Consider the following 72,089-nt stretch of genomic DNA (forward strand, 5'->3'; position numbering starts at 1 on the left):
ATTGTGAAACCATCAAACAATTTTTATTTTTTTTGGTTTAATACTAAATTCCTAAATTGTTAATTTTTTTTACAAAAATAATAATTATATGATTGTAGAAAAGCACGTGATGATATCTAGACTTTAAAAAATTGGCCCAAAGTTTAATGAGGAGCACGTGGCAACGTGGGCTTTATTCTTTTTCGGCACGCTCTTCCACGTGTAGCTTAGCTGTCTATAGTCTAATTCTCGTCACAGGTGATTATTACTCAACTTTACATTTTCTGTTGGGCTTATTTATATTTGGGCCGAATTGAAAATTTCATATCTTAATAAAAATACATTTGGGGTTGGCCTAAAATAAAAAATTAAACATATAAATTATGAACTATGAAAATTCATAAAAATATACTACTATAAAAAAATAGTTAATTTATATCGAGTTAAAGATTTTAAATATTAATTAATTAAATCTAATAAATAAATAATAATACATTTTATTTCTTCTTTCTAATAATAAATCATACTTTTCCGCAATCAAGATCTAGAACATCTTCAATAGGGATGACAATGGAACGGTTCGAAGCGGAGAATACATTTACTATCTCCGTCCCGTTTTCATTTCAGAAATTTTTTAAATACCATCCCCGCTCCGTTCAAGTTTGTTTGGCTTCGGAGAATCCTCGTAGGACACCGTTAATAAAATATTAAAAAAATAATGATAAAATTTTACAATAAAATTATATAAACTGAATTTTTAATATAATTGTAATATATTAAAATTTTATATTATTATAAAAAATAACTTATTGCACTTATAAAATATAGTGAATAAATAAATATATTGGTGATTTAATATAATTAATTATATTTAAAGTGTTCGGGGTAAAATCATGGTGAAATCGAGGTTGGGGACACAAATATCATCTCCGTTCCATCCCCGTTCGGTTTCGGGGGAAAACCATTCCAAATGGGAAAATTCGTTTTAGTTTTCGCGGGACGATTTCAAATTGACATCCTTAATCTTCAAGTTCATTTATCATAGCAACATTTGTATTTCATCTTCAAAATGTTAGTTACACTACAGTTCAGTGGTTTATTAACACTAGGACAAAATTTGTAACCTTCTTTATCCAATCGTTCATAAAAATTAGGGTAAATTTTAATTTGCTTCACCTGTTCGATTCTCTAGATGTTCCCAGTTTCAATAGAAAAGGAGAGAATTTTATAAAAGAAAGTGATCAAGAGGAATATTCTATTCTTTCAATATTTTTGTTGTAATATACATGACAAAATGATCAATTTGTCATAATGATGAAACACCTAAAACAATAGTGATACTGCAAGAAACACAAGGAAGAGTAGTGACGCAAGGAGAAAGAGCAAAAAAAAACAAGAACAAGACCCGCCACAATCATTTTCTCCAATCCACTCAGAAATAGCCCTTAATAATTAGCGATAGAGAAGCAAGTTGGTGTACAAGATTAATCTCTAGAGATAGCCCTAAATAACAACATTTTTGAAGTTTAATACTTTTTCAATTCAATATATACAAAGTAACAAATTCTAAGTGAAGTTATCAACTTTGATTTTATATTTGCAATTAAAATTTCTTGTTAAATAAGGCTAACCAACAATTGAACTTTATTAGAGTAATTTTTAAATTAGTTAAATTCTTATGATTTTTATTTTTAATTTGAAGAGCCTATAATTATTCGATTTCACATAAATAAAGTTAATTTATATATAGAAATTAAAAAAGAAAAATTATTCAAATTATAACTTTGATTTTGTAATTATAATTTTTTTTTTATTTCACTTGTTCATTATTGTTTCTTATATTAATTTTACTTAATTATATATAACTAATAATATTATATATAACTAATGCCTTTTAAAATAAATTCATGTTCTCAATTTTATTAATTTATAAATTATTAGTTTTAGATAAAAATAAGTTTTATTATTTTTTAAATAATTAAATAAACAAATTAAGAGTGAATTATATTGAAAATTTTTAAGAAATTAAGAGGTGAGCTTCATTCTAAAAAACATTTTACCCTAAAAAAATAAAAATAAAATAAAATTTTGGGGTGAGCTTTATCCTATCCGAGCCCCTACAGAGATTGTGTTTGTAATTATGAAATTGGAATTGGAATTAGAATTGAGATTGAAGGGTGTAATTTCAATTCATAGGGTTGGTAAAATATTTATGATTAATAATTGAAATTGAAATTAAAAATTTAATATAATTCAAACCATAATATTTTATCATTTTCAATTTTATTTTTTTTAGTTCTGAATTGTAATTCTAATATTTTTTTTATATATTTTTCAAACAAAAATATTTTATCATTTACAACATGGTTAATATGTTAAATCGATAATTTATTTTTTAATTTAGAAAGTTAAAATGTCGAAGCAATATTTTTTAATTTAGTAAATTAACATTTTGAACGAATATTGTTTAATTTAGTAAATTAACATTTTGAACTGATGATATTTTTATTTTTATTTATGAAGTTAACCCGTCGAATTAATATTTTTTTTTTTTAGAATTTAGAAATTTAACATTGCGAACATGTATATTTTTCTTTGAATTTAGTAAGTTAACATGTGAATTGATATTTAATTTTAGTTAGAATCAAACTCTAGCAAAATAAACTCTTGAACATTTGAGATATCATAATTCTTAATAGGTGGTATCAAACTAATATATTAATAATATATATTCAAATTATTATTATTTTTTTCAAGCATAAAAACTGTGAAATCCATCCATTATTTAAAGTTTTTTTTTTGGAATCCCAAATAAACAAAGATTTTCAAATGCTAATGTTGAAATTTGATATTATTTTGTTCGGCTTATAATAATGTCTCCAAGCTTATGTCATAAACTAATCTCTATTGATTACTTAATTTCAAACAAAATGTGATTGCACCTACCCCATTAATACTGAAAGAAAGAGACTTTAGCCCAAATCATGAATAGAGAATAACATGATTTTGACACTCACAAAGTATATAACTTGTTTAAAGATGTCAATATGGACTTATAAGCTAAAGTTAGTTCATAGTCGATTCTATCATATCACATGTAACGACAAACGATTTCTCACGTTTGGTTATGTTGATGTGAGTTTCCCTTCAAATGTGATAGACAATTCAGAGTTTTAGAGGGTAAAATATATTTGACTTTGCATTCCAGCACTATATAATATACAATATAATTGATTTGAATTTAAGAAAGTTCAATAACAAATTTTATTTGACTAATAGTTACAAAATTGATCATTATTACAGTTTCAAAATAAACATACACTTATTTTCCTTTTGTTTCTTGTTTACATTTTCTATAATAATATCATGTAACAACATAGGAATAAGAAAATAAGAAGTTAATTAACCTATTGATGGATAATAAAAATATATCTTTGAATAAGGTGACAACGTACGGTTCAATTTTGGGATCATATTTTATTAGAGTTTATATTTTGTAATGAGTTTGAAACCTCGATATTAGGTTTATGAGTAGTAGTTTAGTCTTTTTGACTTTTAATGTACTCCTATAAATAGAGACATTGTAACCTAAGGTTACTTGAACCATTATTCAATAGAAAATCAATAGAATGAACGACTCCCCGAGTATGTAGGCATTATTGACCGAATCTCGTTATATCATGTGTTCTTTATTATTTTTTATCATTTTATCTTTATATCTTCTTTTATCGTGTGTTTAGATTAGATCTTTTCTCAATAAATAGTATCAGAGCATATTTTGAGAATATTTATTTTAATTTATTTGTGAAGATATGATGGAAACTCTAACCACCATTAAATAAGTTGTTGGAAATTTATGTTTTTGTTGAAAATTGTTGGATTTTTTAGAAAATGACATTGTTTGTAGAAGAATTAGCCGCTGTGAAGATTTGAGTTGAAATCTTAAGTTGCTAAAGAGATGTCAACGGTCGTTAAATATTTCTTAGTTTTGGTAACGATGTCTTGTGAAGAAGACAATGAGTCTTTTGTTCTTCTCAAAGGCGTCAATGGGTGCAGGTGACGAAAAGTTATCGTGTAGGCATACACCAGAATGAAGAAGATGAGGTATATGGTATATTCTTTTGACTTATTTTAATTTGTGATATATGGTCTATTAAAATATAAAAAAGGAAAAAAAAATCTATATCATATATATTATAGATATTATATTGTGATATAATATAATATATAGAAAGGAGGAGTCAATAATCTTTGAAGCGGTCAACAATTAATACTTTTTTAACTAAGACTTTTTCTTTAAGACTAGTTGGATTTCGTAAAATAAGGATAAGGCTATTTGATTCCAATTTTTACAAGTAATGTCTTGTTTGATTTTAATCAAGTTCTTAAAGCTTTGTTTGCTTTAATCTTGAATTTATATTGAGACTTGTTTGACTTGAAATTCTCAAAGATGGAGATTTGTGATTTATCTTCTAAGAGATTTGATATTCGTCAATAGGGAGATTGAAAATTGAAGTTGAAAAAGAAGGTGAAGTGCTTATTCGATGTTGTAGATTGTGGAAGACAATTGATGCAACATATAAAGAGTTTTCTAATTAAAGCGAGTGACTTTAATATTTGTTTGCAGAGTGTGGTTTTGATATGTGTGTATAAAGGCCAGATTTGGATTTGCATCAAACCTTGTGAGTAGGTTTTGATTGGCAATACCGGTAAGTGTTGATGCAAAGTTGTCATGTGAGTGTTAATGTCTCAAGGGTTAAACCAAGACGGCTAACTTCTAAGGTATGAGTTGAGGGTACACAAATCATAAAATGGTTTGTTAAAGTCTTTATATGCAGGATTTGGCTAGAAGAATGTGGAGAAAAAACGATACATCTTCATGCTTGTAGAAAATTAGTTGGAGGTTTTATTATAACCGATTGTTGTCTTAACAAACATGAGTGACATTATTTCACTATGTCGAGGGATTTGACTTAAAGGAATTCTTGGATAAAATGAGTTTAGAGAGATTTTTCTTTGGAAAATGGTTATTGAAGAAGTCAAAACTAAAAGAGAGGCAAAGAGAGAAAATATAGCAATAAATTTTTGCCTATAGTCGCGTAGGCTGATGCATCAGAGATTCAAACGAAGTCTGATTGCGCTGATATTTTGTCGAGAGGTTGGTAACTCATTCCTCTACAGTTTCAACGGTCGGATCAAGGTTTGGACGTCTCGAAGTTTGTTTTTTCTAGGGCTTAAAGGTTTTGCTAGTTTGAGTTAATTGTGACCAAAAAGTTTGTATCATTTTGGTTATGACATTTTATCTTATTGGAAGAGTTAATCAAGATGAAGACAGTGGTGAGATTATGTGCTTTACACTTGACAAAAACATGATCGAGTATGGAAGGTTGTTATCAAAATGGTGTTTACCAATGACAACATTGTCGACATGTTGATAAGGAAATCTGTTAGGCCAAATTGCAAGTTTGCATTAAGTCGACGGGTGATTAAGAATTGACACAATTTCAGTTAACACACAATATGAATGAAAGACCATGAAGAAAAAGACTAGTTAAAGACACTTATAAGTTGAGGTGGAGACATCTTGAGAGCAACTCTCAAATGAACTAAGAAGAAATCATTGCATTATCTTTTAATGTGAGAAGATAAATAAGATTTTGAGTGAGATTTTTAGTCATGTAAAAGAGGCTAGATGAGAAACTCAATCAATTCAGATATAAGGATTTTATTACTATTTTAATTGTATATGCATTGTGGATCATAGTTTAGATGAATGAAATTGTTGTTTTGTCATCTTATTGAGGAGATGATTGAGACCTTAAATAAGATTCCTAGTCATGAAAAATGGGCTAGATGAGAGGTTCGATCAATTCAAATGGAAGTATATTCGATTTCTTTCAGAGAAACTATAGATGATCATTTGAAGCATTGGTGAAGTCAATTGAAGACAGATAGTGAATCTTGAAATAATATTCTTGAATTGCTAGTCGTTTTTTTATTTAAAAAACTAGTAGATTGCAAGTTAATTTATTTAAGAAGAAGTATGAGGTTCAAGTTGGTTGAGTGTGCAACATTCAATGCAAGATGGGTGACAAATATTTTGTCAGATCTTGAGCTTGAGAAAAGATGTCGTGATAGCCTAATTTATTTATTATGAAGTAAACGATAAAAGTTTGTCTTGGGTCTTCTCACTTTCAATCGATGTCTTATTTGAGGAAGTAGACGAGGGAAGTTCATTTTGGGTGTCCTCAATTTTCGATAGATATATGATTTTGAAAAAGTAGACGATGAAAGTTCGTTTTGGGTCTAATCGGTATTTTGGTTTTAGTCGATTGTTGAACTTGAAAAATAAGACACTCGAATTGTGGAAAACAAAGGTAAAAATTATTTTGACATAATAAAGAATTGTTAATTCTAGTTTTCGCATATGTCAACGGGTATGAACAAAGATTGAGAAGAGGTGTTGAATGTTTATCGGCGTTGAAATAACGTGGTTACCCAAACTTATTTGGTGTTATAAACTCTATGATTTTATTTTCTAAGGCTTTTAAGCGGAAGTGTATGTATAATGATTTATCTCGTCAATGGCTCGAGTAGTGAAGATTGATGTGTGACTCATAACATTTTGATACCGCGATATACGTGATGGTGGAGATTGTTATTCTTCTAAGGACTCTTGAGTGAAAGTGAAGGTACAAAAAAGTATCTCATTAATGACTCGAGCAAATGTGAACATTAAAATGTTAAACCCACTTATTTCTTGATGGCTTGACTTTTGTCGAAGTGGAGATTGATGAGTACGGCTCGTGTATTTCCTAAGGGATGTGAAATTCGTTAAGGTGGAGATTGTTGAATTTGTAATTTATTTATCACATCTCAATGAGCGCGGTATTCACCCAAGGTGTAGATTGTTGGGTTTTGGACTCATATTTAATTAGAGTTTATATATTATAATGGGCTTGAAGCATTTATTAGGCTTAAGAGTATTAGTTTAGTCTTTTTGGCTTTTAATGTACTCCTATTTATAGAGACATTGTAACCTAGGGTTACTTGGACCATTATTCCATGGAAAATCAATAGAATGAACGATTCTCCGAGAATGTAGGCATTATTGTCCGAACCTCGTTATATCTTGTATTTTTTATTATTTTTTACCACTTTATCTTTATATATTCTTTTATCGTGTGTTTAGATTAGATATTTTTTCAACACATACATATAAAAACATGAAAAAAAAATATGAATATTAATAAAAATCTATAAAAAAATTATTGAAGCATAAGGACAGTAACAAAACAATTTAATGAAGGATACTAATTTATAAATAAGTTTTATATCATGGCTTTCATCGTGATGTGGGTTCTTATGGGTACTATTTTGATTATGAAGGTTTCTGATTTTTTATTTTTGAATGGTTAGTTCAATTGAGATTTTGTGGTAATAAATGGTCACTCTATGAATGGTTTGATATTGTTCTACTTAAAGGTTGTCAAATAATGCATGGTTCAAGAATCCCCTCTAGCTTAGTGGAGGTGGATATCCCTGACCTTTCTGAAGTCCTGGATTAGAGCCCGTTAGACGACAAATTTTGTTCGCCTAGTTAAGTGTGCTTGTGAGTTATGTGCTTAATTTTAGGTTATTTGGGTACAAGGTATTATTTGTATGTTTACAAAAGGGCAAAGTTACTTTCGTACTTGGTAGAAAAAAGGTTTATCTCGGATACAAAGGGGTTACTTGGTTTTTAAAAGGGCTTGGTCTCAAATGGTTAGCGGGTTAAACGATATTAACCTAAACTTGACATATTTAGTAATTCATGTCAAAATCTCTAACATGAAGCTGACATGTTTATTTGTAATTGACCTGAATTCGACCTAATTGATCCGATTAACCTGATTAAATCTGAACTCAACCTAATTTATTTAGCATCAAATCTCTTTATTTCAGATTAAAATGACATCAACATAAAAGAATAATAAAGTTAAATCAAAATTCGTTTACAGAAAGCTCTACAAAATAAAATGAGTTAATGAATAAGAAATGATAAATACAAAATCTTATAAAAAAAATTGTAAACGGATTAGCGGGTCTATTTTGGATCATTTTAGGTCGATCCAATTTTGACATGCTTATTAATTAGGTTAAATTGGTCGACCTGATTTCGCCCCAAACCCAAAAATACACGACTCTTGATTTTTTTCCATGTACGGTTCCAATCTTAGCGATCCTAGCTATGATTCAAAGGGGGTTAATTACTTCGTTATTAAAGAGTGACATGGTTAAAATAGTGTTATAATTAGTTGATTTTCAAAAGGACAACATGGTTTATAAAAGGGATACTTGGCTACAAAATGGGCTTGATTACATAAAGGTTAGACTTCAAATTTAGGATTAGTTGTTCACTTTTTACACAAGGTTAATTACATGGGTTTGAATATACATAAGAGTTTACATGAGCTCAAAACGGTTATTTGTTTTCAAAAAAAATAATTGGATATATACATATATGTTTATATGACGGTTAAAATGAGATTTGGATAAAAAAAAATACTTGAGATTAATTCATGATAATAAGCTTAAACTTAATCTTATCCATTATATATCACAGTTTATAATTTAAAATATAATAAGTATTAAAAAAAAATTACTTATGACACACCTAACTTTGGGGACATTACTGCCGACTAATAATTATTTTTATTTTTTTTTAAACGATAATTATCAACTTAAAAGGCAATAGAATCGAAACTCTAATTCTATAACTATTATTCCCCACTCTCTTTTTATTATTCCAAAGAGCTTGTTTGATTTCTTGAGAAAGAAAAAATTATTTAATACCAAAGTGATCTATTTATATAAAGTTAAAATAATTTAAAATTTTAGTTGATAGTTTTAAAGTCATTCCTTTCATTAATCCACACTCTACAAACAAAAATCACAACACATAACATAAATTATCATAAATTAAACAAAATGGAACAAAAAAATTGTTCAACAAAAAAAAAAAATTATTAGTAACCCAAGTCAAATTAGATTGTAATAATTGAAATCAACCTTTTTTCTTTACGAGGAAAGATAGGAGCACGACTTTGGGGGAGCGACTCTTACAGCAAAAGTGACATCGATGTTATACGAAAGTGACATCGTTGTTATACAAAAGAGACATCGTCCCTTTTGTATAACAACGAAGTCTCTTTTGTATAACAGTGATGTCATTTTCGTATAACAGCGAGGTCACTTCCGCTGTACAAGTCGCTCCCCCAAAAAGTCTTGCTCCCAGTCATTTTTCTTTCTTTATACAAATATCCATACAATTTAAAATTATTTAAACACACCAACAAAAATAAGAAAAAAAAATTACATCTAATTGACTCTAAAACACTCAAGAAAAGCGATAAAGTTCCTAATTAGATTTTTTATTTAATCTCTAACAATCGTAATGAAAATAACTTTATAAACATCCATAACGGATTACTTTAATTGTTCTTGGGTTTTTACCAATCAAATAATTATAAGAACAAATATTCATCTATCTTGAAAGTATCGCCTTCTATTAGCAAACCTGCGTCTCAAACATAACTTAATGGATTCCGATCAAAATTTTTACAAAAGACTTTAAATAATTATTCAACAAAAAATCCCGGAAACAAACAAACTTATAATTCTATATTGGTCGGTCACTCGGTCATAAAACAAAGAAAAACTCTGTTCGGTTCTGCTCAGCTCTGTTTGTTCTATTCCAATTCTAGAATAATCTCTTTTTTCTTTCTCTCTCTCTCTCAAAGGCCCGAATTTGATGCCATGGATAAGGGCAAGATTTCAGAAGCGGCGGCGGTGAATTCACCGGCAACCACAACAACCCACCACCTGAATAAACCACCGGCAGGTCTAACCGAAAACGAATTCAATAAGCTGAGGCCATTGGTGTCTGAATTCCACACCTACGAGATAACGAACGACCGACAGTGTTCTTCTCTCCTAGCTCAACGAATCAAATCTCCAGTAAACATAGTTTGGTCAGTTCTCCGTCAATTCGAGAAACCTCAAGCTTACAAACATTTCATCAAGAGTTGTTCGGTGAAAGAAGATTTCGTGTTATCAGTTGGATCAACTCGAGAAGTAGAGGTGATTTCGGGTTTACCGGCGGAGACGAGCATAGAGAGGCTTGATTTATTAGATGATGAGCGTCGCGTGACTGGGTTTAGTATTACGGGTGGGGATCATAGGCTGAGGAATTACCATTCGGTTATGACTGTTCATGAGGAAGAGGAAGGGACAGTGGTGATGGAATCTTATGTGGTGGATGTGCCGGAAGGGAATTCGGAAGAGGATACTAGGTTGTTTGCTGATACGGTTGTGAGGTTGAATCTTTTGAAGTTGACGTATGTGACTCAGACTATGGCTCGTGATTTGGGAGAGAATCGAGGATGATGGGTGGTGTGATGTGAGTTTGATGGATTCGATGGAGTTTTGTTTGTAGTTTTTGATGTTGGTTTGTTCTTTGTTTTAAGTTTTCTAAGTTGTCGGTGTTTATGTATAAGTAATGTTAGTCTGTCAAACTTGGCTCAAGTATAACACAGGTATTATGTAAAAGTAATGATAATGACTTTGTAACTTTAATTACTCAATAGTTTAAAGATGTGGGTCTTCCCTAGCCCTAGGTATCCTTAATGTGTTGACAGGTTTAGGCCGTGCTCCTTTAGCCTTTCATCCCAATGTGGTTAAGGTTGGTTTTGTGGGTAGTAGTGCAACTGTGCAACTGCTGGAAGTAAGATTATGGTTTCTGCATTTAAACTTGTTAAGCCTGTCAAACTTAAGCTTGAAAAAAAAAAGTCCCATTGTTGTCTTTGAAGAGGTTGATCTTGACAAGGCTGCTGAATTGGACTATATTTTGGGTTGCTTTTGGACTAATGGATAGATCTTTAGTGCAACATCTCGCCTTATTGTGCATGTAAGTAAGTATAGCAGAGGAGTTTATGGACAGAATTGCTGCAATGGACTTCTTTTGAAGTTTAGAAATTGATGGACTTGCGAACCAGAGAACAACTTTTTCGGATCGAAAAGGGATATTGAAATTTTTTCAAGACTTAGAGAAAGATTCCTGTGTAATCACCGAAAAACGGTTTTTCAAAATGATTTGTCAAAACAAGGAAGAATGCTAAATTGATTTTTATTTTGAAAGAAAAAACTAGAAATGTGAAGGCTGAAAACTGGGCAGATGATGAAAGAAAGACTATGTCTGAAGTGAATTTGTTGGGCTATCTATATTGGGGAGAAGGAAAAAATAGAGTTTGATGAATTGAGTTGGCTGAAGACTAAATGATAGCTGTTTCATCAAATTGTTTTTGTCAATGTAAAATTTTGATTCTACTAAGTTCTCTTCAGGGGAGGAAGTAGAAAATAATAAAAAATAGAATGTTAATTAATTAGTGTAAAACTACTCATTAATTTTAATAATTGTTAATTTTGTTAATTGGTTTATATAATATAATAAATAAATATATTACTCATATTATATATTTTATTGTGTTTTCTTCATTAAGTGTGTTTGTGGGCTATGTGATTAATTCTTTTGTGACCACATTTTTAATTGTGTTTATTAGTGTTCGAGGTGAGATCGGGGCGAGAAACACAAATGTCATTCCCGATCAACTAACAGACAAACCGGAGAAGATCTCCCATAACTAAGGACAATTCAGATCAGAAATCGCATGGTTACTTTTAATTGGCATCCCTAAGCATACCCTCTAATTGCGTTGGTGTTCATTTCTCAAGTTCGTGTTCGTCTCATTTTTTTTGTAGTAAAAGAGATGATGTTGTTAGATCTAGAGTTTTTTTTTCTTCTTATAAATAGGTTTTGAAATTTATATTTCATGTAAAGATCCTTTTACAATTATCTTTGATTTCAATGAGTTTCTAGCTATTTCGATCATATTTGTAAATAGTTAATTATCATCTGGTAATAAAAAAAATTCGGCGTTATTTATCAATACTCAGACAAAGATAAATTTCACTTTAATCATCAAATGAGTTTGAAATTTGAAGTTACTCCAAACAAAAAAAAATAACGTGATAGTTGGATCATCTCTTTTATCATTTTAATCTTTGCAAATTTGTATTAGGTAAATTTTAAAACTTTATTTAATTTTTTTGATTTTTCGAATATTATTTTTTATTATTTGTAAATTAATATTTTATATGAAACTATTTAATAAAAAATAATTTTTTATTAATTTTTTTTTCTCTTGATTCGTCTTGAGCTAATACTAATTAAACTAGCATTAATTCCGCGCATTTTATGGATAAAAATATATATAATATTATTTATCTATAAATATTTTATATAAAATTAATATTATTCAAATCTAATTAGTTTTAATTCGTAAAAAATAAGTTTAATCTTAAACTTAATATTAATATTTATATCTTATCTCTTCAATACTCACTTAACCCTTCAATTGACCCTTATCTTGTGATTCACACTTTTTTATATGCATTTTTTATCCCTTCGGCAAACCACTCACCAATCTCAGTCGACCTTAATTGATGACACATCTCTTATATCTCGTCAAAACTCAACCAGTGTCGGCCCCGATGATTGGGTTGCCCCCATCCCCATGTAGGAAAACGTAAAAAAAAATTGTTTGATGCCCTAATTTTAGTTAAATTTTTTTATTAAAAAATGTATTTTTTTTTTGGAGATATTTGAATCCATAACCACTGAGTAAAATATATTTTTTCATCTTAAACCACTAGACTACACACTATAATGTTAAAAATTTAATAAAACTAAATGGGCTACCCTAGGGAGTGAGTTGTCCTAGCCCGTGGGCTTGCCGGGCTTACCGTAGAGCCGACTCTGAACTCAACCACTAACCCTTCAATTGACCCTCATCCACTTTTTATATGCTTCTTTATCCCCTCAACAAACCATCCACTGATCCTAATCTTGTGATTTATATTTTTTTATATGTTTTTATCCCTCAAAATACCACTCATCAATCTTAGTCAATCTCTCTTTTACTCTCGCTTCAACAAATCAACATTTTTTTATATGTTTCTATCTCGTGACCTCACACTTTCAAATGATCGTCATATCAGCCACTAATTCTGACCTCACATTTGACAAATCACCCACCACCCGACCTCCATCTCGTGACCTTAGACTTTTAAATGCTCGCCAAATCAATTATTAATTCCGACCTCAAACTTTAAATTTGCATATTTTTGGATTCGAATCTTAATCTTAAAAATAAAATGTGAACACTTAAACCTCTAGATCACTTATAATTTTTAAAATAATTTTATTATTTTGTGTAGGTATATTTTGTATTTAATATTTATTATCAATTAGTTAATTTTTATAATAATATAAAAATTATTTATACTAATAAAAAAATATTATATATATATATATATATGATAAGAGAAAAAATGTATCATTAAAGATATAATGTATTTATATAAAATTAATGATAATTTATATATATATATATATAAAAGGTAATAAATAAATATAAATATTTAAGAAAGTAAGTGTATTTATAACAAAAATAAAATTGTTTATTTATATATAAAAATAAATAAATATAAAAATTATGAAGGCAGGTGTATTTAAAAAAAAATAGTTATATGTTTAATTAATATTAATATAGATAATATTTTAGATGTTATATAGTAAGAATATATATATATATTAATTAAAAATAAAATTTAATTAAGAAGAGAGAAAATATATTAATATATGAGAGAGAAAATACCTTGATTACATGAATTATTGTTGTGATGTTGATTTTAATTATTATTATTATTATATATATATATATTACTTTTATTTGTATATTGAAAATTTTGATAAAAGAAATGGATAAAAAAAAGATGGTTTTTTGATGTTGGGTTTTTAAGAATTTTTATAAGTATTTTTTAAATAAGTTATTTGAATTTTTTTTTAAATAAATATCTAAATATTTTTATATTTATATAAATTTAATAAAAGTCTAATAAACTTATTTTAATAATTTAGTTAATAAATTAAATAATTAAATATTAAAATTTATAAGAATTTAATAAAAAATTAAAATATTTCTAAAAGTAACCTAACAAAAATATTTATATTTCCAATGTAACCGATTATAGGAATTTATACCATCTTCCCTTTAAAAGAAATTAAAGATAAAATTATATAAATAATATTTTTATATAATATATTGAAAATTCAATATTATTATAATAAAATAATAAACTTATTACTTTTATATTTAATTGTATATATTAGTGTGGAGACATAAATATTATTCCAGCCTCATTCTTGGTCAACTATCTATTAAACAAAAATTAATTATAATTATTATTTTTAATTCTAACTCCCACATTTAAAAAAAAAATTAAAATTAAAATTTTCTTTTTCTATAAGAATTTCCTAATTTTTTTTTAGATAATTTCCCAAAAAAAATTATAACTTTTGTATGTATGCAAAAAGATCCTAATATCTAAATAAAATAAAATAAAAAATATACTAAAGAAATAAAAAAAAAAAAAAACACACGGTTTCTCTCTTTCTCTCTGATATCACTAAATTGATTTCTAGGGTTCTCGATTTGTTATTACCTCCTGCATATCACTGCAAAAAGCAAAGACGGATCTTCCTAAACTGTAACTCAAATTTCAATCTATCTCCTTTCCAGAGCTAAGAACGGTAACTACTCCTTCGATTTCATCTTCTGCAATTCTTTCATCATTGATTAGCGTCTTCATCCCTAGCTGTTTCGTATGCTAGTTCTATCTTGATTTCTCTGTGCGGGTTTTGATATCTGATAAAATTATGCTCCTTTTATTGTCTTCTGCTAGATGATTCTTCAAAACTGCGGCTATTCTAACATAGATTCTGTCTTCTTTCTTATTTTTCCTGCAAAATTTGATGTGCATGTGTGTTTATAGTATCCCTAAAACCTCCGAATTGTTTGATTAGACCGTTGCCTTCTATAGTCTACAGCAGATGGATACTTAATATCTATCTGTATGCAGTGCTGTTGAATTAAGTGCTGTTGAATTAGCGATGGATCTGTATTCATTATCTTTCTTGCTGCTATTAATGATATACCATTTTTGCTGAAGTTAGGTTTAGTAATAAGATTAGTTATCACTCTTAGAAATCATATTATCCTCTCAATTTTACCCATGGAAATGTGTTTCAACTAAGGGGGTTTATCATCCCCGACATGCCCATAAGACTAATTCCATATCATCTTCATCTCCCACTTAAATTTGATGATATCAATGAGAATTGAACAAATAGTAAGCCCTTAAGTCCAATCCAAGCCTTTTTCCATTGATCTAACTAGTGTGGATAGTTTGGATTCTCAATAAAAGTACCTGGATTCTGGATTGAAGTTTCTCTCTAGTCATAAACCTAGGAATAGGGCTGTGCATTTAAGAGATTATATGTAATCCAAATCCAAAATACTGGTTTGGATTAGCTCTTTTGGTTTGGATTGTAATCGGATTGGATTAAGTTATATTAAGTGATGAGATAAAGAAAAGTGTTAAATTGGATTATCCAAACCATACCGAGTCCAATTTAAATCTAATCCGTATTGATTAATATAATAGTTTGGATTGCGGATTTGATAAATATAAGTTAGATATGAATCGATTTTACCCATTTGTTCACCCTACCTAGGAATACTATTCAATTTGTTTAAAAGAGGATTGGACCTGAGTTATTGACATCTTGTTTATATAGTGTCTTGTATATTATCTAAACTTTTTATTTATATGATTGGAAATGGGCAGAGAAAAGATTATCATGAACTCATTAGCTATAACCGTTGGTGGCGAGATGGAACCAATGTACGAAAGAGAACAAACCGAAAGTTTCAGAAACAATGTGGTGGCTCGACGCTTAGCAAACCGAGAAAGACAGCGCAGGTATAGAGAACGTAAACGAATGGAGGCTGACAAGAGGAAGAAGACAACTCCTGATAATCATTCTCAACAAAGGAACACCATCATTATCAACGATTCTTCAACAAAGAAATGTACTCGGGATTGGAAGAAAGATGCCAGAAACGTCGCTGTTTTGAATACTGTTGTGAATACCCCAAGCCGAAGAAGATGGAAAGATGAAGCTAGAAACAAGACAAATTCATGAAATCCCCAAAACTCTTGTGTAAAAAAAATATGTATTTTTGGATCATACACAATACAATTTTTTTTCCTTCTAGTTTCCAAAAAAACAACAAAAAAATCACATCTTTTTGATTTGGGTTGTATTAATTAATTGTTGTCTTGAATATCTTCGAAGCTCCAATTCCTTCTGACCCCACAACTTCTAACCAATTTAGGCTCGCCGTCGAATACTTCCACCTCCGATAAGCTATGAAATCGGCGATGGTTGGATTTGGGTTTTCCGGCGGATGGTTCCATTTGGGTTGTTTTAACCAAATGAGTTGGGACCTTGGAAGCTAAGTTTCCGGACCAGCTCCTTTCGGCCTTGACCCAGTTAATATTATTGTTCTTTAATGGAGGAAGGGTTAGTCTTACGTTGTAATCATCATCTTTCATCGTTGAATTTGGTGCTCTAGGTGAATCTGGTTCTGGTTGTAATAAACCTGATTCAACCCTTGGTAGGGTACAACACAGGGAAATTAAGGTCATGATGAAGATGATGATGATGATGGTTAGTCTATCTCCTCTCTCTTGTTGGATTTGTAATTGGTTTTCAGAATTTCTGGCAATTACTTTCTTGTTAGTGCATTTTATGATTCCTAAAATAGAAGAACCTGAAGTGAAGAAATTCTGGGTTTCTCCCCCTGGGGGAGAAGAACCTGTATGTGTATATTATTATATATATAGATATAGAGAGAGAAGGGGGGCAGTGGGGATGGAATTGAAGCTTTTATAATGGTGGAAATGGGAATGAATGGTGGGTTTTGTAATACGAAAAAAGATGAAAAAAAGAAAAATCTCCGTAATTTGATCTCGGCCTCTATTTAATTTTAGGCATTTATGAATTGTTTACTAACTTTTTTTCCTTTTGTTACTTTTATTCAATATTATTTTCTTATTTATATTTAAATAAAATAATATTTTAATTATGTATATAATACATATAATAACTTTTAAATACTTCAAATATATTAATTTAGTTAATGTTGTATTTTATTTTAATAAGGTGTTTGGATTTTATTTCTTTTAACTAATGTTGTGTTTTATTCGGTTAAGTATCTTGTTTAGTATTAGATTTTTTATTTTTATTTTTATAATTTAAATAATATTTTAAGTTATAAAAATATTATAATTGTTTGAATTTTTTGTCCCCTTAAATATAGTTATCCAATCTATTTTTTCTTTTTAATACAAAGTAATTGGTCTTTCCCTTAAGACTCTCTTATAAACATACTCCCATTATTTTTATGTTTTTAATTTTTTTTCATATATATATAGTGAATTATTATTTGGCAGCGCCCCTCATCAGTTTATTCTTTAACACTTTATTTTCATCACATATCATTATATATCTTTGGGATCCTCCTAAAAAACTACAAAATTGTTAATTTCTTAATTATAATTATAATTTTTTTAAAGTTTATTATAATTAAGAAATTATAGTCCAACAAGCATGATAGAAGACAAAGACTTGTGTTTAAATAAAGTTGGAGTTTAATTTGATTTTTTTTTATTAAATATATGAACATATCTATAATTAATATATTTTGTAAAATAATATCTTATTTAAATTAATATTTAACACAAAAAAATAATATAAATATTTTTTCATTTAAACCAAATAGATTTCTAATCCAATCTTTCTTTTACTAAATCAATAAAGTAATAAATATATACACAAATTAAAAATATTTAAACATCAATTACATTAATTACACAAAGAAAGTATTTTCCTAAATATATTTGATAGAAAAATTAAGTAAAGTTAATTTTTGGAACCGGCTAGACAAACTAAACAGTTGTTAACTTTCATGTGCAGGTACAGATCAAATCGTATGAGCCGGCTGGGGCATCATAAACCGGTTGCTGAAATACTTCAAAGAAACCTGTTCCAAGTGATCAAGTCAGAGATCAGAGAAACCGGTTTTTACTCTCTCAAGCGACCGGTCAGCAAAGACAAAAGTTCACATACCAGCCGAATCATACTGCACAAGAGACAAAACCGGAAAAATTCAAACTTCAAGAAGTAATGTAACATGACGAAACAGACGTGTCTTGAAAGAATAAAAGAAGATCAGATCCGATCGGAAGCATGCGAGGAAAGCAATGATGCTTTATTGATCTGAAGTTGACAACCAAAGGTGCATGCCCAACACGTGTCCAAATCTGAAAACCGATTATGTCATCTTACACTCAGAGCTGCCTGCATGACTGCCAAGTGTTGAGGAAGGTGAAGCGTGCAAGCAACCTCTCTACACCGGCGTGATAATGATCAACCAATCTAGAGGAGAGAGAAGAAAATGATCGTTGGCTCCTCTCAGCTATAAAAAGAAGACGAAACGGCCTCATTTAATGCATCACGAAAAACGAATCATAAAAGCAATAAGTTAGAGAGATAAACTATTACATTTCAAACCGGTGTGTCTAAAACCGGAAGCTTTCTGTATCTTGTTGTGTTGAGTTATTGTATTACATCAAAGAGTGAGTTGGTGTAACCGGCGAGTAGCGAGTTGGGCTCGACCGACAGTGTTGTTGTAACTATAAAAGTTAGTGGAGATCCTTCTCATAACCTGAGAAGAAGGGGTGACGTAGGAGGGTTTGCTCCGAACATCCATAAAAAATCCGTGTCTCGTGTTCTTTCTTTCGTTTTCATTACTTAATTACTTAACCTAACCTCAAACCAAATTAATCGTACTCTGTAACCGGTCCACTCATATCCATAAAACCGACTCCTTCTAAAACATTATCTAAATCGCATACGTTGCTTCAAACTGAAACAGACATTTTCGCCCTTGAACCCGGTTCAAGAGTCTGTGACAGTTTGTGTAGTGCTGAGAACGGTTTTAGTCTCTAACCGAACTATCACCAAAGTGGTGTGTGTTGTAAGCGGCCACCCTTCCTAAAACCGGAAACACCCCGGTCCTCCAAGGGCGTCCCCGATCCTAACAATATTCACAAATTAAAACTAAATATATTCACAAATTAAAACCATTTAAACATCAATTACATTTTTTTTTTTGGCTAATCCAAGAAAGATAAAACTAAATATATACACAATTTATTAAGAGGAATATAATCCTAGACTAATCCTCCATTACAATAAATTCTAGAATCTAGAATAAAACTCGGCCGGTTGATGAAGAAATTTTTCAAGCAATGTTCTTTAATCAAACCGGTTCAAACCGGAAAATTACAGAGCTTGGATAAAAGTGCTCCCTTTAAACTATCTTGCGAGTAAATTCTGTTCACCATCTTCAACGAAACCTGTTGAATCATCGAATCATTAACAGAAGTTATACTTCCATGGTTAACCTCAAGATCAAGCTCACTCAATACTTTCATTAGCTTCGCACCCGGATGATTCTTCATAATACTCTGTATTTTAATCATAGCTTCTTCTCCTTTTATCTTCACATCCATCACCATGTTCATCAATCTGTCTCCATCTTCTTCCATGTGATGTCTAGATTCATTTCTCGCTAGCTTTAAACTTTCAAGTTGATTTCTAAGTTCTTCCTTTTCCAAATCATTGGTTCTGTCTTTCTCTTTCAATTCGTTGATGTAAGAAATGGCGTCTCCAAGAAGTGAAGCTTTATCCATTTTTGATACATTTGGGACGACAGCACGAAGAGAGTAGAATCTCTGGTTTAGTTTTTCTCTTCTTTGTCTTTCTGCTTCAACATGACTTAATGCTTCCTCTCTACCGTTCGCCGGCTTTCTCCCTCGTTTTTTGGATATTTTCTCTGGTTTGGATGTGGGTATTTTGCTGCTGTCGGTTTCTTGAACTATGGAGATTTCGACATCGGACTGTTCTGATTCGCCGCCGGTTGTAAACGAAATGAAGTCACTCCGGCATGGATTCATTTCCTGAGATGGGTTTGTCCCAGATGGGCCAGATGGTTCCTCAGTCAAGTAAAACTCGGATTGATGGTTCTCTTCATTATTCACGGCTGGTAAAGTCCAAGATCTGGGATTGAAGAGAGATTTAACTTTATTGATTAGATCTAACGATTGCGAAATCAAATCAGTAGAACCCAATTCAACAACGCCGCCGGAGCATGGTATACATGCCATAGTTTTCAATCCATATACATAACCTTGTTTAGTTCGATTGCAATCGAAACCCGCTAAGTTTTGATCTCCGGCGACCCAGATCGGAGATGAATTATAAAACGCTTGTCCTGGAAGACCAAATCCATTAGGAAACAATTCAGTCATGGAAGTGAGATAAAACCATTCAGTATCAGTAACTTCCTCATCAACAGTATCATCATCATCGGCGGAAGGAGATGTGCCGGAGATAATCGAACTTAGTTCCCGGAGAACTGTTTTCCGGTAATCCTGTTCTTCTTGTGAAGATAACGAAACTCCGGCCTTCCTTTTATCTTTATCTTCTTCTCCCTTATAGAATCCATCTCCCCATACCAGTTTAGATCCATTTCCGGCTTCCGGTGAAGCTTGCCAGAATATAGCGTAAGTCCATGTTTCCCAATTGTTTCCTTCGATTAGAATCTGGAGACGTTGCTGGAGGGTTTCTTGAATCGACGACGGCGCCGCCTCAGACGGTGGTGGTGGCCAATATGATGAAATCAGATCGGAATTTGCGAAGGAATCTGTAAAAGAAGATGAATTGTCAATATCTGCCCATAGATTCATTATCCAATTGAACGGAATCAGGCAGTAGTGGATTCAGGGAGAGAGTAAAGAAGTGAAATGGCGGTGACTATATGATAAAGATGGAACAATGGTAGTGAAATGCATGTTCATTTGAGATTAATTTCGGATTAATGTAGATTTCATTTGACTGGTTTATTATTTTGTTTTTTCAAATAACAAATTTATTTTTTTGTCTATTTGAAAAAATACAAATAAATTATGATTTAAAAATAATATATTTAATAGAATGACCTCAAGTTCAAGTCAATTTGATGAGTATTGTATCATGGAAGCATCTTCCATTCAAATAATATATAATTGATTCAATAGAAATATATTTTCTTTCTCTTTTATAAAGATATAAATTTAATCTTTTTTATATCATCGAACTTGTTTTTATTAATCATATTTAAGTTTAGGTTGTATTTTGATCGATTTGATAAATAGTTTAGTCGAATTAATTTGTCGGCCTAAACTTTTATAATTTAAATAATACTTTCAATTTTTATTTATACATATCAATTTTCTTAATATTTTTCTCTAAATCTTTCTTAGCAACAAATAATATTAAATTTTCAAATTTAAAATTATTTTTATTTTGTATAATAAAAAAACTATTATAATCAAATTTTCAATTTGGAGATTCAATTATAACTATGATCATGTTGTTGAGTTTTTCCTTATAGTTAGAGAAAAACTTATGAATTTTATTTATGCCCACATAATATAATATAAAATGACATTATATTTACATCTAGGTTTTTCAGAGTTTGTTACGAGAGCAAGAGAGATAATATAGTAAAATAGATTAATGGTTTGGGCTAGCAACTAAGGATGAAGTTTGCACCATTTAATCGACTTCAAACTTTCACAAATGGTTGATTATTTTTTTAATGGTGACAATATGTTTTTTTTAGTCTTGTAAGTTAGTCCAAAAGAAAACAATTGAAGAATTAGTATGGTTGGATGATATTTATTTTTCTTGTTCTTTGTTGATATTTGTCAAGATTATTGTGTGATCTTGAATTCTTGATACACTTGATTAGTGGTTCTAGTTTGATTATATTTAGAGTGGATCTTTACATGTAACTTTATTGATGATAGTAAATTGTTAAGTGACCTATTCAGGTTCCTTGATTTTACTCTCGATTTGAAGAAATTTTCCACATTAAAACTTGTCTTCCACCGTCGCTCTGATTTCATTCTATTTTGCTCATTTTTATACTCAATAAATTGAGAAAATATTATTTTTAAATAATACATTTCCCAATCATACATATAGATGGTGAATTATCACTTGACAAAACGTTTTTCAATATTATTTACCAACTCACGAGTAAGGACAATTTTAATTGTCGCTCAGAATATTTGGTAGAGATTATTACGATACCACTTGATTGATTTGTTCAACTTTCTCTATTTTCTTACTCATCGTTTTGGAATTCAAACGAGTTCGTATTTGAATACATTTTCAATAAATTTTTGGAGTATTAAATCATATATATTGAAATTAATATTTAAATTTTAAGTTGTTTTTATTTGTTATGTGTTATTTTGTATTATTTACAAATTTATATTATATATATAATTTTTTATTTAAATTATTGAGAATTAATATTTTATGTAAAATATTTTTTTTTCATTCTTAAACTTATTTGAACCTTTTCTTATGAGAACTTATTTTAAGAATAGTTTTTCTATGAAAAGGAAGTTACAATCAATAAATAATTATAAGTCACTTCAGGGACACAATAACCCCAAAAAAAGTATCAATAAAATTGTTTAATGTTTTTTAACCTCAATTTTTATAAAATAATATCTATTAGGTTGTCAAGTCACAATGTTCTTAATATAACTAGCATGTATCTCGTGCATTTGTACGAGTAATAATATAAAAAAACGTGAAAAAAATATTACGGTAAAATTTTTATGGGCGGGTCAACCCACAATCCGACTCAAGTATCCATTTACTCTCACATATATCCAAATTAACCACAGCTCTCGACCCGACAATCCGGACACTTTAAAAATTAAGCATCATTATATATATAGATTAGTTAGTTAAAAAGTTGAACTTATATTGTTAAAATGTCACGCGTTTATCAAATTTTGGGTTTAATTTAAAATATAAAGTGTTATTAGCCTAGTTGGTTAAAAGGTTGTACTTGTTTTTGTTAAGTTGTAAGTTCGAACCATACCTATAGCATTTTTAAATTTATTTTTAACCGTTTTAAGTTTATGGGCGGGTCAACCCACAATCCGACCCAAGTATCCATTTACTCTCACATATATCCAAATTAATCACAGCTCTCGACCTGGCAATCCGGACACTTTAAAAATTAAGCATCATTATATATATATATATATAGATTAGTTAGTTAAAAAGTTGAACTTATATTGTTAAAATGTCACGCGTTTATCAAATTTTGGGTTTAATTTAAAATATAAAGTGTTATTAGCCTAGTTGGTTAAAAAGTTGTACTTATTTTGTTAGGTTGCAAATTCTAACCATACTTATAGCATTTTTAAATTTATTTTTAACCGTTTTAAGTTTATAGGCGGGTCAACCCACAATCCGACCCAAGTATCCATTTACTCTCACATATATATCCAAATTAACCACAGCTCTCGATCCGGCAATCCGGACACTTTAAAAATTAAGCATCATTATATATATATATATATATATATATATATATATATTAGTTATTAATATATATATATATATATTAGTTAGTTAAAAAGTTGAACTTATATTGTTAAAATGTCACGCGTTTATCAAATTTTGGGTTTAATTTAAAATATAAAGTGTTATTAGTCTAGTTGGTTAAAAGGTTGTACTTGTTTTGTTAGGTTGTAAGTTCGAACCATACCTATAGCATTTTTAAATTTATTTTTAACCGTTTTAAGTTTATGGGCGAGTCAACCCATAATCCGACCCAAGTATCCATTTACTCTCACATATATCCAAATTAACCACAGCTCTCGACCCGACAATCCGGACACTTTAAAAATTAAGCATCATTATATATATATATAGATTATACAACTTTCTATGTTTCGAATATTGTCTTATATATAACACTATATTTTTTATCATCCAATCAACTAACACATAATGTTTTGAACTCATATATTGTTAAATTGACAATATATTATACTGTATTGGGTTTAACCCAACAAAAAAAATTATTTATTAAACTTTATATACCTAAAGTTTTAAAACTTATAAATAAACCAGGTATATTTTATCATGGTTCAATTTTCCTAAATTATACTTTAAAAAAAATAATTATATTAAATTTAAATCTCACTTTTTACTTGTATTAACTAATTTTTAGTACTCAAATAATTATACTACAAAAACTCAGTGTAAATCCCTGACCACTCCCACTTATACTCTGTTTAATTATAAGTGATGATATATGCGAAGGATGTGAATGCTAATAAGATTTACTAACTATATATTTGTTTTTATTTTTTTTATCTGTATTAATAATTTTTCTCCTTTTTTTAATATTTACATTTTCTCTCTTTTAAAAAAATATTTTACAATTTTTATTATTAAAAAACACATAATAATTCTTTTCTTTACTTTTTTTTATTATAAATATTATTTTTTAAAATTATAGTACATGCCACTATAAACACATTTTAATTATTTTTCTCAATAATTTATTAAAATAAAAATCTATAATAAAGACTATGTTGAGACAAAAAAAGAGAATCTCAACAAAAAAAAAAAAACATATTATATATATATTTTTTATTTTTATCTATTAATTTGTAATTATATATTTAAATTAATTAATTTTTAAAATTATAAAAGTAATAATAGAAAAAATTAATAAATCAATAAATATACATACGAGAAAATAAATAGTTAAATATAATAATTATTAAATAATAATAAGAAAAATAAATAAATCAAATTAATAAAATATATAAAAATAAATTTTAAAATATATATTAAATTATATATTTTTTTTTTATTAAACTATTATTTTTTTTAAAGTTCTTTATCTTATTTCTTTTCAAAAATCTTTTTTTTTATATATATATATTCTTATAAAATTTATTAAAAATCAATTAAACTAGCATATAATATCATCATAATTTACTATACATTTTTTTAATCTAGGTTTAATATTAGTAATTTAAGTTATATTTATTAGCAAGTTTAAATTTAAATTGAATAATTTATCTGATTAAATTTTAAATGAAGTAAATATTTATAATAATTTTATAATAAAAAAATTAAATATAGAGAAATTATTAAATATTTTTTTAAAATAATAAAAAATTAACTAGAGATAAATTATTAAATATTTTTAGATAACATGTACAATTTAAATTAAAGGGAGAAAATAATACACAGTTTTAGCTCTCTTATACCTCTTTATTTATACTGTGATGTTTTAAATTAAAAAATTATTGTAAGTATATATTTATTCATTTATGGTGATATTTAGTTTGATCATTGATGATAAATTAATAAAGCATAGTTCTGCTCAATAATAAAAACAAGTTATCATTAATGTAAAATGACAAACAAGACAAAGAACGCAAAACACCAAAATGATTAAGAGTTAAATTCGTCATGTTTTTATATTGGTTTTCTAATAAGTTATCTATATATTACATATAGAATGATGCTTAATTTTCAAAGTATTCGGATTGTTGGGTAGAGAGTTGTGGTTAATTTGGATATATATGTGAGAGTAATTGATACTTTGTCGGATTGTGAGTTGACCCGCCCATAAACTTAAAATTAGTTAAAAATAAAATTAAAAATGTTATAGGTATGTTTTTAACTTGCAATCTAACAAAAACAAATAAAACCCTTTAAACAACTAGTTTAATAACGACTTTCATATTTTAAATTCAACACCAAATTTGATGAACGCGAGAAATTTTAACCATATAAATTTAACATTTTAACTAATTAATATATATATATATATATATATAATAATGCTTAATTTTCAAAGTGTCCGGATTGCAGAGTTGTGGTTAATTTGGATGTATATGTTAGAGTAAATGGATACTTGGGTCGAATTGTGGTTGACCCGTCCATAAACATAAAACGGTTAAAAATAAAATTTAAATAACTCGTACAAATATCATTACTCGTGCAAATGCACGGTTACATGCTAGTTTTATATAAACTAGCATGAATCATGTGCAAATAATCACGTGCAAATGCACGGATAAGAATATATTTAAAATAATATATCTATAAATATTTTAGATAAAATTAATATTATTCAAATCTAATTAATTTAAAATTGGTTTTAGTTTGTAAAAATTAAGTTTAATCTTAAACTTAATGTTAACATATATTTTATCACTTCGACACCCCACTTAACCCCTCAAATTGACCATTATATTGTGACTCACATTTTTTCATATGTCTTTTTTATCCACTCGGGGAACCACCCACCTGACCTCCATTTCGTAACCTTAGACTTTCAAATGCTTATCAAACTAACCACTAATTCCGACCTCACACTCGACAAACCACCCACCACTCACCTGACTTCCTATCTCGTGACCTCACACTTTCAAATGCTCGTCAAACCAACCATTAATTCTAACCTCACACTCGACAAACCATCCATCACACGACCTCTATTTCATGACCTCACATTTTCAAATACTCTCAAAACTAACAACTAATTCCCGACATCACACTCGACAAACCACCCACTAATTCTGACCTCACACTCGACAAACCACCACCACCCGACCTCCATCTCGTGACCTCACACTTTCAAATGTACGCCAAACTAACCATTAATTATGACTTCACACTTTCAGATGTCTCGTATCCTTTGTTTACAAGTTGCGTCAATGTTTTGGGATTCGAACCCTGGTCTTAATCATGCAATGTGAACACTTTAACAGTTAAACCACTTAAGATTGTTGAAATATTTTATTATTTTATATATGTATATATATTTTGTATTGAATATTTATTATCAATTAGTTAATTTTTATATTAATCAAAAAATTATTTATGTTAATAAAAAAAGTTATATATATATAATAAGAGAAAAATGTATAATTAAAGATAAATTGTATTTATATAAAATTAATTATGAAAAATAATATAATATATATTTATATATATATATTATATAATATATATATATATTATTAATAAAAAAATATATATTTTATGTATATATATAATTAATGAGGGAGAAAAAAATTAGAAAGCAAAATATAAGATAAAATATATTTATAGTCTTTAAAATATAATTAAAAAAAGAAAAAAAGAAAAAGAAAATACATGGTAACCTGGATTATATATGATAACCTGGATTATATATGATAATATGAATTATTATCGTGCAACTTTAAGCATATATATATATATATATATATATATATATATTATTTTAACTTTAAATTACTAATTTCATTAATTAAAAAATATTTTTTTATTAAAATTTTAATATTTTTTATTTAAAAATTAAAAATTCAAATAACTATTTTTTTTATTAAACAACTATTTTACAAAATCTTTAAAAAAATCCTAAAAATATATATTTTTTTCCATTATAATTATATTTTTTTTATAATTTTTTCTCAATTACATCACACTAATTTTATTAAATAAAATACTAAATATATTTTCCTTATTTCTATTAAATTTTTAAAAAATCTAAAAAAAAATTCTAATTAAAATATTTTCTTATTTTTTTTTAATTTTAATTATTAAATTACTCATTTAATTAATTAAAAATTTAAATGACCACTACTTTTATTAAACATATTTATTTTCTAGAGTTTTGTTTTTCTAGAGGATGCTTGCATATCCGTTTTGATTTTCTATTATTTCTAGTTATCGCCAAAATTTTATTCTAACACACTCTTCATATGTGTTTTGATTGCAATTGCGAAACATCCAAATTCAGCGTCTGCATATTCTTTTCTTGTGCATCAATCAGTGGATGGAGGGAGATTGGTCATTGGTAAATATATATCAGATAAGTCTTGGACTTGAATGGTTTCTCAAAATAACCTTGTTTAACATTCATTTTCCCAAACTAACCTAATTTGTTTATTCATTCTCGGTTATTTATTTTTTTACATTTAAAATTTATTATATATAAACTAAATTATTTATATTTTGATATATATTTTAAATTATTATTTATATTTTGTTATATATTTTAAATTATTATTTTTATAAATTTGATTATTTATATTTTGATATATAATTTAAATTTAATTATTTTTTATAAATTTGATTATTTATATTTTAATATATATATATATATCAATTATTATTTATATAGTGTAATAAATAATTGATAAATACTAATAAATTTAAAATATTTTAACCATAATAATATAATAATTAAATATTCTAAAAAAGTTTTCAAATATATCAATTTTTGTTATTAAATATTATAACAAAATTACCATATTTCTATGGTTAAAATAAGGTAATCTTGTTATTATACTTAATTAAAAATGTTATTATATTTAATAAATAATTGATAATTAAAAACGTTTTTATAAATATTTAATTATTATATTGTTATGATTAAAATATTTTAAATTTATTAATATTTATTAATTATTTATTATAATATAAAGAAATATTTATTGTACTATATAAATAATAATTGAAATGTAAATATATATATATATATTTATTAAAATATAAATAATTAAATTTATAAAAAATAATTAAATTTAAATTATATATCAAAATATAAATAATTAAATTTATAAAAAAATAATTTAAAATATATCAAAAATATAAATAATTTAATTTATATAAATAATAATTTAAATTATATATCAAAATATAAAAAATCAAATTTATATAAATAATAATTTAAAATATATATCAAAATATAATTAATTTAATTTATATATAATTAATTTTATATGTAAAAAAAAAAACAGATTAGATTAGGTTGGGAAATTGAACGTTAAAATTATTTTAGAAAAAGATCTTTTGGACGATGTAATAAATAAATATATAAACAACATTGATTCTTTAATTCCAGTTTTTTCTGAGGCCCGTAAATTATTTTAATATTTTCTAAATATTAAAAGTTCTGAAATCTTCTCATCATGTTTATATATTTATTTATTTTAATATAACTATTAATAAGATTAATATAATTTTGTAATATAATTTGTTGTAATGAAACAAATTCCAACAAAATAGGAATTCTTTTACAACTCCGAGTTTATTTCAAATAACAAACAAACTTAGATAAAATAGGAGGATAGTTGCTTGAATTGTAAGCTATGCATGTATATAAGTATACACTAGAAGAATTGATTATGTATTACATCATTCATTAATTTCAAGTCCAAGTTTAAGTCTCTCTAATTTCTCTCTAATTTGTGCATTCGATTATAGTCATGGATCAATGGAATGATTTTTACACGAATAATTTCTTTAATTATTACGATCATCTCAGATTCGAACCGGACATTCATCCTCCTTATACTTGGAATGACACACCTACTTATACATCAGGTAAATTTTAAGAAGAACTCATTCACCATTAATATCATCATTTTTTTTATCTACTCCCTTTGATCTTTTTCTCATGATATAGGATATCAAGAACATTCATATTACGAAGATTACCAAAATGTTCATCATCACCATCATTTTCCATTGAGACCCACATCTTCAGCCGTATACCAAACTGGTTTAGAGACGACGAACCCTTGGCCTCCAAGCAATTACCTTCCATATTACACAGCTGATGTAATATTTGTTTTTGTTCATATTAGATTAAATTAGTTAATCGTTTATTTAAGGGTAGCTAATTGATTAAAAAATATGTTATTTGAATATAATAGGGAGTTGTGATGCTCGACTTTTCTGAAATGGACAATAGTGATACGGAGTTGGACATAGACAACATGTCTTACGAGGCAAGTCAACGGATTATTGTTGCTTACATCTATGTCGTAATTTTGGTATTTAATGATTTATAATATTTAATTTTCAGGATATGCTTTTATTGGATGAAAATATCGATAGTCATGCTGAAACAGGCATATCAGAAGAGAGCATTAAACTTAGAACACGGGCTCATCTAAATCCCGATACTCAAGCAACTTCTTTAAATATAGGAGGAACTAATGATTTTTGTGTTATATGTCAGGTAATTTGTGTTTCGACAATAACTATCGGTTTTAAATTATGATAATCATTAATATATTTTGTTTTTGAATTTACAGGAAGAATATATGAAAGAAGAGAAGATTGGAGGTCTTGAATGTGGACATGAATTTCATGTTGATTGCATAAAGAAATGGCTACAAATAAACAATATATGTCCCATTTGTAAATCTCCTGGATCATCAAAAATCGAAAAAGTATAAAAATATAAGATGAACATTATTTCCAATATTTGTAATTAGTGTATAAAAAAATATCTTTAGTTTGTTCTGAGAACATAATTTTTTCATAATTAATGCTAGATAATATTAATTTGTTTCTTTTATTTTACTTGTCATGTTGTCTGTCATCCCGTTTTTTTCTTTCTGCTAAACCAGTGCTCGAGGCGGATTCTTTGATGTTGATTAGTGCTAGGTCTATTATTTAAGCTGCCAAGTATTATTTTAAAAAATCCAACAAAATATAAAATGACTTAATAATTTATTTTCAACAAAAATACAAAAAAAAAAAAAAACTTTTCAATAAATATTTTAATCTTATTTTAATTTCTAACTTGATTTTGTATTTTTTTTATGAGTAATGATAAGTAAGCAAATAATTTATAGGTAATGATGTGTCATTTGACTCATTATACATGTTATCTAAAAAATAGGATGCATAACAATTTCTATCTCTTTAATTATAAATATTACATGTTACTATAAAAATATTTAATATTTTTCTCTCTTAAATTTTTTATTATTTAAAAAAAATATTTAATAATTTTTCTCTCTTTAAACATTAATCTTTCATTATTAAACTATTATAAGTAATATTTTAAAATTATTATATATATATATATATAATTTTAAATGTATTATCAAATCATTTTTGTTATTATTCATTTTATTTAAAATTGTACCACTAATAGACAAATTCTTAATTATTAAAATAATTCAACTTAAATCATAAATTACTAATATATAAGATAAATATAACTCAAACTATAAACTATTAATATTTAACATAAATAAATAAAAAAGTACTTACAAATAAAAATTAAGATAATATAATAAAAAATATATAACATTATGAATTAGTTAATTATAATTGATTTTTTTAAATATATTTTATAAGAAAATAAAATATAAAATAAACAAATTTTTGAAGAGAGAAAAGGGACACAAACAACTAGTACAGAATTTGTGTGATAATTTATAATTTAATATATATATTTAAAACATATATATTTTATTAATTTGATTAAATAAATTATTAATTATATATATATATATATATATATTATAAATTAATGGAGGAGAGAAATAATTAATTAAATTAAAAAATAATTAAGAATTTTTATATTTATTTTTGTATTCTCTTAAATATTTATTTATCAAATATAATATATATTTTAAAATATATGTTTATAAATTAATAAATAAAGTGAGATAAATTATTTATAAGGAGAGAAAGATAAATTATTAATAAAAATAAAAAAGAAAAATTATAAATATAGAAAGAAGAAAAAATAAACATTTAAAATTATGTTTAGTGAGTTAACCTTTCAGAATCCTACAAAGGGAGTGTTCAGGTCATTACTTTGTTTTGATATATAATTTTGAAAAAAAAGCAAGCATATATTAATAAAAGGTAGTTTAAATATACGTATTATTAAAAATTGGCTTATTTAAAATTTTTTTTTAATTATAGTTAATTTTAATTTTTAAATTTATATATTTATTAATTAAAGATTAATATATTCTCTTTCTTTTATAATTCACTATTTTTATTTTTTATAAATTTTTTATTATTTTTGTATGAGTATTTGTTTTTGATTATTTTAATTTTATTATATATATATTAATTATTTTAATTTTATATTTTTTCTTTTTTTTTAATATTTTTTTCTTATATTAACATTTATTATTAATTATTTTAAAATTATTTGATCCCAACGATCGTTATAATATAACAATGACTTATACTTTCAACAATAAAAATATTTTAACACAAAAATAAATAAATTAATATTTGATTAATAATAATAACTCTTTCATCCAACACCAAAAGAGTAATAATAAAATATTAGACAAAACAATATTTCTTATTATTACTATAAATAAGGAATAAAAATTAAATAAAAATTATTAGTTTATATTAAATTAAATAAGAAAGAAATTCTTTCAAAAAAAATATTAAGTAAAACTTAAAATTCATAAATAAGTTGCTAATGTTTTTTAAATGAGAATTTAAGAATTATGAAAAATAAAAACTGATAAAAAAATATGAAATAAGAAAAAAAATTAATATAAAAAAATAATAAATTTAATAATAAAATAAATTAACTGGTTTAATTAATGTAAAAGAAGGAGATAATATATTAATATTTAACTAATAAATATATAAATTTAAAAATAAAAATTAATTATGATTATTAAAAGAGGTTAAATGAGTAATTTTTGATAATATGTATGTTTAAAAGACATTTGATTCTAAGTGAACTAAATGTACAGATACATATGTTTAAGTGAACTTTTTTTCATATAATTTTTTTAGAAGTACTTTGAATATTTTTATTTATTTTTCATATCTTAATCTTAGTCTTAGGTGGATGATTATAATTTATTTTAAATAATAGTCTTATAGAGAAGAATGCTTAGACTTAATAGAAAAATGTAAATAATTATTGTTTTAATGATGACCAAATGTTTAAGTACAGTCCAAAGAGACGAGCATATTATCCATCGTTGTCCTTTTCTATGTGTAACTATATACCCAATCAATAAATAATTTCTAAACAAAATTGTGTTTCCTTAAACACAAACTTTTTTCCTAACTTTTAAGAAAAAAGTTGTGTGGAACTTTTTGTTGGAAAAATCGAATAATAGCACCTGTTTAGCAATTCAGAAATAAACAAGCTACAACAAGGCCTAACAATTCTTTTTCCCTTTTGTGTAATCAAATAGGCAGCCAAAACAATTGAGCATCAAACAATCAAAAACAGAGAGCAGGACACCATGATTTTACGTGGAAAACCCAAATTAGGTAAAAACCACGGGACACTTCGGCCACTTAAATCATCCACTATATCAAATGGGTATACAATGTAGTTCAATACAAGCCTAGAGGTAATCTAACAAAAGTTATCAATTGACCTCATCCTAACTTGTCATTCACATACATTATCATCATCATTAAAGATGGCTAACCAAATGGAGAAGAGATAAAGGAAATCAGAAAAAAAACCTGCTGCTGCAATGGAGGAATTGCTGCTTCAATGGAGGAAGAACTGCTGGAAGAGAGAGAGAGAAAAACCAACACTAAAACTGCTGTGTTTTTTTTCCCTTAATTAAATATGCCCTAATGGGCTTTATTAATTTGTTAGGCCCAGCTGTCAAATGAGCTGACCCAACAAATCTCCCTCGTCAGCGCAACTTCGCGGGCTCCAATAAACCCGCTCTCTCCCGACAATCTTCAAACTTGTCCTTAGGCAAGGATTTCGTAAACATATCGGCACCATTCTCACTTGTATGAATCTTCTCCAAGTTCAGCTCTTTTGCCTCAAGCACATCACGTATCCAATGATATCTCACGTCGATGTGTTTGGATCTCGAATGAAAAGCTGAATTCTTTGAGAGATGAATGGCACTTTGACTATCGCAAAACAAAGTAAACTTCTCTTGCTTTTGGTCCAACTCTTGTAGGAACTTCTTCATCCATAACACCTCTTTACATGCCTCAGTAGCTGCAATATACTCAGCTTCTGTAGTAGACAAAGCAACACACTTTTGTAACCTTGACTGCCACGAAACAGCACCGCCTGCAAAGGTAACCAAAAAACCTGATACAGATTTTCTTGAATCAACATCACCCGCCATATCAGAATCTGTAAAGCCTTCTAAAATAGGAGTATCATTTCCGAAACATAAACGTGCTTTCGAAGAGCCTCGAAGATATCTGAGAATCCACTTAACAGCCAACCAATGTTCTTCTCCCGGGTTGGAGAGATACCGACTAACAACACCAACTGCGTGTGCTATGTCCGGTCTTGTACATACCATGGCATACATAAGACTACCAACTACAGAGGCATAAGGTACATTCTTCATTTCATCTTTATCTTTCTCACTTGTAGGACATTGTTTAGAACTTAACTTGAAATGACCTGCAAGTGGAACTGAAACCGGTTTTGCATTTTTCATTGCAAACCTCTCAAGTACCTTCTCAATGTACTTCTCCTGTGATAGCCAAAGTGTTCTGTTCTTTCTGTCTCTTGTGATTTCCATGCCTAGGATCTGTTTCACTGAACCCAAATCCTTCATCGCAAAAGACTTGTTCAACTCCCTTTTGAGCTTCTCAATTTTCGCAATATCTTGCCCAACAATCAGCATATCATCAACATAGAGCAGAAGAATAACATAATCATCAACACCGTATCTCTTGATGAAAACACAATGATCAGAAGTAGTCTTACTGTACCCATTTGCTTCCATGAAGGAGTCAAATTTCCTGTACAATTGTCTAGGGGCTTGCTTGAGCCCATACAAGCTTTTCCTCAACCTGCAGACAAGATCTTCTTTACCTTTAACTTTGAAACCCTCGGGTAGTTCCATATAGATCTCTTCCTCCAAGTCACCATGGAGAAATGCAGTCTTCACATCCAGTTGTTCAATTTCCAAATCTTGACTAGCAGCCAATGCTAACACAACTCTGATGGATGACCTCTTCACAATCGGTGAGAAGATCTCTTCAAAATCAATCCCCTTTTTCTGTCCAAAGCCCTTCACAACCAGTCTTTCTTTGTATCGAGGTTGCGAGCTATTCTCTTGGTGCTTCAACTTGAATACCCACTTGTTCTTCAAAGTCTTCTTTCCTTTTGGAAGTTTCACCAAGTCATAAGTTTCGTTCTCTTGCAAGGAATTTATCTCTTCTTGCATTGCCACCGACCACTTGTTCTTATTTTCATGAGACAATACTTCTTGATAGGTTTCTGGTTCTCTCTCGTCAGTCAACATCACATACTCATTGGGAGGATACCTACTAGAAGGTTGTCGCTGCCTACTAGATCTTCTAATATGCTGATCATCAGGTGGCTCTAGAGAACTATCATCATCTTGTTCAGCTTCCTCTGTTGGCTCAGCATCAACTAAAGGAGTCTCATCAACCTCAACTTGGGCATTCTCCACATCATTGGGCTGTGATTGTGGTGTACGAATCCTACCATTGTCAGACAATTCATTCTCCGTAGACTTCGGCTTTTCCTTTTTCTCAAAGTCTTCAATGGTCTGATCTTCAAAGAATACCACATCTCTGCTTCTAATGAGTTTCTTGTTAACCGGATCCCAACATCGGTACCCAAATTCTCCGTGGCCATACCCAATAAAGATACACTGTCTCGTCTTGCTATCAAGCTTAGCTCTCTCATCTCGAGGAACATGAACAAACACTTTACAACCAAAAACTCTCAAGTGATCATAAGAGACGTCTTTACCTCTCCAAACTCTTTCTGGAACGTCGCCATCTAAAGGAGTTGAGGGTGAAAGGTTTATCAGATCAACCGCTGTCTTCATTGCTTCTCCCCAAAAGGATTTTGGCAACTTAGCATGAGACAATATACACAAAATTCTCTCATTGATAGACCTGTTCATCCTCTCTGCAACTCCATTCTGTTGAGGTGTTTTTGGCACAGTCTTCATAAGCTTGATCCCATGAGTTTTACAGTATTCCACAAATGGTCCTCTGTATTCGCCACCATTGTCCGAACGAACACATTTCAACTTCTTCCCAGTTTCTCTCTCCACTTCAGCATGAAACAACTTGAAGTAATCCAATGCTTGATCCTTAGTCTTCAAGCAATATGCCCACACCTTCCTTGAGCAATCATCGATAAAAGTGATGTAATAATGAGCACTACCTAAAGTCAAGGAATCCATAAAACATATGTCTGTGTGAACCATATCTAGGATATTGGGCTTCCTAGATGGAGAGAAACTTTTGAAGGAAACTCTATGTTGCTTACCAACTAAGCAATCTGTGCATGTCTTCAATTCTGTGGACTTTAAGCCCCGGAGATCGATTGTCTTGGAGAGAACTTGCATGCCATTCTGACTTAAGTGACCAAGTATCTTATGCCAAAGTTGTGTTGAACAATCATTAACTGCATTTGCTTCTCCCCCGTAAGACTTAGTCTCTGTCACATAAAGAGAACCGACCTTCTTTCCTTTAGCTATCACCGAAGATCCCTTAGTGAGTTTCCATTTTCCTTCACCAAAGTAACTATGATAGCCCTCATCATCAAGAATACCAGTAGAGATCAAATTCATCCGAATATCATGAACATGTCGAACATTCTTCAAAAGTAGCTTGCACGAAGTGTTAGTATCCAAACAGACATCTCCTTTTCCAACAATCTTACACGCAACATGGTTTCCCAACGTCACTGAACCAAACTGTCCACTAGTGTAAGAAGCAAATATATCACAACGATTGGTGACATGATAAGAAGCACCTGAGTCTACCACCCATTGTGTATCTTGAGAAACAAGGTTGATACTATCATTGTCGTAAACAATATCGATGTCGTTACCACCCACATCTGCAACCTTACTACTTCCATCTTGCTTACTCTTCTTTTGTTCCCGCTTCAAAGATCTTCACTGATACTTCTTGTGTCCTGGCTTGCCACAATGATAACATTTAATCTCTTTTCTCGAGCTGGATGTTCCCCGTGACCTGTCTGAACTGCCACTGCGATTCTTTGGAGTTTTACTTTTACTTCTACCCCTTTTCTCATTCACGAACACCTGACTTGGAGTCGAGAAGCCCTGTTCTTTTCTTCTAGCCTCTTCATTCAACACGCTCTCTTTCATCATTTTCAAAGTGAGCTTACCTTGTGGAACATAATTGGTAATTGAAACCACAAGTGTTTCCCAACTATCAGGCAAAGAATTAATCAAACACATAGCATGAAGCTCATCATCAAATTTCATTCCTATCGCAGCCAACTCATTTAGAATCCCCTGAAAAACATTTAGATGCTCAGACATAGAAGACCCATCTTGATATTTCAACGAGCAAAGCTTCCTAAATAGAAATGCTCTGTTTTGAGTGTTGTTCTTCTCATACAGCTCACTCAAAATAGTCCACACCTTATAAGCATTAACTTCAGTAGCCACATGCTGATACACACTGTTGTCAACACATTGCCTGATTTTACCAACTGCCTTTCTGTTCAGCTTCTTCCAATCTCCATCTGTCATAGCCTCTGGTTTGCCTTTATCACCCAAAATAGTATCTTCATAATCATAATTACACAATAAGTCCTCCATCCGTGACTTCCAGATTGTGTAATTGGTAGCTGTGAGTTTGATCATCGTTCCATTACTGCTCAACGATTCTTCCATTTGAATTATACAAGAATCACCACCAAACGAACTCAGCTCTGATACCACTTGTTGGAGAAATCGAATAATAGCACTTGTTTAGCAATTCAGAAATAAACAAGCTACAACAAAGCCTAACAATTCTTTTTCCCTTTTGTGTAATTAAATAGGTAGCCAAAACAATTAAGCATCAAACAATCAAAAACAGAGAGCAGGACACCAAGATTTTACGTGGAAAACCCAAATTAGGTAAAAACCACGGGACACTTCGGCCACTTAAATCATCCACTATATCAAATGGGTATACAATGTAGTTCAATACAAGCCTAGAGGTAATCTAACAAAAGTTATCAATTGACCTCATCCTAACTTGTCATTCACATACATTATCATCATCATTAAAGATGGCTAACCAAATGGAGAAGAGATAAAGAAAATCAGAAGAAGAACCTGTTGCTGCAATGGAGGAATTGCTGCTTCAATGGAGGAAGAATTGCTGGAAGAGAGAGAGAAAAACCAACATTAAAACTGCTGTGTTTTGTTTTTCCCTTAATTAAATATGCCCTAATGGGCTTTATTAATTTGTTAGGCCCAGCTGTCAAATGAGCTGACCCAACACTTTTAAAGTCAAAAACTCAGAGTCTGAATGTTCGTTTCGATGACCATCATTTTGACGACCTTGGTAGTATCATTACGTGCTCTTGATAAATCCAAGTTCTGGATTTGAGAACAACTTATGGGTCTAGTCGTTTAGTTCAACCGACCATCCCATTCGAAAACACATTCTTGGATGAGTACAAATTTTTGGCGACTGTGCTGGGGAGTTAGTTGTTTTACATAAAAAATAAAAAAAAAAACATTTGGCCATAATTGAAAGTGTAACTTTACATTAAAAAACGAATCAAAGGTCTAATAGGGTACATAACCCCGATCTAACATAATACGTGCATTCAACTTCAAAAGGTACATAACATGTTTACGTGTGAGTTGTGTAAGAGATGCATTGTGAAACACTCTCTATACATCTATAGTATTATATGCACAAAATGCTCGAATGGAACGGGGTTTTGTTAACTCGTGAGCAGTGATGTGAGAAGAAAAACTTAGGTACACAGGATCGATCATTTTCCTTGACAACGAGACCTCTTTCGAGGGATATGCATCGTGGGGACGAGTGAGAAATTCCCAATTTAGATGACGTTTCCCCCGAGATTGCGATTTCTTATGCTTTCTGACGGGTTGAATGAACTCTCTCTTATGATATCTCCGTAGAAACGAAATCCCTGTTACGATTCCTAAGATCTAGTCGTTTGTCGTTCCCGAACAGTCCAGCTACATCAAAAGCCTTTACATGTAGATTATTGCATTATAGACGAAGAAGACGCCTCGAAGTACATTTTAATTTTCCAACTATATTTTATAACAGTTTTGATTGTGGATTCTTTGATTTGTCATATATCTATTATTTCTAGTTCTAGATCTCATGGATATCTTATTGTAACTCTTTTGAACTCCAGATGTGTTTTAATTGCAACGTGAAACATTCAACTTGAGCGTCCGTAACTTACTGCATCTTTTTCTACATCGATTGCGGTGTTCATATCATCTTTGTGTGGTGTCTGTTCGTTCATTATTTCCTTTATTCTCTTCACTATAACTTATGAAATTATCTCCATAACTGGTTTTTTGACAATTTTACTAATTACCTTTATATATGCCTGTAATTCAGCTGAAATATTTGTTTTTATACTTCTAAACTGAGCTTAAATAACTGCACATGGATTCTCTTATAACATATGTTAGTAATGGTGACAAAATTTGGCTGCAAGAATTTAAGAAATGTTAGTTTCGTCGAGAATTTCAAATAGAGTTGTAATATAAAAGAATTTTAATATAGAAAAATCGGATATATAGTTTATTCAAATAATCAAACTAATCGGATTGAAACTCAAAATATATTAATTAATATTATAATTAACTAAATAAATTTTTAGAGATATACCAAATTGGTATTTATGTCTTTGTCTAATTAAGAAAATTCAATTGCTATTATATTAGTGGCTTTGTACTTTATTTTATTGTTTTAAAATTATTTTAATTAATGTTGAATACAATTATTGGTATAAAATAAAATATCTAAAAAATTATCAAATCGACATAAAATTTGATACATCTTATATAGGGGTGGATGTAGTATTGTAACCAAATGTGGAGACTCATTATTTACAAGAAGAACGTGATAGATTCATAGAACTCAAGAACATTAATAAAAAAAAAGTGTGTTTTCAAATAAGATCAATGTGTTCTTTCCTATAAAGAAAGTAAAATCTACAACTATGTTATCCTAACATAGTTGGAATTGGAATTCTTTATTTGAAGTTATTGTGAATACTCTGTATAAACTGTAAAAGGTTAATTAATAGAATTGCTGTAACACCCCCACTACTCACATATCATTTATTTCTTGAAATATATAATGTAATATTTCTACAGTTAATGAGAAATTTCTTAGATGTGATTTCGTTCTAATTTGGATCATGGTTTAGAAAATGATTTGTATACTGAAACAACAAAATCACACTATAAGCTGGATGAAAATGAAAAAGTGAATTGAAATAGAACTAGTAATTAGAAAACATAGAAAGAACATGCTTGTTTATTTGATGACTGAAGTAAACAAAAGATTCTCCCCTTAATTACATAAACTCACAGTTATCAAACAAACAAACAAAGGATTTGAATTGGAATTTCAATTCGAATTAGGATTCAATAGTTCATCTTCAATTTGCTCTTGAATTGAGTTAAGTTATGATTGGGTGAGTTTAGGTTAAAAAGAAAATGACAATTAAATCTGGGTTTTTTGAGTTAGATTTATCTGCAGATTAATTTGTCAAGGTTCAACATCAATATCGAAAGAAGAAAAATTACAGAGAAATAGATCTTGTCGTACTGAATCAACTGGATTCGCCGGAAATCATTGAAGAGGAGACGAATAATTGAATATCCTCCAAAAAGGTCCTATCTTTCGGCCTCAAATTCCTTTTCACATACCCCTTCGCTTCCTCCTCTGTATATCCTTCCAACCCTTCTGACCCATTCCTCTTCCACATCGCCGTTTCAAAGCTCCGATGAGCAAAATACGCTTCCGCCTCCAAAACCTCTCCGGCGGGATCGATTTCCGGCCGGATCTCTATCTGATGTCTCTCGTAGTGTCCGATGCTAATTCCTTCAAGCTCGTCGATCCGATCAAGACCACGGTCTGAAACAGAGTAGAGCTCGCCGCAGATGAGGTGGTGGTCGGCGTCTGGGAGATTAAGGAGGAATGGAACTCCGTGAGGGCCGCGGACGAGAGGGAGGCGGCGGACGGTGCGGTAGACGCCGATGAAGGAGGCGTCATTTGTAAGCATTAGGTCTTGGAGAAGAGAATGGTTGGGGAAACCTCTCTTCAGAGTGCCGTAGGTGAAGATTAGGGTTTGTGACTGTGAAATCGCCATTGGTATCATCGGGAAATTGGATGAAATGACCCTACAAATAAGGCTATTTGCATCCGTGGTAATGTTTAATAATTTTTGATCTGATGACCACTTATTTTTTTTTTGACGATTTTACCCTTTTCGCGTAACGCGAAGGGACTCCGCGTTTCGCGAAGTGAAACGGTATTGATATATATACTCAAATTTTTTCATTTCTCTCATTTTCTTTCTCTCTCCTCCTTTCTTTCCTCCGGATTTTGTCGCCGGCGGCGTAAACTCCGGCGACGTCGACTATTATGAATGAAATCTACAAGATAAGAAACCTAATCCCCGAATCTATGTTTGTATAACAGATTTATGTTCTTATTTGTATTTCTTAATGAAACCCTAACCCTAAATATGTTCTTTTTGGTGATATTTGTTCATATTGAATCATATTTGTTCATATTGGGTTATATTTGTTCATATATGTTCATATATTGGTTTATTAGTTCATATTGGTTCATCTTATTGATTGTTCTTTTGGCTGTGATGATATTTGCAGATGATATCGTTTCTGCTAGTTACTTAACGAAGCGTTAAGTACTTAACGAAGCGTTATGTACTTAGCGAAGCGTTAAGTACTTAACGCTTCGTTAAGTACTTAACGCTTCGTTAAGTACTTAACGCTTCGCTAAGTACTTAACGATTCGGCACGCGCGCGTAGGAAGACGAAGAGGCGCGCGTATATGCACGCGCCATACCATATATTTTAAAAAATAAAACATTTGGACATTCATTTCTTTCCCTCTTCTATCCTCTCGATTCCTCTCTCTCTACAACCGTCTCACTGAAGAACACATTGACAAGGCCGATCTTCCCGTCCCCCTCGTGTCCTCCCTCTCTATCATTTATTCCCCATAAATCTCAGGTTAGTTTTATTTTGGTTGTTGCATGTCTTTTTTTGGTTATGGGTTTTCATATTTGCATGTTTAGTTTTAGGGTTTTGGCTGTTTCAGTTTATTTGGTTAGGTTTAGCGTTTAATGTTTGTTTCTGGTTATTGATTATTGCATTATATTTGCATGTTTGTTTCTGGTTGTTGGTTATTGTTTCTGGTTTAGGGATTCGCGAAGTACTTAACGCTTCGTTAAGTACTTAACGCTTCGCTAAGTACTTAACGCTTCGCTAAGTACTTAACGCTTCGTTAAGTACTTAACGCTTCGTTAAGTACTTAACGTTTGATGTGGTCTATGTATATGATCTTACATTTTTGTTGTTGTTCCTTTTGTAGATGGCAGAAACCACCGTTCCTGATTTCCCTGGACGGATTTCTTGGAAAAGCGCCCTCTGCCTTAAGAAGATTGTAACGAAGTTTGAGGAAATGGATCTTGTGGAGAAGGTGTACAATACCCAATTCCGATATATAGTCTCTGCGCCAGTGTTGCAGTTCTCAGGAACTATTGTACATCACATGTTGCTTAGGAGGGTAACCTCAACCTCCAAGGAGATTACTTTCAATATCAATGGGCAAGAACTTGTGTTTGGTATGAAAGAGTACGCCTTGGTGACGGGCCTAAACTTCGGAAGGTTTCCTGAGGTGAACGAAGAAGAATGCCGAGGTTGTCCACCTCTGTTGGTAAAATATTTTAAAGGGAAGTCGAGTGTAGTAATGCAAGACTTGGAGACTGCTTTTTTGAGATGTAGAGATAAGGAAGATGCCTGGAAGATGGGGCTGGTATGCTTGATTTGCCTGTACCTATTTTCATTTGACCCAAGGAGGGTGGTATTTGCCAAAATCCTCCACATGGTCGAAGACGAGGAAAGTTTCCTCCGATTTCCTTGGGGAAAAGTGACCTTTAGAGCCACCCTCAAGGGTTTGAACAAGAACATGAGACATCTCAGTCACACATATTATAAGAAGAAGAAGAAGAGTACTACTGATCCTTATGCTCCTTTTGCTTATAACATTTATGGGTTTGCACTGGCATTTCAAGTGTGGACATATGAGGTCATCAAAGGTTTTGTTCCTAAATTTGCTAGAAAGAATGAGCTTAATGATCCTCTACGCCCAAGGTTGTTAGTCTATCATTCCAACAGGAAGAACACCTTGATCGAGATAAAGACTGTCCTGGAGACAACGGATCTGACTGAGATGGAAGAGTCCTCCATGGAGAAGAGGTTATACAGTGGTGAGGACTTTGAACAAATAGATGAGTCAACTGATGAATTTTTTGAGGGATTTACAGAAGGGAAGTTAGTGAAGGAGGATTATGATGATGAAGAGGAGGGAAGTGAACCTGAGGATGAACATGAAGAACCTACTTCCAAACCAAACACCCGGAAGAGAAAGGCTGCGCTTAATCTCAAAGAAGCCGTAAACCTGAAGAGGAAGCTTGCTTATGAATCTAGTCCTGCCCACATTCCTAGCCCTCCATCCGCTACTAGTCCTGGATTACCTCCAACATCTTCTGTTGGATGTAAATGTGAAGAGCTGAAAGAGAAGGTAAAAGCGCTGAAGGAGGAACTCATCAAAGAGGTGAAGGAGGAGCTCAAAGAGATGAAAACAGCTTACGAAGAAACTCAAACAAATCACAAGGCTTATATGAAAAAGTTGGTTGTTAGTATGTGCGAACAGTTATTAGCCAAATCCAACCAAAGGATGGCCACGTTAATTGTCAAATTAGATAGTATGGAGGAGGAGAGGAAGAAGAAGAAGAAGAGCAAATTGGAAAAGAAGGGCAAGACTGAGGTAAGATGAAGATACTTATCGCTTCGTTAAGTACTTAACGCTTCGTTAAGTACTTAACGCTTCGTTAAGTACTTAACGCTTCGATAAATACTTAACGCTTCGTTAAGTACTTAACGCTTCGTTAAGTACTTAACGCTTCGTTAAGTACTTAACGCTTCGTTAAGTAATTATCTTTTGTTGTTCTTAACTAACCACACTGTTGTTTTATTTTTGCAGGAAGGGAATGTGGAGGAGATGAAGACGAATGACATGGAGATGAAGGATGGGAAGGTGGAGGAGGAGAGTGAGAAGGTGGAGGATATAACTGAAGTAAGTTTTACTTAGTGAAGTCAAATGTTGTTTCGGGAAGTAAACGCTGACCACACTGTTGTTTTCTTTTTGCAGGAAGGGAAGGTGGAGGAGATGAAGGATGGGAAGGTGGAGGAGGAGAGTGTGAAGGTGGAGGATAAAACTGAGGTAAGTTTTGATTAGCGAAGTCATATGTTTCGGGAAGTAAACGCTGACCACACTGTTATTCTATTTTTGCAGGATGGGAAGGTGGAGGAGATGATAACGAATGAGATGGAGATGACGGATCGGAAGGTGGAGGATAAAACTGAGAGTGTTAATGTGAAGGTGGATGGTGGGGAGATTGAGAACGATGTGAAGGTGGATGGTGTGAAGGTGGAGGATAAAACTGAGAGTGTTAATGTGAAGGAGGATGGTGGGGAGATTGAGACTGATGTGAAGGTGGATGGTGGTGAGACTGAGAATGATGTAAAGGAGGATGGTGGGGAGATTGAGACTGATGTTAAGGTGGATGGTGGTGAGACTGAGAATGATGTAAAGGTGGATGGTGGGGAGATGTTGCTCTCCGATATGATGCAAGAAATAATTGAGAAAAAGAAGGATAAGGTCAAGGTTGAGAAGGTTGAGAAGGTTGAGAAGAAAGCCAAGGTTGGGAAGGTTAAACTCAAGGTTGGGAAGGTTGAGAAGAAAGTCAAGGTTGAGAAGGATGCCACGGATGGGAAGGATGAGAACGATGGGAAGGATGGGAAGGATTCGAGGGCTGGGAATGATGAGAACGATGATGATGACTTCCAATTATACAACACTCCACCTAAAGGAGTAGTTCCCAAAAAAAGAGTGAGGAAGCAGAAGAAAGATGAAGACTACACCAACCCTTCTTTGTCAAAACAGCCAAAGACGAATGATCCATTAACTATCAATCCCCTTCAAAAATTTGATGATGAGTTGTTGGTTCAATTACAGAATTGGTTGAAAGATGAAGCTACCAATGATGAGACAAAGACTGTGTTTACTTGCGAAGCACGAAAGAAGTTGTTTGTTAGAGTTCTAACAAAGTCCACATGGCTTAAAGATCCTGTAAGTCTTGCATTTCATATTAATTCTTTAACTTATGAATAATGTTTTTGATATATGCTGCCTTTTGTAGGAAATCGACGCAGTGTGCCACTTGTTGCGCAAAAGGATTGAGCAATATCCCAAGACATATAAACATTGTAAAGTATCAATAGGGGATTGCTTATTAGCAGATATGATGAGGCGAGAGTACCCGAACTATAAAAAAGATCCTGAAAATTTTCCAATATCAGACGTCTTTTCTCAGTACTTCTGGGGAGCGCCTCATAGACATATGCCAGAATGGCCACACGTAGACGATATTTACGTGCCTTTGAACATTGGCAACAAGCATTGGGTACTGTGCGTCGTTCGTGTACAAGATAATCACATTGACGTTTATGACTGCGACTCGAGTATTTATAGGAATCTCGATCCATACATGAGACCTTTGTGTGAGATGTTTCCACGAATATATGCAATGGGAGCCAGTGATGCTGAGCTAAAACGGTATCCTAATTTCAATTTCCAGAAACTGACATATAAAAGGTTGCCACACCCAGTCAAAAATGCAGTCGCCAAAAATGGGGAAGTCCCTAGAGCAGAAGAAAGTGGGGATTGTGGTGTATTTATGCTTATGCACATGGAATACTTGACTGCTGGTTTAGGTGTAGAGAAGGTGACTTCCAATGAAATGGACTTTTTTCGACAAAAGATGGCGGTCCGGTTATTTCATCAAATTACAGAACCTTAGTTTGTATTGTAATGGTTTATTGATTTTTGGATAGAACTTGACTTGTGCTTATGTATTCTGAACTTGTATTACTTTTTGGGTAGAACTTCAACTTAAGTTACATTTCATGTTAAAATATTTTTAGTTTTAATGTAGTCTGGTTTGTTGGTAGTCTGATATTTTAAAAACCAAAGAATTGAACATATAAATCAATGTACCAAGTAACTAACTTAAACTCACTTAAACCCAGTTTTACTTAACGAAGCGCTTAACGAAGCGTTAAGTACTTAACGAAGCGTTAAGTACTTAACGAAGCGTTAAGTACTTAACGAAGCGTTAAGTACTTAACGAAGCGTTAAGTACTTAACGCTTCGTTAAGTACTTAACGAAGCGTTAAGTGCTCCTACAGTAAGCAGATAAACTAGATACAACATACAGATTACAACTTATCCGATTACAACTTATCCGAGTTCAACTTATCCGAGTACAACTTATCCAAAACATAATACAACTTATCCAAAACATAATACAAATTATCCAAAACATAATACAACTTATCCAAAACACTTATACAACTTATCCCAATCCCAATCAATCTAAAGGCTCATATTGTTGAGATGATGGCTCGTGCTGTTGAGAAGATGAGTCATGATGCTTAGATGATGATGCTTTTGCAGTAGATGGAGCAGGCATGACTGCTTTGCATGTGGCCCTATTATGTCCTAGTCCACCACATGAGGTGCATCGTCTCGGAGCCTTACGTACCTCACCTTGAGATGACCTACGCTTTGTTTGTGGACGCCCTTTCTTAACCTTCACGGGTGGTTTTAGACATACTCGTTCCTTGATCATTTCGGGAATATCCCAATCGTCTTCATCACCAGCAGGGTAACATGTCTCCGCATATGCATTCATCCAAGATTCAGTTGTGTAATATCTGTAAGAATGGAAAATAAAACGATTAAACAATTGGTTAAATAGATTGAACATGTGAGCTGAATAATACCTTGAACAAAAGTCATAACAAACCAAATTGCGGTGACGGGCAGCAACCATTGCATGAGTACAAGGAAGACCAGAAACTTCAAATACCCTACAAGTGCAGTTCATGTCTTTCAAATTGACTTTAAAATGAGACTGATTGTCATGCACATAAAACTCGAATCGGTTAAGCGATGATACTGTATAGAATCTAGCCTTCTCGAATCCCTCACGTAACCACTTTTCATATGTTGGAGATAACACTTCTCGGTGGTTGGACGCTCTTTCTCTTCTCTCATTAAACCAACCTTGTATTGTCACTCTTAAATACTCCGCCATTGAGGAAATGGGGTACTTTCTGGCTTCCCTGCTCTGACTATTAAAACTCTCAGCATAATTGCTTGTTAGTTGATTGTATCGCTTACCGGGGAAAAATGCTCTACTCCATCTTTGAAATCCAATTTCTTCCAAATAGGCAGCAATCCTATTATCTTTAACCCTTATCTTGTCAAAAAAACGATTGAATTCGTGGACGGTGTACGCACGAGAAGCCATATCAAACTCCATATGACAATTATCAGTTTTGAATTTCGCGTTGATATTCATCTTTATGTGATATGTGCACGCACCGTGGTATGCTTCTGGAAAAACAGCACATAAGGCATTGGCGATGCTTGGGTGTCTATCGGATACGAAGACGAGATCATCAACTAATCCAATTGCTTCTCTCAATTTTTGCATAAAATAAGTCCAAGAGTTATTATTCTCTGAATCAACAACTCCGAATGCGACAGGATATAATTGTTCATTAGCATCTAATGCAATAGCCACCAATAGTTGACCTCCCACCTTGTGCTTAAGAAAACTGGCATCAACACACAATACGGGACGACAAAATGCTTTGAAACCCCTAATAGAGAGGCCTAGGGACATGAACATATACTTGAAGTGCCCGAACTCGTCTGTTTGGATGTCTGTTATGGTACCAGGATTATGCTTCTCCAACATGTATAAGTATGAGGGTAATTTTTCATATGAATCCTCAACCGTTCCTCGCACCGCCACTAATGCCATTTCCCTAGCCCTCCAAGCCTTATTATAAGTCAAATTTACCCCATAAGTTGTCTGCATGTCTTCAATTATTTTCTTAGGCAAGTGATTATGGTGATGGTCCATATACTTACTCTTCACGCACTGCCCAATAACCCATGCTGGTGTTTGCATTTTTTTCTCTGGCCTAGATAGAACTGAGCATGAGTGTTGTTGGTCGAATTTCCGGATCTCAAACATCTCAGATAATTTACCTTTCACGGCACGCAATCTCCATTTGCATTTCTCATCCAAACATTTCACATACCAAAGATGTTTTCTTGACTTCTCCACCTTGAATTCAAAATGATTAGCCATCGCATATTTATATAGCATCAGTTGTAGTTCTTTTTTATTTTCAAAAAAGGCACCGACTTCCAATACAGTTTCAGTAGTTAACGCCAACGCAAATGAGGGGTCTGTCGGTGATATGTCTGTCGGTGATATGTCTGTCGGTGATATGTCTGTCGGTGATATGTCTGTCGATGGTGTACCAAATGATGACCTTCTTGCACTACATGGTGTACCAAATGATGATCTTCTTGCACTAGTAGGTGTACCCGTTGATGCTCTTCTCGCACTATGCGGTGTAGGTAACGATGCATGCAAGTCCTGAGTAAGTGGGATGTGAGGCAAAGAGTTATCTCCGGCTTCATTACTTTCAACAAAGACCTCCGAGGGTAAAGCTTCTGGTACAATTTTCTGAGTAAATTGTGGAAGAATACTTTCTTGAGTTGGGTAGGTAAGTAGTGGTATCTTTTCTTTAGTAAATTGTGACTTCTCTACTACAGACACAAACAATGGTGACACAGTTCTACCCAAAATCAAGCGTGATAAATATATGTTCAGATCCTCATCATCTTCAATAAAAACGGGTTTAGGATTTGTGATATTCGGAATATCATACTTCACTTGCAGCACTAAATCATAGGTAGATTTCTGCACTTGAAGTCTTTCATGGAGTTTATCAATTAATTCAGCATAACGAGTACTTTGGGGTAAATCCAATGTTTTGATTGAAGAGGCATCAAAAAACCATATTCCATTAGCATCAACTTTCCACTCTCCATTATAGAAAACGAAAACTTCGGCTGCAAGATAAATTGGAAACGGGATAATTAATACTGTGAAATGGAAACCCTTCGCGAAACGGGAAGTACTTAGCGAAACGGGAAGTACTTAGCGAAACGGGAAGTACTTAGCGAAACGGGAAGTACTTCGCGAAACGGGAAGTACTTCGCGAAACGGGAAGTATCATCAGATGAAACCCTAAACAACGCAGTGATTCGAAAATGCATAAATGAACAACAATAAACTTGAAATACATAAACTTACCAATTGTTACAGTGCTTGTGCTCGTCGTGGAGCTCATTGAGTGCCGCCGTTGAACTCCGTCGCCGGCGAGATTAGAGAGAAGGAGGAGAAAAGAGGAAGGGAAGAGAGAGAAGAAGAAGAAAAGAAATGAAAAAAGATGGCCGGATTTTATTATATAGTAAGGGTATTCTGGACTTTTCACAGCGTCTCACTTCGCGAAACGCGAAGTCCCTTCGCGTTACGCGAAAAGGGTAATTTCGTCCAAAAAAAATTAAGTGGTCACCAGATCAATTTCAATTATCTGGTGACCACGGATGCAAATAGCCTTATTTGTAGGGTCATTTCATCCAATTTCCCGTATCATCTTGTTCTTCTGGTGGTGAGATTATATGATTATTTAATTCTGTAATGAGTAAAGAAATTGACAACTATATTTCTTTAATTCCAATTTTCTCTAAGGCCATATCATATTTGGTCCAATTTTATAGCATATACAACCCAATTGGAAACTTTTTTTTATTAGTTGAGATAGATTTTTTTTTTTATATATTTATTTTGATTACAATAGTGTGGATATTATTTTTTCACCACCATTTTTTTTTATAATTTATAAGTAAAATATTTTTAAAATAATTGAATTTCTTAAGAATAATTAATTTCGAATTTTGAATAAGTTAAGGTAATAATTTGTTTAAGTTAAAACACACTTTTATTATATTTAAGATATTTATTTCATTTAAAATCATGTTAGATAATAAAATAAATATATATAAGTGTTTTTTTTATATATTAACGAATTTTTTATTTAATATGTTTAAATTTTAATTTATTTTATTTAATTAGATTAAGTTAATTAATTAAATAAAATTATCATGTTATTAAAGTACCAAATTTGGTATTTTTTTATTATTAAATAATTTGTTTAAATGTTAAATTAAAAATTAATTAGTTTAGTAAATTTGTTAGAAAATTAGTTATCTTTTTTTTATTATTATTATTATGGAGAGTTAGTTGGCCTATTTTAATAAAAAATTAGTAAGAGTTCATTATTAAGCCAAGATCCATCAAGTGATTATAGAAGGTCAAGATCCATTAAGGGGGAATGCCTAATTTAAAATAATTTAAAATCATGAAGGTCCAAGGCCATGTCAAGATCAAAATCAAGTCAAGGCATGAGCCTAACTAAGAGGCCCAACTAGTGACCCGACTCAACAACCGACCCAAGATCCAACCATGAAAAAAGAATGTGGAACCTCCTAAAATCTTATAACCATGTCATGAAGAAAAAGGAGGGAAGCTTGAAATTATGAAATTCAAATACTAAGTTAATGAGGTATAAACTAAATCACACAAGGTCATGATTTGTTTTAATTCTATTGTCCAAAACTTGACATGTCATTTAATGACCGATCAAGAGAAGAAGGTGTCCACTTCAACCGCATGACAAGCCAACTCTAAGGAAAACCTGTACGGGATTTTATAATCCCACAACATTTTAACTTCTTAAAGACTAGGTAAGTTAGTTGTCCCCTACCTGACTTGTTGTAGTTTGTTATTAGTGGGCATTGGGCTTTAAGGTTTCTCTAAGAGTTCTCTATATAAGCCAACCATAAGTGCACTTGCACATAATCTCAATTTTCACAACTTAACACCCCTAAGAAACCCGAAATTCTACACTCATTTGTCCCTAGGCTGCCATTCAACTTTAGAGAATCCTAACCAGAACACCCCTAGTTTGGAGGTAACAAGTTTCTTGTTTAGAGATTTTCGGTTTAGCATCACCTTTAAGATCAAGAGCATCTTGTTTATGTAAGCTTTTTAATCCCCTTACTTTATTTTGTCTTTATCTTTGCCTTTAATTCAAATGATAGCATGTTTTGCCTTTGTCTATTCCACTATTGATTTGCATGAGCTGTTTATTTGTTTTGTTTTAATTTTTTACAATTAATCATGTAAATATGTAAATATGTAATATATGCATTAACATGTAAATAACATAAATGAAAAAAAGAAAAAAACTAAACTAAAACAAAAATAATCAAACCAAAAATTGTTTTAAATTAAAATCGGTCTTAAAATTGACCATTTGATAATGATCGGTCGAAAACTCTAAATTTGGGTTTGAATTTGGATATTTTTGGGCTCAAAGTGTTTAGTATACACTTCGAACATTTAAACTCAAAAATATCTAATAACGAAGTAAATACAATTGATCGCCAAAGAATCTCAAAATTGGTTAAAATATAAACTTTATGCCTTATTTTGCTTTATTTTTTAATTTTATTTCGATAAATCATGTGTTTATCTTATATGTTATTTTTTAATTACGTGTAACTAATCATCTTTAATTTAGAGTCATTTATGACTATTGTAACCCTTGGAAAACCTTATTTGGTTCCGCGGAAAGCTTAATGTTCGAATTTTAACATCGGTTTACGTGTCAGAATATTTTAAATAAAATATTATTTTAAAATTTTTTAAGTAATTCCTCGCTGCTTTTGAAATTAATCATGAAATAGTTAATTTAATTTTGAATTTGAATAATCTGAAGATTTGCGGTAATCAAATTACAATTTGAGTTTTTAGAAATCCTTTATTTAAATTAATTAAAAATAATTAATTTTAAAGATTATTTATTCGAATAGAGTCGCCAATTAGTTTTTGAAAATCAATAAAAATGACATACGTGTACAAACATATTAGCTAGAGTTTCTTTTAGTTCGAAGTTGGTGATACTAGGGAAAAGGCTTTCGCACTTCATCTTCCGTACCCGTTTTGAAAACGGTACCTACTTATAAATTTGATTTTTGAAAATCAGTTGTATAACGTTTTATTTTTTACCGATTATTCTTCTAGTCCTAAACATGCATATGTTTGTGCGTTATTTAAAGAATTGTAACAATAATTATTAAAATGTCGGTATATGTTGCTTATGATGACTAGGGAGGAAAATACATGAAGAACGTCAGCTTAGAAGGCATTGGGTTTAAAAATAAATCATAAATATTCTTTTTTCAAAATATTTTTTTGTGGAATTATCCCAAAAATATTTTAAAATCATTTTCTAATTTTTCGGGATTTTTAGAAAATATTTTGAGGTTTCAAAATTACAAAAATAAACTAAACAGGCCTTAGGACCGGTGTCATATGTCCTAGGTTCATTTTATCGGTCGAGGGCTAAGAGCCCCCAGTCCTAGGTCAAGAGCCTCTCAGTTGGGGCTTAGGATTCTCGGTCGGACTTATCGGTCCTAGCTGACAAGCCTTGATCTGGGTGCTAAGGATTCTCGGTCCTATGTTAGAATTCTCAGCCAGATGCTAGAATTCTCGATCCTAGGTGAAAGTCATCAGTCCTGGGTGTAGGAGTTCTTGGTTAGGTGCAAGACTCCTCGGTCCTAGATCTGACTTCTCGGTCGGTTATAAAAATACTCAGTCGGACCTCTCGGTCCTAGCTGAAAAATATCGGTCGGACCTCTCGGTCCTCGATGGAGAACATTGGTTGGATCTCAGTCCTGGCTGAAAAGTCTTGGCTAGGTTAGATTTATCCTATTAAATGGCATTATATGTAAAGGGTATATCACCCTAACATTACACGTAGGTTTGTGAATATTTAAAGAATTATAACATCAATTATTTAAATGTTGATACATGTTGTTGATGATGACTAAGGAGGAAAATACTTCAAGAATATTAGTTTAAAAGGCATCAGGTTTAAAAATAAATCATAAACAAGTCTTGGTCAAAATATTTTTTTGTGAAAATTGCAACAATTATTTTAAAATCATTTCTAATTTTTTGGGATATTTAGAAAATGGTTTGAGATTCCAAAATTACAAAAATAATTTTGAAATTTTAATAGAATAACCAAACAGGCCTTATGATCAGTGATCTAGGTCCTAGGTTCATTTTGTCGGTTGGGATTAAAAACAACCTCAGTCATGGGTGGAAGCCATCGGTCTTGGGTTCGGGTGTTCTCGGTCGGGTGCGAGACTCCTTGGTCATAGGTCTGACTTATCGGTCATAGGTGGAAGTCATCGATCCTGGGTTTGAGAGTTCTCGGTTAGGTGCGAGACTCCTCAGTCCTAGATTCAACTTCTTGATCGAATGTAAAATTCCTCGGTCGGACCTCTCGGTCCTGGCTGAAAAATATTCGGTCGGACCTATCGGTCTTAGGCTAAATTTCTCATTCCTTAAGAACATCAATATTGTAGGTTTTACAATTTTGATGGAAGATTGGATTCTCTGATCCAAGGGCCACGTAGCTTCACAAAGTTTTCATGAACATTTAGAACATCATCCCAATGTATCAATAGACCTGGGTGGTGATCAATTCATTCAAAATAGTTTATGGTCAAAAATTTAATTTTTGGTTTTAAAATTGTTTTGAATGTAAGGAGTTTGCCAATAGTTTTCTTATACTTCATATATATGATTGGTATTAAAACATGAGCACTAGCTGTTCATTTGGACCAATTCAAGAGCTTAAAATTTTAAATCATTTTAAAAATTTTGATTTTGATCAAAAATGATCGAGATGGATCAAACATGATCGAAATAGTTGTCCAACGTTATTAAAAACATATTGGTAAGCTTTTTATGTTGATGTTCTTGAGGATTAGCCTAAGAACAGAAAACCCATTTTTTAATTTCTTAAAATTCAAAATTTGGGTGTTTTTTGTTTGAGATCGATTATCGATCTTGGCTTTCACAGAAAGCTCATAAATGATCCTATGATCGATTTCTAATCAAAAAATTCAATAACCAGGTAGGCAACATACACGCTTATGAAAATTGAAATATAAAAATTTCAAATTCAAACTAGAAGTGGGATCAAAGAGTGATTGGAATCATACTAAGAATTGAAGAACACTCTTTAAACCTTAGGAAAGCTTTGGGGGTTCTCATATCCAAACTTTAAGGAATTATGCAAAGATTTTGAAAAACCTGAAAGTTTGAAGTTTTAATGACGAATTTTCTGCAAATCTTGATTTAAAGTTTGAGAGTGGATCTCTTGGCTTCAGAATTGTCAATGGAAGCTATTTATAGCCTCCCGAAGTCGATTGAGAGAGTCAAGTGGATTGAATCAGCCAAAATTTATTTATGGTATTTTGATTATTCTTCGCCCTAATTGCTCGTTTAGGCTTTAATTAGGTATAAAATTATAGGAGAAACGATCATCGTGGTAGGGTGATCATTTCACCTTTTGAATCAGCCGAAAATGTGAACTATCGACTAACTTCCATCTTTAAAAAATCAATCAAATATGGGATTCGATCTTATCTCTCCGGCAATCATGATGTAGAAGATGACCGGGGAATGAAACATCGTCGTTTTGGGCGAGAACGCGGACGCGAAGCGGTCCGTTGGCGTTCCGTCACAGTTCCTTCGCGATCCGCGTGTTCCATTGCGTTTTAGCTAACGGGTGTTAGTTGATTCGCTGCTACGCGGACGCGCTTCTTCGGTTGCAACGGGCTATGCGTGCGCTTCCTGGGCGTTGAATGAAAATCCAGCGTCCATCCAATGGTCGCGGTTCTGACTTTAGCAATAAATATGTATTTCGGCTACACACTATTACAAATTTATTTTTATTTTAAAATTTAAGGGTTTGTTTGAAATTGATTTTTTTTCACCTTTTGGCTTTAATTTTCTTTTTAAAATACACAAAATATTAAAATAAATATGACAAATATTTTGTCAATTTTTTTATATATATTTTTGGGTTAAATAAATACTTTTTCGGGACATTTCATCCTAAATATTTAATTTTATCTTTTGATTTTTTTTAAAATTATTTTGAAATAAAATGAGTATAACATTTATCCCAAATAATTTTATTTTTTAAATTAGTCATTGTCTTTAATTAATTAAGTTTTTATTATCACAATAATTAATCTAATTAATTGTTTTATTAAATTTTGATAAGAGGGTTATTTTGATTTTATTTATTTTAAATTAAATTAAATTAATTATTTTAATTTATAAATTTGGTACGTAAATTTTTAGTATTTACATCTATGTACTTTACAAACATTTAACTTCGTTTTCAATATATCGTTAATTTATAAAATTTGAAAAACTTTTACCAACTTGAAATATACCAATAACAGATTTTTAGGAAACCCCCAACTTGAGAGAGATAAATATATTATTATTATCAAAATTATAAATTTGTCATCTATATATATAATGATGCTTAATTTTTAAAGTGTCCGGATTGCCGGGTCGAGAGCTGTTGTTAATTTGTATACTTGGGTCGGATTGTGGGTTGACCCGCCTTTAAATTTAAAACGGTTAAAAATAAAATTAAAAATGCTAGAGGTATGTTTTGAACTTGCAACATAACAAAACAAGTACAACTCTTTAACCAACTAGGCTACTGAGACCTTAAATTTTAAATTCAACACCAAATTTGATAAACGCAGGACGTTTTAATATTAATATAAGTTCAACTTTTTAATTAACTAATATATAATGATGTTGAGTAAATGGATACTTGGGTCGCATTTTGGGTTGACCCACCCATAAACTTAAAACGGTTAAAAATAAAATTAAAAATGTTATCCGTAATTTTTTTCACAGTTTTTTATATTATTACTCGTGCATTGCACGGGTTACTAGTTTAACACTATAACATTACTCATATATTATATATATTATGTGACCAAATAGTTACTTTCTAATTTTTCTTTTAAATCGCTCAAATTTATTATATCATCTTTTTAAATACGTATTCTAAAATAAAATATAAAAACTTAATTATTTATCTTTATGTATTAATATGTTTGATTACTTATTAAATATATAAAATGAATTAATTATCACATGTAGTGTCAAATTTGCATTACTAAAAATTTATATAAAAATTAAAATAATATTTTTCACATGTAATTAATTCAATTTTTGACTGATATATCACCTGCACACTAACTCATTTAAATATTTATAATTTTATAAATAAACATATATAAATTACTCAAATTTGTATTCAAATATATCATAATTTGTATTTTATTTATTTTCACAAATTCGCATCAATTAATACTTTATTAAAATCTGAACAATGTAACCATTAAATTAGTTGTGATTGTAAAATTTTATTTATAATTTTGTATATATATATATATATATATTTAAATTAATATAGAAGTTAATATGTATATTAATCAATGATTTACCGTACTCTTCTACAAATATCTTATAAATGAGAGATGATACAGAGAATTTAGAGAAAAAAAATATATGATGCTAATTGATTAAAAAATTATAATTTTTTTTTATTCTAACATTTTTTCATCTTTTTTAACTTTTCAGTCAATAACATGAAAACAAGTCATTCATTCTTTTGTTTTCTTTTTCTTGTCATTTCATTTTTATTTATTTTAATTGAAAATAAATAAAAATATGAATAAAAGATTAAAAACAGAAAAATATATTTTCAAAATTCATAACAAGATTATGATGACTTTCTCAGAGTAAAACTTAGAACCTTAATTCTTGTTATAAAATATAGATGATTATAATAATTAATATTTTTTTATTTATAATTATAATTTTATATATAAATATAGTTTTTTAAATTAAATAAAAACTATGGGATACTGGTGGATTTAATTTTATATATAATTATATAAATTGGACACCTATTCAAAAATTATGAATAAGATTGGATAAACTTAAATTTGGCGGATTTTATAAGAATTAGAGACGAAAATATTGAATTAATTTTAAAAAATTATGAAAATAAATGAAATGAAATGTTTTTTATATTATATATATATATATATATTATGACTGCATTGAATTTTAAAATAATTTAATTTAATTAATTATCTTTCATTATAAAATACCATAAACTAAATGATATCATAAATGTAAAATTATAATAAAAAAAATTAATTTTGAATTCCCCTTCCAAATAAAATACCATGCCAAATCTATATTTATTTATTTGTTATATTGGAATAAAAATATTAAATATTAAATATTACCCAATAACACAGATGTAAAATTCCACCAATAATAACCAATAGATTTTTTATGCAATAAAATCAAAATAACTTAATAATATTACACTCTCTATTTAAAAGATAGTGTTCAAAATCAATCATCTACTTATAAATCTAAACTCTTCAAAATAAATTAAAAAAATAATAATAATATTAGGCTGAACATAAATTATTATTTTTAACCGAAAATAAATTATCCAAAAATAGTACTGTTTGTAATTCTCAGTATTCTTAATTTCTTAGTGAACCATCTGGTTTAGCCGTCGTCTTCGATCGTCGGAAAATATTCATCGGACTGAGAAAACTCCATTTCCGGCCTTTACCCGAATTTGATTTTCCATTTTCAACATTAATAGACTGTGATCTCATCATCATCACCTCTGTTTTCTTGCTCTTTTGCTTCCTTAAATTCCACCACTTACTGCCGGAGGAATCATTACCGGAAAATTTCGACCTTAGAAACGGAACAGTTAATGATCTCGATTTCTGAAATTTAGGTTCTCCCTCCACCGGAATTTCACCGGCGGCGGCGGCGGCAGCAGAAGAGTATCTTGAGGACCCACCTCTCCCGGAGGAGGAGAAGAGAGAGAAAGACGATGACTTTGATGCCTTTAAAACGCCGCATGAACAAGGAACCATTTCACCGCAATTGGGGCAGAGAGAGATTAGACGTTCCCGGAGACAACTTGGGCAGATTCCGGCACGGCGACGATTCGTCGGATGTTTCTCACACTTCCAAACTTCATCTTCTTCATTGCACAACGCCATGATTGTAATCTCTCTCTCTCTAGAATTAATTTCTTAATTATCAGCTAGAAGGGAATAAATATATATATAATAAGAATGTTATTATGAAAAGGAAAAGAATTTAAATTAAGCCTCATTAATTTTCATTTATTACATAATTAAATTTTATTTTATATCAATTATGTTAATAAGAATTAATGGGTTATATTTTAATAGAATTAATTTTTAATTTACTATTTTAGTTAGAAATCCAATATCAATTTTCTCCCTTTTATATAGTTTTTGATAATTCAATGTAAAATATATATTTTCTAATTTTAAGTTAAATTATCATGGAAAATACTAAATTAAAATAAGAGGTATGTCATATTAGTTGTTATGGTAGTTTATTCTTCTTTAAATTATAAATGAAATGAAATGAGTTGATCAAATTTTGAGCCATTATTATTGTTTATTTAAATTCAATTAAATTTTGAATCAATTTGGGCTCGGGCATTTATGTTTACTCGGAATATATATTTTTGATTTGCTGTTATGTGCTGTTAAGTAATTTATTATTTCAAATTAGATATATATTGAAATATTTTATTTTCTTTCTCTAAGAATGTCTAAAGAAGGTAAAAAATCACATTTTTTTAATATGTGTTATATTTTTGTTTAATCTAATTATTTTTTATTTAAAAATTTGCGATCTTTGGTCTCTTAATACCTACAATTATTATTTGAGTTAGCTTAGTGAAATATTTAATAAAAAAATTGGGATGATATGTGTAATTTTTTTTTTTATAAATTTAACTAAGTTTTAAATATCTTTGTATACATAATTTTGTTTAAAATTATTTTTTATATATTTATTTTTATTTAAAATTATTTCTTGTACATTTATTTTTATTTGAAATAATTAAGCTCTTTGTAGTATTATAAAATGAAGAACCTAACTCTAAGTATGAACAACTTTTATTCTCTGTTCGAAATTTGAACCTGATAACTAATTTAAAATCATATAAAATGAAGAACCTAATACTTGTTTCCAACTATGAACAACTTTTATTCTATGTTCGAAATTTTAACTTGATAACTAATTTAAAATCATAAATTCTCTTAATTATATATGTTATGTTCATCAAATTTAGATTAGAGTTTACTTTGAGAAAATAAAAATTATAAAAGTAATTTGTTATTAAAACTCTACTTCACAAGCATACATTTTCCAAAACACCAAACAAACAATTCTCAATTTGTTTTGAATCCTCTCATTTTCCTTCCTTACCTATTGCAAAAACAATAAATAGTAAATGAAATAAATAAAAATAATCATAATGATGGTTAATCTTCTTGCAGGATACACCAAATTCAAAAATTATGTAACAATTACAAAGATATCCTCAACTATTAATTTAAAGACATAACTTCTAAATTAAAATACAGATTTAATAAGATAGGAATATCGATATGAACATAATATTTAAATTCTACATGCCCTCATCAAAATAAACATCTCTAAGGTTCGAGGTTCATTTTGGACAATAATTCTGTAAACTTGCTGGTTCAAGAGTCTTTGTAAAAACCAGAGTATAAATGTGTTAGGAATGACAACACATTCTTTAAATATATCGCGCACAAGATGACAATCGATTTCTAAATGTTTAGTGCGTTCATGAAACACTGAATTTTTTGTAATGTAGATAATTGACGGATTATCGCACCAAATAGTAATTGACAATGTAACTTCTTCTTTGAGGTCTTTAAGAATGTAAGTGATCTAGAGTAGCTCACAAAGTAAACTAGACAAACTTATGTACTCAGCTTCAAACCTCGATCGAAAAACCGTTGTTTGTTTCTTGGTTTTCCATGAAACTCAAATATAGCAATTTGCCCACCAGCCTTCTAAAATTTTGTAGATCTTTTAACACCTCATGACCCTCTTCTTCTAATTTCATCTCCTTCAAATTATGAGTTTTCTCTAGTTTTGCAATTATCAACCATATTTCAAATAGTATGTCAAGAACATAGTTTCTTTGGTTTACTACCATTATTTGTAGCGACTAATGATAATAAATTTTATTGTCAATGTTTTTACAATATGACCAAAACTATTAATGTAATCAACTCCTTTCTTTTGATGATATCACTTAGCCACTAATCTTGCTTTAAACTTGTCAGTTGATTCATCTTGATTAAGTTTGGTTTTAAAATTAAATTTACTGTCAACTGATTGGTTTTGCTTCTCTTGGAAGATCCAACACAATCCAACTGTTATTTATTATAAGAGCATTTAATTTTCATTGCATTTTGACAACCTGAGATAGTACAAGATTTACTATATGATTTATGCCATGTTATTTTTGATGTAAAATTCCTGAAAATTTGAAAAGATAAGTACAATTATTATTAACAAATTATATCCTATTACCAGTTTAAAAACTTTAATATAAGTTTCATATTGAGTTTTAACCATTTAAAAATATCAAGAGTTAGATAAATTATAGTTTTGAAACACGGTCTGGTCATCAACCTAGTGAAGGGACTAGGTCATTAGGTTACTGGTTTAATCAGTGGGTTAACTGGTTCAACTAGTGGGTTTCATATCTTATTTGTGCACTAATTTTAGTACAAGCTGCAATTTCCCCTTTGACACCCGCGATATGTTATTTAAACCGATGAATACCTCCACCCTTTATCAATTTTCTGCAATAAAGAGAGATGAGTCTCTTTTCATTCTTGTTAATTACCGAGTCTTTTCTATAATGAGTTCATATAAGATTAATTTTTTCTCTTACAAAAGTTTGAGATTGTACACTTGAAGAATTTGGTGTTGCGTATGTTGGTGTTTCTCCAAGAGAATTCATGATCAAACTACACATAAAAACTTAATAATTACTATGAAGTATGAACCTCAAAATAATATCAAACTACTGTCATCAACTATATGAAGTATGAAATTCAAAATAAGCCACAATTTGACCCAAAAAAAAATGATATCAATAACTTAAAAGAAGTTGAAATAAAAAGACTTAACTGGATTATGCGAGGGAAAAGACTTCAAATCAAACTACAACCTCCGATTTTTGGATAACTATGTTTTTATCTGGAGAAGAAACTATGTTTAAGTTATGACTTACAATGCTACAAAAACCATTTTTTAGTCTGGTAAAAGAGAAATCAGTTGATTCGGGTAGGAGGTGGAGCTTGAGGTGAATGAAAGAATTTGTCATTCTTAGTGTCTAAAATTAGAAATCGGTAATCTACCCACATAGAACTAGAAATAGGTAAACCCAATAGGATCCAAAAAACGGGGAGAGGGGAACTAAGAGAGTGATAAGTGAGAAATACAAGAAGTGATTCAATGTAACTCTGAAACTAGTTCTCAAGTACTATACGGTCAGTGAACGAAAAATCTTTCGGATAAAGTTCAGCAAAGTAGAGTATCTTGTCAATATCAAAATGAGAAATTGAGCCTTTTGGATCTAAACAAACAGTACAAGTAAGTACCTCCGTAGTTGATTCCGAAAAATGATTGTTCATCTCTTGAATCATCGTATCAAGAACCCATTATTATAAAATAAAAGAATAAAAAATGCTATTAGAAAACAATAAAAGATATTTTTGCCTGTACACTATAGAGTATAGTACATTTTTTCTTGTAGCAACATACAATTATAAATAAATACCAAGAGTTTTAATTGTAAAGTTGAATATTAGAATGTAGCATATTAAAGGTAACTATCACAAAAATATACTTTAAGGGTATATTTCAAAATCAGTCTATACATTTAGGGAACTAACCCCCAAAATACATAGTCGGTCATATATAGAGAAGTGCGACCTCAGTATTACTCTTAGAAGTTATGAGACTTATGCACTAATCAACTGCGCCACCACCCATTTATACCACTTGTCATCTCTAATTATATATAAAAAGAAAAATATATAATTCATAATTAATTTGTATAAATTATACCCAAAATTTTCACCAAACTCGGGGTGCTTAAGCTCCTTCTTACACCCCTTGGATCCGCCACTGGCTTGAAAAATCATGACTTCCTACTTCAAATGGATCATCAACCCACTTCATGGATCGACCACTAAGATTGACTTGATTTCTTGTCATCTACTCTAGAGCTCACTAGTGTGTTGTAAGATCTCAACATGAGGATCAATTGAAATATTCAATGACTCTTTGCCTTCAGCATCATCCTTGTTCGATCTGTCTTTGTTCAAACCTTTCATAAAACCTTCCTCTAATTCTATGTTAATCTTCTTGAAAAATAGTTCAAATTATAAAATTATGTTAGACCAAAATGTAATAACTCTTACAGAACTATCTTCACCTTATATAAATCAAAATGTAACACTTATAAAGAGGTCCCTAAACTGTTTAGATTAGTTCAATTTAAAGACATAACTTTCAAATTAAAATAACATAATATATAAATTCTACAATGATAAATATATAAATATATATATAAATAATAATAAAATTTCAAAATTATTATTATTTTTTTATAAAAATAAAATAATAATAAATAAATAATGAGTTTTATTTTGGTTGTAGTCAAGCCCACACCAAAGGAACTAGGCACATCCATAGGCCCAAATGACCAGTGTCAGTGTAAAGGATCAAGAAACGGTTATTTTTGCGGGATTTTAATAGGAACAATATTGGATCTAGATTCTAGAAGCTGGGTGTAAAAGAAGGTTTTTAGGTTTTAGATATTAGACATTGGTCTAATAAAGCCCAATAATTATGCTCTATCATATGATAAACATGAAAGAATGGTTTAATTAAATAGAATAAATTCTTATTGGTCAATTAACTTAATTATACCACTTTAATAAAAATTAATTATACCACTTTAATAAAAATAAGTTTTTATGTCATGAAGATGAGTTTTCTCTCTCCCACGAAACACACACATGACAATTATCTTTTCTCATCAAGATGAAAGTGGAAGCTAGAGGAAAATAGATAGAAACATCGTTCTCGCTTAATTACAATTATTTATTTTGCAACTCTCATTATGGATAAATGTATGCTATCTGTTGTTTAATTTATATTCGCGAAAACACATTATTCAAAGATCTTGTTTACTAATGATATATGTGACATTAGAGTTTTTAGATTGCATAATTACGAGTAGGGATGACAATGGATACCGTACCCGACGGATAGTGAAGTATTCATCCCCGAATTTGAATTTTATTTTATTACCCGATTCCGACCTCAAACTTGACGGGTATCTCTATTTGTATCTCATCCTCGATTCGTTGGGTACCCGATCTCGACGGGTACCCCAGTACCTGATTTTTTATTTATTTTTTTCTAAATATTAAAAACACAAATAAAAATATTACTTATTTGCATCGTTATATTTTAGAAGTTCAACAAAATATAACAACTTTGTTGTTATTATTTATTGAAGTTTAACAAAATTAGGGAGAAGTTGAAGAAAATTAAATGAATGTTAAACTTAAAAATAAGAAGTTGTAGAGATAAAATATTTTGTTATTAAATAAATGAAAGATTAAGAGTTTACTAAATTGAAATGACGACGGTAAAGTGTGTCTATACATAAATAAATTATATATTTATTATAAATTTATAACGATGCAAAATTTAAAAAGATATTTTAAACTTTAACAAAAAAAAATATATATATATATATATATATATATATGTATATATTTTGATATTTCGGGCATTGGCTTTGGTTTCATATACTTTCTATCCCGACTCCGATTTAAAATACTTGAACTTGAATCCGATCATCGAGTACCCACGGAGATTTTTGGTTGGAGAGATTAGAGGGAGGACACTTGAAGAAGCTTTTTTCGAGAGACTTCGGTGAAGAACAATTCGGTAATCTCAAATCTACAAATCTTATAAGTAACCGTTTTACTAGTTGATAACGGTTCATTTTTAAAATATTTGTAATCATTCATTGTTCTTCATCTTCACCGATGATATTTCAATGTTGATGATTAATCAATCTGTTATATATATATTAGGTTTATTCGTATCAATATGTTTAGGTTTTAAGTCACTGCACGCTTTTGTAATTTCGTAAGGATTGGATGATAATTCATATCTATATAGTTTGCCTTTATTACTTTAGTTTTCAATATCTTATATCTCCCTATGCATAGACCGGTCATAGAGTATAAATATACTTATAAATAATAAATAAATAAACCATTTTAGAGGGATCATTTTCCACTCAAAATTAAATTTTTACAAATAAACAACCTCTAAGAAATGTAAATTAGATGGGTTGTTGATATTTAGATTTTACAACTACATTTTTGTATTAACCCGATTTTGGGATTTTTTTTCGTCGAATACTTATTTGTGTATGTTCTTGTCTGAAATTGGTGATCTCGTTAATAGAAACAATTATAATCCTCTAAAATAATAAAAATAGGGTTTTCTTATTTGTTTCGTTCTTGATTCGAATTTGTTGTTGATATTTGATATTTATAATCTTAAGTGATAATTTATTGTTTGATGTTTTGAATCGCTGATTTTATGTTATTTTCAAATGATGGGTATGAATTGGTGATGTTTAATCACATGAGATGTGTTCTATACTTGTTTTGTTTTTCCCATGTTCAAATTGAACACAACTCATTCTATTGAATTTCTTGAAAATTGATAAAAACAAAAATGTAGGCCAAGTTTAAGAGACATTTGTGATAAAACCATAATTCCAATGAGAATGAAATGATCACTAAGTCTTGTTTTGGAAATTGATAATTGTGTTTGGAAATGTAGGTACATCTAATCACATTTACAAATCTGATCCTACATTGACTATAGAGATCATTTAAAGCTCCTCACTTTCATTACTCCAATTCCTTTTGTTTGATGTACTATTCTTTTTATTATTTAAAGATTATATATATAAATAAATCATTTAGATAACTTAAAAAAGTTAAGAAGTAGTAACAAAAGAGAAGCCAGCAATGGAAACCAATTCATAATAAATTTAAAATCTTTATTTGGCACTAACATCAAGTTTTCAAACAAAAAACAATGAATTATTTGCTCTTATTCACTGTCCTTTTGCAAAAGCTTTCTGTTTTAGATCTCCATGGTCCCTTTCATTTTCAATTGAAACAGATTTTATCAAATGGATCTCGAACCTTTTGAAAAGTCATTATAAAGGAATTCAAATTTGTACTCTTTATTGCAACTGCGATCTCGCAAATTTGGAAAGAAAAAAATGAAAAAATCTTTTACGGAAAAACTAATGTGGTGAAAAAGTCTAATTGAAACAATTTTATTTAGAACTTTTTCCGAAATCAGTCTAAAGATTATGTTAAACATAACCGTATCCCAGCATCAAGAGGACCTTTCAAATACATCTTTCATTTTTTTGTGATGGGGAGTCATAAAAGTTTACACACCTGTTGTGGGAATCATTGTATGTAATTATTAAAATGAAATCTTTTACATGGAAACAAGTGATGGAAAAACAAGCCAACCAGATACGATGGAAGCAATGGCAATCAAACTCGGGCTCGAATAAAAAAAAAAAAAGCATAAAGACAACGAATTTAATCCACTTCACATACTCATTGTTTGGGATAGAATTTATAAATGGATCAAACAAAGGAAATTATGGAATCCCTTTTTCTAAAAGTGCGAGAAAACCCAATATTGTCCAATTCAGAGGCAATTTGTTCATTGAGATATTGTTCAACCATCGAGCAAGTTGTTGGAGACATTCATAACAACATTCATCAATCTTCTTTTCATCTTTTCAATCCTTTATAGCAAAAATGGAAACCAATAAAATAACTACATTAAACACTCTCAACTCCAATCAACAAGAGCTCTTATCGACTAAACATTTGATCCCGATAATACAAAACGATTAAATTCACTAAAACGTGAGTTGCAACATACGAAATATCTTGTTGTTATCCAATTATATATTGGTGTTATTAAATATGAAAGACATGTCTACAAGTGAATATGTGTACACTTGAAAGTGCAACTATATGTGCGGAAATCTTCTAAACAAATTATGATTGATAGATTAAACGATATAATTTATATTCATAAATTTTGACATATGTCAAAAGTTAAAAAAAATGGTGAAATATGTAATCGTTTACACGAAAGCATAATAGTTCGAAGACATTTTGTCTACTAATTAGTCACGTAAACAATTTTTTATTTTAAATGTTTACATTATAAAAATGTACGCATGACTATGTTTCTTATTAAAAGATATTAAATTATTTAAGCATTCTATCGTAGATTTATAATTATTGTGATATTAATTTGAAATCGGACGAACTCATAGTAATGACAAGTCTAGACATAGACGTCTTAGAAATAATGTCATCAAACTATACTCTCTAATAGAGTTATCATATTTGACTATGTTAGTCAAAGATAACATTGTGGATCTTTTAACCAAACTATTGAATAGAGAGTTAGTTTGAAATTATTTTAAGACATAAGTCTATTATAAGTTAGTATGAAGGAAAACTCAACTTATGTAGACTAGAGATCCCAAGAACTAAGTTTAATGGGACAACTTAATTGTACTAACTTAAAAGATTATTGTCGAGGATTAATCATATAACAAAACAATATATATTTTAACGAGAATAAGCATATCACTTTTAAAGATGCTTCGTGAGCAAAAAGATCACATATGTGAGGGGAAGTGGGCTACTTCGAAGAATTGCACAACTCAATTCTAGACCCTCTCACAGAATCAGGCGCATGTTCAATGGCCAAAACGAACACAACAATGAGAACCTGACATTTATCAAGGAGAATTTTATGTAAAATTGTGTAACAATTTACACAAAAGGAAGAATATTTCAAAGACATCGAGCCTACTAATCAGTTATTAAAGTTATATATTTTCATAAGGGAAAGTTCAAAAGGTAACACATACATATCTTATGTAGAATTCAATTGTTGAATATTTCACCGGGTTAATATTTAATTTCCATTCAAGTGATGAATTGTTGGAATTGGACTATGTAGATGGTTTCCATTATATGAATGGAAATGAGAATTCAATAATAAAATTGAATGGGTGAGTCACAAAAATAAAATTGAGTTAGTGCCTTAGTGGGTTTGTCCCACATTGTAAAAATAGCAATATATAGCATGTTTATGATACATTGATAAATATATGATAGTGTGGTAGTCTTGTCTAAACTAAATAATTTAATTAAAGTTATAAAGTTTAAATAAATTATCTTACAAGAAAAAAAACCTTATTTGCTATTAGTTTTCCATTAATTCAAGTGGGCTTTAACTTATTTGTAGAATGCATTTAATTGGCATAAGAATAATTTGATATATTTGGATTAAATTTTTAATTGAATGAGTTAATTAAATTATTGTATTAATGAACAAATTCGACAAGGTTGTTATGACTTGCTAGACATAATCAATAGAGAATGAAAAGAAAAATTAACCATCATCTTCATCATTTATATTAGAAGGTTATACAGTCTCTAAAGGGCTAAAACCCCAAATTAGTTTTACTAAACTATTAAATCTAATTTACTAAACTAATAAATAGCCTTGCACTTTACATTTAATACAATTTCAATCAACATGAACATTCTATTAAAATAGTAACTTAAATTTATCAGTTTGTATAAAAGCTATAAAGCTATAATTATTCATTTATCTTGATAATCAATATGCAAATAAAAAGATTTTCAATAAAATAGTAAGTTGAAACTTTGAAAATGCAATTAATAAAAATGCAATTGATTGTATTAAATGATTTTATTTCTACATTAAGGAAATTAAATGATTTTATTTCTACGTTAAGGAAATTAGTCATTATGATTGACTAATTTATTTTACTATAAATTCTCAATTATTCACTTATTGCTTAACACAATAGAAATTAGAGAACTACATGGTCTTATCATTCAATCATCCTAAATGAACTTCAATGTTTTTTTTACTTTCAACATTACAAGAAGGTAGATACTTCTTAGTTTTTTTCAGAAAAAACTTTCCATTGATCATTTTAATTGTGGTTTCAGATAATTATGCTTTGATCTTGGTGATAGTTTGGGTATGTTAGTCAAGTTTGTTGCGTAGTAATTTTATTGTTAAATCACTACTAGATTCGTTGTACCTTGGGAAACAACTATTTGATAAGCTCCAGCACACAAGAGGGAGATTGTGTAACTATTTTAAACAAAATGTGTTAAACAATGCCTCGAATTGACCTTTGACTTCAGTGATTTCATTTCTTTTTATATTATACTTTCTTTATAACATTATAATTTTATATTTTTTGTAATTTCAAAACAAAATATCTAACAATTCTTTTTTTAAATGGACGTAGTTAAATTTTATCTTGGTGAATCACGTTAAAATATGTGTTCTTTCTTTATTTTGTATGTCATCTCTCCCATTCCGTTCTAACAACATATATTAGATAATTTAAAGACAAGATACCTAACACGTTGACATTACAACATACATGATGTTACTATTTAATATTTTAAAATTGTGGCAATGAAAATTAAGATAATGATTTGTAAGTTGTTATTGGGGTCTTCCGAGTCCTCGTCATCTTGTTATCTAGGTCAAGGTGAAATGTCCAAGGACTAGGGGATTTTTTGTGACCTAGATTTTAATTATAGGTCATTTTTTCTAAGTGGTGTGATCGTTTACATTAGAGCATCCAAGTCTTTGGGCTAGTATGATTATAAACAAATATTAACGGAATTGTCTATATGGTTCTTTAAAATGTTTAATCACACTCTGTTATTTAGTATCAAGAGTAGCATATCCATCTTGTAAAAATAAATTCATAATTATTTTTTGTTTCTCATGGGCAATGGATCCTCAATCCAACTTTTGGAGGATTCATGGTATATAGGTAAGTTCTCTACCGTTTCTTTCCCGTGTTTACTTTTATTAATATAGGTAAGGATGTCGTGATCAAGGACATGTACGACCATCACTCTAGTATTTTTGCTTGTTGTATTAAATTCAGAGGAGTGTCTATGTTTTACTAGAATGTGTTATCAGAGTGATGGATAAATTTTATGTGAGACACTACTATTCTCTTTGTATAAGTTTACTCATATTGTGTTGGTTAGATATCTTGTCTTGAAAATTACAGAAAATATATATAAATACGATGTTACAACAAAAATGAACTATAATTTACAGAAAACGAAATCACCATAATACAATGTTGATTCGAGGCACTTTATTAACATATTTCCCTTATAATAGTTCATTTGTCTCCCCCCTTTGGTTGGAGTTTATCATAGATGATTGTCTCTCATGATATAACGAATCTAATAATGATTCAACACTAAAATCACTACGTATCGAACTATTCCTAAATCAAATGGCGAAAATCCTTATCACTCTTTTTTTTCAAGTCAAGAATGTTTAAACCGATGTCATAGCCTTAGAATATCGAAATAGGTGTAGTAGATAGCTCAAACGGGGGCAGTGGATAGACAACTCAATAAAGTACCTAAATCGATCACCGAGTTTCAACAGAAATACAACGAGTCAAGAGCTCGAAGAACACTCAATTGAGTGAAGAACTCGAAGAACACTTGGTTGAGTAAAGAACTCGAAGAACACTCAAGAAAACAAAAGAAAATATTTTCGAGTTCTAGAGAGATAATGATATAAGAGATATATGAAGAGTTCTACAAGAGGATATATATATAACTGGAAATTAAATCATCATAATAAATTCATTTATTAATCCAACAATTCAACGTCTGATAATTCATCGAACGATTGTCATTCTTAGACTTTTGGTATTTCTATACTCTTTGTATTCAATCTTATCCATTGACATTAAATTTCATCAAAAATTCACATTTGAATTTGGTATAAATTTATATTTATTTAGATTAAATTATATTTATTTTATTTATCCAAATTTTCATTTCCATTTAATTAATTAAATTAGTTTAAAATCTCAACTGTGTTATGGTTTCCCACAAAGATCTCATTTTGTCGGGGGGGGGGAGTGTGACCTACGTACAATAAGATTCAAACTGACAATAGATGCATTTAAAAAAAGTCTTCTATTGGTCATTTATATCTTATTTGCTTTAATAAGGTGGAGACGACCCCTAGTCTATTTTGCATTGTAAGGGTGTTGCTTATATTCGAATTCTTCTTTAGACCCTTACTAATATCGATTGAGTTATGACGGGAATCATTGGTGGGTGTTAGAAAGTGTAGATTAAAGGAATCTAGACTGGCGGTTTTAGACAATGTGACTTTATCCAAGTTATTTTCTGGTACTCACTTGGTTGAAGTGGAATTGTAAGATCTTCATCAACCGCAATGACCTGTTTTGGATCATGCACAATGATTATATAAGATTCAATCTGAGAGAAACTAGATGTTTTCCAACAAAAAAAAAATCTGAGAAACTAGTTGATTGAGAGATCTCGAGAGATCTCGTTGTTTTTTTTAAGGATCTTTGTATACATTAATTCTTGATACTTTACATTGTTTGATTTATTTTCACCATTGTAAAAAAGAATTGTTTTCGTGATTAAATGATTAATTATTTCATTTTATTATGTAATCATTAAAAAAAGAATCACACAAAAACATGAGGTTGAAATAATGATGTGACAACTTCTCAATAATGATTGAAAAAGAGAGAAAAAAAAAAGCTTGGTCAAATTTTAGAATTAGAAGTATAATGGGAAACTCTTTTGATGGGATTCCCACCATTGCACAAAGCTGGTGGCTTTAATTTTGTCATCCAACCAAATTGCAACTATCTCTTTCACTTCCTAATCCTTGGGTTCACTTCTTGCACTAAGCTAATTTCTTTCAATGATATTCATTAATTTGGTCTACCTACATATAGGTACATAGATTATGGTGATGAAGAAAATGTCACTCATCATCTTGTCCAACCTAGTCACTAATGTCTCCAAATGGAAGAGTGTGTCACTTTCACAACCGAACAAGCGCTTGTTGAGGAAGACATCCAACGGTTAGAATGGGAGATTTGCATGCTCGACAAAGGGAAAATCGACATAGTGAAAATTATTTTGATCTCTTTGCAGAAGTAACATGGAAGAAATTGTTGGGAAAAAACGTATATTATATTTCTTACTTGATTGAAAAACTTAGGAACAGATAAAGCACAAATAAAAACATAAATAAATAACACAATGTACACACAATATTTTTACGTGGAAAACCTCCATAAATCAAGGAGTAAAAACCACGAGACTTTACGTCCAGTTCAAGCTTCACTATAATCAGAGTCGGGAATACAAACAAGGTATAACAACATTTTAATACCGCAGAAAGATAAAAGGGAATAACCAAAAAGATACAACTTTTGGTCCCAAACAAGTCAAATAAAAAACTCAAATTAAGAAGAACCTTTAAGCCCCAGAAAAACTCTGTTTGAATCTCCGATCGTGAGTTTGATTAACCTGCGCGGCTGTAGGCAAAAATCTGCTACAAGATTTTCTCTTTCTTCCTCTCTTTTAATTTTTTTTGACTTCTACTTTTGATGACGGCAACCGTTTTAAATACTAGAGCATTTATGTTATAACATAACCCTTTAAAATATTATATTACCCTTAATGAATTAAAAGTGAACTTGAACCACTATTGGGCCTTTTTCATAGTTTGGAGCCCAAATAAAACCCAATAAACTCCCCCTCACAACTATGGAAAAGATGTTGTCAATCCAGCGGTTGAACAACAAAACTTGAACTTGCTTTGAGGTAGTGCCTTAGTCATCATATCGGCGTCATTATCGTCTGTATGCACATTTTCTAAAATCAACAACTTTTCATCTAACGCATCCTATATCCAATGATACCTTACATCAATGTGTTTAGATCTAGAATGAAATGTTGAATTTTTCGCTAGATAAATAGCGCTTTGACTATCACATAAAAGCACATACCTTTCTTGCACAATATCAAGTTCAAATAATAACTTCTTAACCCAAATCAGCTCCTTACAAGCTTCCGTTGTTGTAATAAGTTCAGCCTCCACTGTTGACAATGCAACACACTTCTGTAGTCTCGATTGCCAAGAAATAGCTCCCCCTCCAAAATTAATCAAATAGCCTGAAGTGGATTTTCTTGAATTAGCATCACCTGCCATATCTGAGTCGGTATAACCAACTAAATTCGGATTCTCATTTCCAAGGCAAAGTCTCATACTTGATGTGCCTTTGAGATATCTCAATATCCACTTCACCGCTTCCCAATGTTCTTTTCCCGGATTTGAAAAAACCTGCTGATAGTACCAAAAGCATAAGCTAAATCTGGTCTCGTGTTAACCATAACATACATAAGACTACCAACAGATGAACTATAG

At 30.2% G+C, this 72,089-nt stretch overlaps 7 protein-coding genes across 7 annotated transcripts; 4 read left to right on the forward strand and 3 right to left on the reverse strand.

Moving 5' to 3' along the window:
* The first annotated feature begins 9,712 nt into the window (after window positions 1-9,712).
* On the forward strand, window positions 9,713-10,553 carry LOC124932622 (abscisic acid receptor PYL1-like). Its single transcript, XM_047473281.1, has one exon. It carries the CDS (start codon window positions 9,778-9,780, stop codon window positions 10,405-10,407), a length of 630 nt encoding a protein of 209 aa, XP_047329237.1. The 5' UTR covers window positions 9,713-9,777; the 3' UTR covers window positions 10,408-10,553.
* A 5,207-nt stretch (window positions 10,554-15,760) lies between these two features.
* LOC124930488 lies at window positions 15,761-16,126 on the forward strand. The gene has a single exon (XM_047470827.1). The coding sequence runs from the start codon at window positions 15,761-15,763 to the stop codon at window positions 16,124-16,126; it is 366 nt and encodes a 121-aa protein (XP_047326783.1).
* A 3,020-nt stretch (window positions 16,127-19,146) lies between these two features.
* LOC124932577 (transcription factor MYC1-like) lies at window positions 19,147-20,845 on the reverse strand. The gene has a single exon (XM_047473231.1). It carries the CDS (start codon window positions 20,797-20,799, stop codon window positions 19,321-19,323), a length of 1,479 nt encoding a protein of 492 aa, XP_047329187.1. The 5' UTR covers window positions 20,800-20,845; the 3' UTR covers window positions 19,147-19,320.
* An 8,348-nt stretch (window positions 20,846-29,193) lies between these two features.
* Window positions 29,194-30,171, forward strand: LOC124930489 (E3 ubiquitin-protein ligase MBR1-like). Its single transcript, XM_047470828.1, has 5 exons — window positions 29,194-29,311; window positions 29,394-29,548; window positions 29,644-29,718; window positions 29,796-29,951; window positions 30,028-30,171. Exons 1-5 carry the CDS (start codon window positions 29,194-29,196, stop codon window positions 30,169-30,171), a joined length of 648 nt encoding a protein of 215 aa, XP_047326784.1.
* Window positions 30,172-40,171: 10,000 nt separating this feature from the next.
* LOC124932703 (putative gamma-glutamylcyclotransferase At3g02910) lies at window positions 40,172-49,395 on the reverse strand. The gene is made up of 2 exons (XM_047473368.1): window positions 49,358-49,395; window positions 40,172-40,836 (listed from the first exon to the last, which is right to left on the reverse strand). Exon 2 carries the CDS (start codon window positions 40,833-40,835, stop codon window positions 40,287-40,289), a length of 549 nt encoding a protein of 182 aa, XP_047329324.1. The 5' UTR covers window position 40,836; window positions 49,358-49,395; the 3' UTR covers window positions 40,172-40,286.
* Window positions 42,077-45,690, forward strand: LOC124930491. Its single transcript, XM_047470829.1, has 8 exons — window positions 42,077-42,247; window positions 43,049-43,534; window positions 44,063-44,149; window positions 44,198-44,362; window positions 44,444-44,581; window positions 44,786-44,899; window positions 44,970-45,554; window positions 45,664-45,690. The coding sequence occupies exons 1-8, from the start codon at window positions 42,077-42,079 to the stop codon at window positions 45,688-45,690; spliced, it is 1,773 nt and encodes a 590-aa protein (XP_047326785.1).
* A 7,831-nt stretch (window positions 49,396-57,226) lies between the features above and the next one.
* On the reverse strand, window positions 57,227-57,763 carry LOC124930492. Its single transcript, XM_047470830.1, has one exon. It carries the CDS (start codon window positions 57,761-57,763, stop codon window positions 57,227-57,229), a length of 537 nt encoding a protein of 178 aa, XP_047326786.1.
* Window positions 57,764-72,089: the final 14,326 nt, after the last annotated feature.

This window comes from Impatiens glandulifera, chromosome 3 (assembly GCF_907164915.1).
Source record: "Impatiens glandulifera chromosome 3, dImpGla2.1, whole genome shotgun sequence".
Lineage (NCBI taxonomy): Eukaryota > Viridiplantae > Streptophyta > Magnoliopsida > Ericales > Balsaminaceae > Impatiens > Impatiens glandulifera.

What these genes read in the sequence shown, in the direction of transcription:
- LOC124932622 (XM_047473281.1), top strand. Translation starts at nt 9,778, where the DNA reads ATGGATAAGGGCAAGATTTCAGAAGCGGCGGCGGTGAATTCACCGGCA.
- LOC124930488 (XM_047470827.1), top strand. Translation starts at nt 15,761, where the DNA reads ATGGGCAGAGAAAAGATTATCATGAACTCATTAGCTATAACCGTTGGT.
- LOC124932577 (XM_047473231.1), bottom strand. Translation starts at nt 20,799, where the DNA reads ATGAATCTATGGGCAGATATTGACAATTCATCTTCTTTTACAGATTCC.
- LOC124930489 (XM_047470828.1), top strand. Translation starts at nt 29,194, where the DNA reads ATGGATCAATGGAATGATTTTTACACGAATAATTTCTTTAATTATTAC. An exon ending in TTCCATATTACACAGCTGAT is followed by an intron (nt 29,549 to 29,643) that starts GTAATATTTGTT and finishes TGAATATAATAG; the next exon opens with GGAGTTGTGATGCTCGACTT. An exon ending in ATTTTTGTGTTATATGTCAG is followed by an intron (nt 29,952 to 30,027) that starts GTAATTTGTGTT and finishes TTGAATTTACAG; the next exon opens with GAAGAATATATGAAAGAAGA.
- LOC124932703 (XM_047473368.1), bottom strand. Translation starts at nt 40,835, where the DNA reads ATGATACCAATGGCGATTTCACAGTCACAAACCCTAATCTTCACCTAC.
- LOC124930491 (XM_047470829.1), top strand. Translation starts at nt 42,077, where the DNA reads ATGGCAGAAACCACCGTTCCTGATTTCCCTGGACGGATTTCTTGGAAA. An exon ending in AGGATGGGAAGGATTCGAGG is followed by an intron (nt 44,582 to 44,785) that starts GCTGGGAATGAT and finishes GTTCAATTACAG; the next exon opens with AATTGGTTGAAAGATGAAGC. An exon ending in CTGGTTTAGGTGTAGAGAAG is followed by an intron (nt 45,555 to 45,663) that starts GTGACTTCCAAT and finishes ATTTTTGGATAG; the next exon opens with AACTTGACTTGTGCTTATGT.
- LOC124930492 (XM_047470830.1), bottom strand. Translation starts at nt 57,763, where the DNA reads ATGGCGTTGTGCAATGAAGAAGATGAAGTTTGGAAGTGTGAGAAACAT.